Source organism: Oryctolagus cuniculus, chromosome X, assembly GCF_964237555.1.
Source record: "Oryctolagus cuniculus chromosome X, mOryCun1.1, whole genome shotgun sequence".
NCBI classification, from domain to species: Eukaryota; Metazoa; Chordata; class Mammalia; order Lagomorpha; family Leporidae; genus Oryctolagus; species Oryctolagus cuniculus.
In genome coordinates this window covers 36707925-36780013 of record NC_091453.1, presented here as the reverse complement: position 1 = coordinate 36780013, position 72089 = coordinate 36707925, and the positions used below count along the sequence as shown (strand labels likewise).

Here is a 72089-nt window from a genome sequence, read left to right as displayed (position 1 = left end):
CCTATGACTCTCTAGAAAAGGGAAGTAGTCCAACCAAACCTTCAGAAATATTCCTCTATCTAATTATTAACATAAATACATACTCAATAGAGCATGCCATTGAAGAAAGTGGAAAACGTGAAAGAATATAAAAAAGGAACTGTCAAATATTGCATATATTTTACAGCTAAATATGAGTGCATTCGAGAGATGTAACATTTTCACAGTCTATTTGTGTGTTGATTTTGAATCCTCTCGCTATACTGAATGCATTGATCGGTTGTAACAGTTTCCTAGCACAGTCTTTTCATTTGCCTCAGTTGTGAGTTTCTTAGCATGGTCTTTTGGTTTGTCTCGACACAGAACCATGACATCTGTTATATGAGCTGATTTGGCCTATTCATTTCCTATGTGTATGTCTTTTATTTCAGTGTCTTACCTAAAGGCTTTGGGTAAAACTTTCAGTGTTATATGGAATGATAACAGTGAGAATGGGTCCCTGTGTGCTTCCAGACCTGAGAGGGAATGTTTTCAGCTTGTTGGCTATACATAATCTCTACAACCTTGAGGTTTCTCTTCTCTACCTACTTAGGCCTTTTTTTCTTTTGGGTGGAAAGATGTTTATTTTCGTGTGAAAATCTGCAAATGTCCTTTTTTCATAATGTGCATTTTCTGTGAACTTTTTAATACCATTGATATATCACATAAACAAAATAACATTAAATATATACTTAAACTACTTAACATAGCACAATGTAGGCTTAATTTTATCAAATGCTTTTTGTTGTGTGTGGAAATGTTACTATGGTTTTTATGCTGCATTCTCTTGATGTGATGCTTTAGACTTCTCGAGTTGCAAGTGTTGAACCATTCCTACATGTCCAGAATAAATCTCACCTAGTGATGCTTTGGATGTGTTGCTGCATTTACTTGCTGGTACTTTGTTTGCTGTTTTATAAATTTATATTTATCAAGCATAGAAGTCTATACTTTTCTTTGCTTTAAAACTTCTGTCTGTTTTTAAAGATTTACTTCATTTATTTGAAAGTCAGAGTTACACAGAAAGAGAGAGAGGCAGAGAGAGAGAACTCTTCCATCCATTGGTTCACTCCCCAGATGGCCGCAACAGCCAGAGCTGTGCCGATCCAAAGCCAGGAGCCAGGAGTTTCCTTGGGTTCTCCCACGTGGGTACAGGGGCCCAAGGACATGGGCCATCCTCTACTGCTATCCCAGGCCACAGCAAAGAGCTGGATCGGAAGAGGAGCAGCCGGGACTAGAACCGACGCCCATATGGGATGCCGGCGCTTCAGGCCAGGGCGTGAACCCACTGCGCCACAGCGCCGGTCCCTAAATTCTGTCTCAACATTTGGCAGAATTCAACAGTCAAACCAACTGATCAGGGTTCTCTTTTCTGAGAAATTTGCACAGCTATTTTATATGTTTATACTTGTCAATGTACTATTCAGGTTTCCTGTGTCATCAGGATAGAGATTTGGTAAATCACACATAGCTAGAAGTTAATTAATTCCTTCCAGGTGTCCGATTTGTGAGCGTATGGTCCTTTGTATTTCTGTGATATTATTTGGAACATTTGATTGCTGATTTCATGGATAAATCCACTGATATTATATGATTTGCACACATTGTTTTATATATATCCCAGTACCTAAATACAAACATCACAAATAATGTCCAGTCTCTGAGAAATTTCAGTGGTTCCTCAAAAAATTAACTTTTAGAAATAAATTGACGTTCCTAGGTGTCTTCCTCTGTCTTTCTGTTTGTTTCGCTCTCCATCACTTCTTTTCTTTGTCATCCTTGGAGACATCTTATATATTTCATCACAATTATATATCACTCATGATTTCAATGTCAAAAATCAAGTGTGACCGTATAATTTACTATAGAAACAGAAACGCTGTCAACCTTAAAAAAAAAAAAAAAACATTGATTCCTATTTACACGTACAGTGTGCCTGAAAAATTGGGATAAATGTTTATCTTACTTAAAAATATGCATAGTAGAAAATAGGTCACAGAATCATCATTGCACATCTCCACAACATAAACAAGACAAACACATTGCTAGACTTCCCACTATTGCACATAGGCTGTGGCGAATGTGACCTTAACTTTTATGCATCTTGTAATCTGAATTTGATATCAAGCCACATTTAAATCACACCTTTATAAAAAGGTTGTTGTATGGCTTAGGATATTTTTATGTGTGTCTTAGTTTTTAAAAGAAAACATGTTAGGTTTTTGCTTTGTACTTCAAACTACCTTTTAGAAGGTTCATTTGATTTCATCTGCTCTGAACTTGAACAGCTTCTAGGTTTCCTTGTCCTACTACAATGCGTATTGTGTTTGTGTTTAACAAGTGGTGATAATATGTATGCTCAGCCGTCCATCTTCCATGATTCCACAGAGATCTAACTAAAAGTAAGCCCAAGCCTGACAGTTACAAGCCTCTACGTTCAGTCTGTCTTATAACACCAAAGCAGAGGTTTCTCACGGAGGTTGTCTCAGGCATGTTCTGCGTCGTAATGTTTCTGAATGTTGTGTTTGTATTATAGGTTGAAGCATGGCCAGAGGTTTAAATGAAGACAACCAAAAGTCCTGCCATTTGTTCTCCGATTGGATGGATGTTGAAACTCAGTTTCTCAATAAAGTTTTTCCTGTAGAGAAATCTTGGTCATCTTTGTATCCGATTTGAAATTTTATGTTCTGATGGGTTTGGTAGGTATAGAAATCATGTTTGCTAATTGAGTGTCTGTTTGTCAACCTTGTGAAATATTTTATTATACTTTTTTTTCTCTAGGTCTTTTCTGATTTTCAGCACACACAATCATACGTTCCTTGAGTAGCAACAACTATTCCTGTCATTGAAATCATTAAACAATTGAAAAGATTCGATAGGCCCACACGATACAATTTTAAATAAAGCCAGAAATGTAGCAGCTTCTTTCCTTATGCATATGGGAAATGAAAAATTTTAAGCACTTCAGCATATAAGTGTGGGGTTTCCCTGTTTTGAAATATACTTTATCAGAATGTGAAGTTCTCTGCTGTTTCTACTTTGGAAGGAAAAATTCTTGAATATTGTGGACTTTCATTAATCACTCGTGGTACATCCCTTTAGATGATCTTTCCACACTATTGATCTGCGGATCTTTCTGCACTGTTGATATGTTAATTTGGTGGATTGTGTGGTACATTCCTGTGTGTAAAGCAACCTTGTATTTTTCTGAGAAGAAGATCGTGAAACTGTATTATCCCTTTGGGGTAATCTCTGTATTAAAAGCATGTTTCATGGTTTTTTTTTTTTTTTTTTTTTTTTGTATGTGCTCATGAGTGACATTAGCTTCTACAGGTATCTACTCTCCTTGATGGACTTTCTTCCCAATTTTATGTTAGTAGAATGAATTGGGACACGAACTTCTTTTTTCTATACTTTAGAAGTTATGTCCCTGAAAGGCCTCAGTAAGGTAGGAATTGCTTTCCCCTGTTCAGCTGTAGTGAGACCATTTATTCATTTTACTACTGGACCCTACTTGAAGAACAGAGACAGAAGGGGCTTCTGCAGGCTTACTCCATCCCTTCAAAATCAGTGCAACACCTCTCCTGCAAGGCCATGCCTCAATCCTAACTCAGGTAGCTGGATCATAATAACACTTATAGCCTTATACCTCTCTTATCGATGCATTTCAAGAGTAGTAACTCTGAGGCTCTGCTGTCTCCTTACAACTTACAAAGGATAACTCTGAGGCAGGTGTTGTTGAGTAGTGCATAAAGCTGGTCTCTGCAAAGCTGACATCCCATGTGGGAGTCAGATCAGCTCCCAACTGTTCTACTTCCTAGTCAGCTCACTGCTAATGGCCTGGGAAAAACGGTGAAAGATGGCCCAAGTACTTGGGTCCCTGCCACACATGTGGGAGACTCGGATGACTTTGTCCTCACACAGTGCTGGCTGTGGTTTGCAACTGGGGAATGAACCAGCAGGTGGACGACCTCACCTCCCCCCGCCCCTCCCTCCCTCCCTCCCTCACTGTCTCCCTCTGTTTAGTTAGGATTTCAATAAATAAATAAATTTTCAAAATTGATAATTTTGCATGCAAGGCAAAATTCTTAGAATTCGTCCTGGGTAGAGGACGGGGTGATGTTATAAACAATATTGATTTTCCTAATATATGTTTAAAAGAATTCTTTTCCAAAAGAACCAAACATAAGAGGTGAGACTATATGCAGCATTCCTCATTTTAGAATAAGCATATATATGCATATATATATATTATATATGTGTGTGTATATGATGTGCCAAGGACATACATCAGAAGGTAATATTAGGACCTAGTTAGGGAGGAGGAAATGAAACTCAGGAACCTTCAAGACTGACAGTAAATAATATGCTGTCAGCCAGCCTTGGCCATGAAACAGTCACGAGTTTCCATCTTGAACCTGACTCACACTGATCTGGCAGTTAGTGGAAATGTATTTAACATCATTTGGGTCAGATTACTCATTTTTCTAAGATTTTTTCATTTATTTAAAGGCAGAGTTAGAGAGAGAGAGAGAGCTCTTCGATCTGCTGGTTCACTCCCCAAATGGCCCCAATGGCCAGAGCTGAGCTGATCGAAGCCAGGAGTAAAATCTTCCGGGTCACTCACGGGGGTGCAGTGGCCCAAGGACTTGGGCCATCTTCCAGTGCTTTCCCAGCCTGTAGCAGAGAGCTGGATTGGAATAGGAGCAGCTGGGACTCAAACAGGCACCTATATGGAATGCTGGCGCTGCAGGCCAGGGCTTTAACCAGCTGCACCACAGTGCCAGCCCCAAGATTACCCATTTTAAAGGTGATAATTACACCATGTGCAGTTCATGATGCCATTGGAAAACAAATGGGATATTTTAAGCAATAGATGTTCAATCTTAATTGAATTTGCACTCACCATTATTATATAAACTTTTAATTTTAAAATATTTCAAAACTACATGTCAAGAAAGTGATACTATTTTGGAATTTCAAGGAAGTGTATCAGGTTATCTTTTAAAATGAAATTGAAATCAGGTTCATATCAGTATGTGAATTAAATAGAAATGTAACTGGTTTCAGATATGTTAATTGATACTAAGTTGGTTTGTAAATAACTAAGGTTGGACAAGGCCAACCAGATGTCCCAGTCAGTGCTGAAACCTGAACAGAAGGCTGCATGTGATGCCTGGGAACATTCGTGATGTTCTGGTCATGTAGGACCACACAATACCAGAGTTTATCAGTGAGGTAGGCAAAAGTCTCTAGTAATCACTGCAGTGCCCCAGACAAAAACAGGACTTGGTACTAGTGCAGTGTTAAGTTGGCTTGCTAACTTGAATAGCTTCTGTGGTTAGGAAGACGAGGAGCCCAAGTGGATCCAGCAGTTTATGAATTGAAGACTCAGCAAAAGCAACATCATCATAGTGTCAGCTGTGTCTCCATTCCCACAGTTTGGCACTGAGAGAGGCACAGTGATAGCACAGAAAGTGGGCTGAGGAATGGCGTTGTGTCTTCCTCCAGCAGCATAGACTGGCAGGTGGAAAAGGTGCCTTGCGACAGCACTGCACCGTGCTGTCTGTCTCTCCTTTCTCCAAGAGGAATCACATGGTGTTCAACCAATTCTCAGGGAAGAATGCGGTCCAAATTTGCCAGCCTATCCTGTGTGGGTTCCTGGGCTCTATGGCAGGATTGCTCCCCTGTGGTGTGTGGCAGAAAAAAAAATCATGAATAAAGTGCCTATGAACATGACATCCACAATCATGACTCAAATCAAGGTGATGTTTTCTGTTAGAGTTAGGAACCTGTTAACATAGACATGCTTTGAGACTTTCACGCTATGGGAAATGTCTAGGGTGCTGGATATGGAGAGAGCACTAACATGTGGTGCTTGCTTTGAGGGATATCCCACCCTGGTGCTGGGAGGCAGAGACACATAGATGAGAAATTTCATTCCATGGAGAGATACGGGGCAAGGGCACAGACACAGCATCCTCAACAACAGCTAGACCAACAGTGAATGGAATTTCCAAGAAATAGCAGAGAAAGAAGAAGAGACTTGTAAGAGTGAAAAAGTCAAATTGGTCATCTCATTTCCTTGTCAACAGAATTATATACTTGAATCTACTGATTTAATACTGATCCTACTGAGAGAAGTCTCAGTAACTATTTTAATTATTTTAATATTATTTTAATCTGAGCAACACTTGAAAGAATCAAAATGGCCCAATGCATTAAAATGTCTGTTACCTTCATTTGTCACACGTGACGTAATAAACACTTCTGATCCAGATCCCTGCTAATGACCTGGGAACCACAGAGGAAGATGTACTGGGTGCTTGGGTCCCTGATAACCCTTGTGAGATGCAGATGAAGCTCCTGGCTCCTGACTCCGGGCTTCAGCCTTGCCACGTTGGGCCCATGTGGCCACTGAGGCGTGAAACAGCAGATTGAAGATCTCTCTATTTCTCCGAGTTCAGTGAAGGGTCAGGCAGAACTGGCCGGTGAGGGACTTGCCCTTCATCTGTACAGCCCAGCTTCTCACCTCTGCCCAGGACAGTGCAAAATAGGCACCAGGAGGATGGACAGAAGCTGGGCAGTCAAGCAGAGCTTTTTGTTCCACGCCAATTGCCCGAGTTTGTGAGACTGTGACATTAATACCTCCAAGAAAGGGTCCTTCACTGCTCTTTTCCCCGCTGCACCAGCAGAGAGCTGGATCTGAAGTGTAGCCACAGGGACTCAAACTGGCACCCGTGTGGATCCTGGTACTGCAGGCAGAGGCTTAACCTACTATGCCACAGCCCCAGCCCCTATAGGAGATCGTTAGTTTTATGATTGAATAATGTTCCTTTGTGCATACGGACCTTATTTCCTTTATCCCGTCAGCTGTTTATGGGCATCACGGCTGATTACATATCTTAGCTCCTGTGAATCAGACTGTAGCAAAGCTGTGAGGAAAGCTGGGTTTTGCTCTGGTACTGTGGAACTCAGCCTCCCTGGTATGCCATGTGGGCGTCCTGACTGGTGGTGTGACAGGCCCCATACCCACCCCGCTGCTGATATGCATTAAGAGGAGATTTTGGTGGTTTATGACACTTTCTTGCATACCATATCCCTGGAGCCTGCTCACACAATTTTACAGTAACGGTTCTGGGAATCTAAATACTGAACAGGGAAACCGAATGTTAGGAATCCCCTCTTTGTTGGACATCTCTGTATTCTGGGTGGAGTACACGGTGACAATGTGTCACCAGTTCTTCTACGCACTTAAGTGTGGACACTTTCTCATTTCTCTAGTAAATCTCTGTGTATCAGCCACTTTCTTGATTTCTTAATTGTCTGTTCATGTTTCCTGTGTCATCATGACCCAGATTCCATAAACCTTACATATGCAGAAATAAATTCGTCCGCCTAGGTTTCCAATTTGTGAGCATATACTCCTTTGTATTCTGTGATATTATTTGTAACTCTAGCTTGTAATTCGTGGTTTCAAGGATAAAATGATTGATATTCTAGGAAAGGATACACTATTTTGTATATCCCAGTATTACCTGAATATGAATGTCACAAATACAAATACAGCCCAGTCACAGAAATTTCAGTAGTTTTCATTAAAATTAACTTTTGAAAACAATTTACTTTTCTAAGTGTCTTACTCTCTCTTCGTCTCCGTTACTCTCTCCCTCCATTCCTTCCTCGTTTTCCCATACTTGCAGACACAGTATATATCTCATGGGAGCTTGGTGTCACTAACAATTTGGATGTCAGGCAACCCCATGTGACCACATAATTTATTATAGAAGCAGAAATGCTTTCAAATATTGAAAAATGTCATTCATAGGTTATGGGGGGGAAAAGCCTCTATAATCCAAAAGTTGTACTTTGGAAATTTATATTTATTAAATAAAAGTTAAAAAAAGAAATAATTTGATATTTGGATCAAAATTTAGACAAATATTTTCAGTAATTTCTATATAATTATATATACATACGATTGTTTAAAACAAAAATGTCTTATTGTCCCTTTAAAGAAAGGTGTTTCACAACATGTGGCATTCAGACCCCCAGATTAAATCTTTGGTATAAACATAAAATGTGAAATAATTGTACAACAAGATACTTTAATTGTGTCATAGAAAAATATAATTAGAACACTGAAGTACTTTGCAAACATTTGTGGGAGCACAGCAAGAACTGTTGTCAGAATTTCCATGAATAAACACCACAACTAACCTGTAAAATTTCTGAAGGTTTCGGAGAACCTTGTCCCTCTACATAAAATTCCATGAACATCAACATCACTGTATCTCATTCAGAAGCACCTCCCACCACCCCCACCCCGACCCAGACCCAGGTGCCTGTTTCACCCTTCTACCCCTCCTAATATATGCAATTCAGGAATAGCTACTCTGATGAGGATTAGCATCCTTACATCACAAAAGGTAATTCTGCAACAAAGGCCCTTACTCAGACTACATCATGCTAAGAGAAAGTAGACTGGTCATAAACAGCAACTCTTTCTCCCTCTTATGTTTAAAATGTGCCCTGTTCCAAAAGAACAGAAAATCTATGATTCAAATAAAAGATGAAGCTAGATGTAGGGTATCTCATATTGCAGAAAAATATGTCAGAAGTGCCAAGGATGTGGATGAGGATGCAATAATACTGTCTAGGTAAGGAAAAGGAAAGGAAGCAGGGGAACCTAGGAAGGCCAACACTAACTACTCTGTCATCTGTCAGCCTAGGGCACAAAATAGTCATGGGTTTCCATCTTGGCTCTGACTCACTGATTTTGCAGTCAGTGAGAAAGGTACTTACATCATCTGTGTCTGACTCCCCATATTCAAAGTGTAATTCGCACTTTATAAAGTGCATGGTGTCTATGGAGAATAAAGGGGGGGGGGGCAAGTGTGGGGAGCAACTCGGACTAGACTGTTACTCGAATTAAGACTTATTCTATACATCTGCTCTCCCACAATATGGCGCTGGGAGAGGAGGCAACAGCTTCTACCCAGCTGCCTCCAGTTCAACCAATAAACTGTAGGACCTGCTCCTGATTGGAGGAGAGCAGCGTACTCGGCGTGTGGGTAGCAGAGTTGGGATTGGTGGAAGAGGACTATAAAGGAGGAGAGAGACAACGTGCACCAGGAACATCTATCCGAAGGAACACCTGATCAGCCCCCGAGAGAGCAGGCCGGCGGTGTGCCGTTCCCCCGCGGAAGTGGGGAAAAGTGGCAGGGGGAACCGCCCTTCCACGGAGGTGGAAGGGTCGGTAGCCAACCCGGGAAGGACCAGCAGCAAACCGGGGAGGGCCGAGCAGACAAAAGAACAACGCAGGGTCCTGTGTTGTTCCTCCACGAAGAGGGGGAGCGACATAATGGTGCCGTGACACGGATATGAAGCCTAGGCAGGGTTTAGTGTCGTTCCTCCACGAAGAGGGGGAGTGACAGCAAGCACTGTGGCACAGCGGGTTTAACGCCTGGGCCTGAAGCGCTGGCATCCCATATGGATGCCTGTTTGAGATCCGGCTGCTCCACTTCCAATCCAGCTCTCCGCTATGGCCTGGGAAAGCAGTAGCAGATGGCCCGGGTCCTTGGGCCCCTGCACCTGCATGGGAGACCCAGAAGCTCCTGGCTCCGGGCTCCTGGCTTTGGATCCGCGCAGCTTCGGACATTGCGGCCAATTGGGGATTGAATCATCAAATGGAAGACCTCTCTCTCTGTCTCTGTCTCTGCCTGTCTCTCTGTCTCTCTCTCTGTAACTCTTTCAAATAAATAAATAAATATTTTTTATTTTTTTTAACTTTTATTTAATGAATTTAATTTCCAAAGTACAGCTTATGGATTACAATGGCATCCCCCCCATAACGTCCCTCCAACCCACAAGCCTCCCCTTATCCACTCCCTCTCCCCTTCCATTCACATCAAGATTCATTTTCGAATCTCTTTATATACAGAAGATCAGTTTAGCATACATTAAATAAACATTTCAACAGTTTGCTCCCACACAGAAACATAAAGTGAAAAATACTGTTTGAGTACTAGTTATAGCATTAAATCTCAATGTACAGCACACTAAGGACAAAGATCCTACATGAGGAGTAAGTGCACAGTGACTCCTGTTGTTGACTTAACAAATTGACACTCTTGTTTATGGCATCAGTAATCACCCTAGGCTCTTGTCATGAGCTGCCAAGGCTATGGAAGCCCCCTGAGTTCACCGACTCTGATCATATTTAGACAAGGCCATGGTCAAAGTGGAAGTTCTCTCCTCCCTTCAGAGAAAGGTACCTCCTTCTTTGATGACCCGTTCTTTCCACTGGGATCTCACTCGTGGAGATCTTTCATTTAGGTTTTTTTTTTCCCCCAGAGTGTCTTGGCTTTCCATGCCTGAAATACTCTCATGGGCTTTTCATCCGGATCTGCATGCCTTAAGGGCTGATTATGAGGCCAGAGTGCTGTTTAGGACATTTGCCATTCTATGGGTCTGCTGTGTATCTCACTTCCCATATTGGATCATTCTCTCCCTTTTTGATTCTATCAGCTAGCATTTGCAGACACTATTCTTGTTTATGTGATCCCTTTGGTTCTTAGTCCTATCATTACGATCAATTGTGAACAGAAATTGATCACTTTGACTAGTGAGATGGCATTGGTACATGCCACCTCGATGGGATTGAATTGGAATCCCCTGGTCTGTTTCTAACTCTACCGTTTGAGGTAAGTCAGCTTGAGCATGTCCCGAATTGCACATCTCTTCCCTCTCTTATTCCCACTCTTATATTTAACAGCGATCACTTTTCAGTTAAGTTTCAGCACTTAAGAAGAATTGTGTATTGATTACTGTATTCAACCAAAAGTATTAAGTAGAACAAACAAAAAAAATACTAAGAGGGATAACATATTAAGTTGCTCATCAACAGTCAGGGTGAGGGCTGATCAAGTCACCGTTTCTCATAGTGTTCATTTCACTTTAACAGGTTTCCTTTTAGGTGCTCAGTTAGTTGTCACCTATCAAGGAGAACAAGTGGTATTTGTCCCTTTGGGATTGGCTTATTTCACTCAACATAATGTTTTCCAAATTCCTAACAGGGATCACTTTTCAGTTAAAATTTAAACACCTAAGAATAATTGTGTGTTAATTACAGAGTTCAACCAATGGTACTAGAACAAAAAAAAATACTAAAATGGATAAAGTATTACATTGTACATCAACCATCAGGACAAGAGCTGATCAAGTCACTGTTTCTCATAGTGTCCATTTCACTTCAACAAGTTTCCCCTTTGGTGCTCAGTTAGTTGTCGCCAATCAGGGAGAACATATGATATTTGTCCCTTTGGGACTGGCTTAATTCACTCAGCTTGATGTTTTCCAAATTCCCCATCTTGTTGCAAATGACTGGGTTTCGTTGTTTTTGACTACTGTATAGTATTCTATAGAGTACATGTCCCATAATTTCTTTATCCAGTCTACTGTTGATGGGCATTTGGGTTGGTTCCAGGTCTTAGCTATTGTGAATTGAGCTGGAATAAACATTAATGTGCAGACAGCTTTTTTTGTTTGCCAATTTAATTTCCTTTGGGTAAATTCCAAGGAGTGGGATGGCTGGGTTGAATGGTAGGTTTATATCCAGGTTTCTGAGGAATCTCCAGACTGACTTCCATAGTGGCTTGACCAGTTTGCATTCCCACCAACAGTGGGTTAGTGTCCCTTTTCCCCACATCCTCCCCAGCATCTGTTGTTGGTAGATTTCTGAATGTGAACCATTCTAACTGGGGTGAGGTGGAACCTCATTGTGGTTTTCATTTGCATTTCCCTGATTCCTAGTGATCTTGAACATTCTTTCATGTGTCTGTTGGCCATTTGGATTTCCTCTTTTGAAAAATGTCTATTGAGGTCCTTGGCCCATCTCTTAAGTTGGTTGTTTGTTTTGATGTTGTGGAGTTTCTTGATTTCTTTGTAGATTCTGGTTATCAGCCCTTTATCAGTTGCATAGTTTGCAAATATATTTTCCCATTCTGTCGGTTGTCTCTTCACTTTCCTGACTGTTTCTTTTGCAGTACAGAAACTTCTCAATTTGATGCAATCCCAAATGTTAATTTTGGCTTTGACTGCCTGTGCTTCTGGGGTGTTTTCCAAGAAGTCATTGCCGGTACCTATATCTTGCAGGGTTTTTCCAATGCTCTCTAATAATTTGATGGTGTCAGGTCGTAGATTTAAGTCTTTAATCCATGTTGAGTGGATTTTTGTGTAAGGTGAAAGGTAGGGGTCTTGCTTCATGACTCTGCACGTGGAAATCCAATTTTCCCAGCGCCATTTATTGAATAGATTGTCCTTACTCCAAGAATTGGTTTTGGGTCCTTGATCAAATATGAGTTGGCTATAGATGTTTGGATTGATTTCTGGCGTTTCAATTCTGTTCCGTTGGTCTATCCATCTGTTTCTGTACCAGTACCATGCTGTTTTGATTACAACTGCCCTGTAGTATGTCCTGAAATCTGGTATTGTGATGCCTCCAGCTTTGTTTTTGTTGTACAAGATTGCTTTAGCTATTCGAGGTCTCCTGTGTCTCCATATAAATTTCAGCACCATTTTTTCCAGATCTGAGAAGAAGCTCTTCGGTATCTTGATTGGTATTGCATTGAATCTATAAATTGCTTTTGGGAGAATGGACATTTTGATGATATTGACTCTTCCAATCCATGAGCATGGAAGATTTTTCCATTTCTTGGTATCCTCTTCTATTTCTTTCTTTAAGATTTTGTAATTTTCATCATAGAGATCTTTAACGTCCTTGGTTAAGTTTATTCCAAGGTATTTGATTGTTTTTGTAGCTATTGTGAATGGGATTGATCTTAGAAGTTCTTCCTCAGCCATGGCATTGTCTGTGTATACAAAGGCTGTTGATTTTTGTGCATTGATTTTATACCCTGCTACTTTGCCAAACTCTTCTATGAGTCCCAATAGTCTCTTAGTAGAGTTCTTTGGGTCCCCTAAATAAAGAATCATATCATCTGCAAAGAGGGATAGTTCGAGTTCTTCCTTCCCAAATTGTATCCCTTTAATTTCTTTTTCTTGCCTAATAGCTCTGGCTAGATCCTCCAGAACTATATTGAATAGCAGTGGTGAGAGTGGACATCCCTGTCTGGTCCCAGATCTCAGTGGAAATGCTTCCAACTTTTCCCCATTCAATAGGATGTTGGCTGTGGGTTTTTCATAGATTGCTTTGATTGTATTGAGGAATGTTCCTTCCAAACCCAGTTTGCTTAGAGTTTTCATCATGAACGGGTGTTGTATTTTATCAAATGCTTTCTCGGCATCTATTGAGATAATCATATGGTTTTTCTTCTGCAGTCTGTTAATGTGGTGTATCACATTGATTGTCTTGCGCACATTAAACCATCCCTGCATACCAGGGATAAATCCCACTTGGTCTGGGTGGATGATCTTTCTGATGTGTTGTTGCATTCTATTGGCGAGAATTTTATTGAGGATTTTTGCATCTATGTTCATCAGGGATATTGGTCTGTAATTCTCTTTCAGTGCTGCATCTTTTTCCGGCTTAGGAATTAAGGTGATGCTGGCTTCATAGAAAGAATTTGGGAGGATTCCCTCTTCTTCAATTGTTATGAATAGTTTGAGAAGAATTGGAGTTAGTTCTTCTTTAAATGTCTGGTAGAATTCAGCAGTGAATCCATCTGGTCCTGGGCTTTTCTTTGTTGGGAGGGCCTTTATTACTGTTTCAATTTCTGTCTCAGTTATGGGTCTGTTTAGGTTTTCGATGTCTTCCTGGTTCAATTTAGGTAGGTTGCATGTGTCCAGGAATCTCTCCATTTCTGATAGGTTTCCCTGTTTGCTGGCATACAAGTCCTTGTAGTAATTTCTGATGATTCTTTTTATTTCTGTGGTGTCTGTTGTTACGTTTCCTTTTTCATCTCTGATTTTATTGATTTGGGTCTTTTCTCTTCTTTTTTTAGTTAGTTGGGCCAATGGGGTGTCAATTTTGTTTATTTTTTCAAAAAACCAGCTCCTCGTTTGGCTGATTTTTTGTAATGGTTTTTTTTTTTTGGATTCAATCCTGTTGATTTCTTCTCTGATTTTAATTATTTCTCTTCTCCTTCTAGATTTGGGTCTGGTTTGCCGTAGGTTTTCTAGATCCTTGAGGTGAATTGAAAGTTCATCTATTTGGTGCCTTTCCAATTTCTTGATGTAGGCACCTATTGATATAAACTTTCCTCTTAACACTGCTTTTGCTGCGTCCCATAAGTTTTGGTATGTTGTTCTGTTATCCTCATTTACTTCCAGAAAAGTTTTGATTTCTCTTTTAATTTCTTCTATGACCCATTGTTCATTCAGGAGCATGTTGTTCAATCTCCCTGTGTTTGCGTATGCTCTAGGGATTCCTGAGTTGCTAATTTCCAACTTCATTCCTTTATGGTCTGAGAAGCTGCATGGTATGATTCTAATTCTTTTGAATTTGCTGAGACTTGCTTTATGGTCTAGTATGTGGTCAATCCTAGAGAAGGTTCCATGTACTGCTGAGAAACATGTAAAATCTTTAGATGTAGGATTGAAAGTTCTGTATATATCTGTTAGAACCATTTGGGCTATAGTGTCGTTTAAATCTGCTGTATCCTTGTTGATCTTCTGTCCTGTTGATCTGTCTATTTCTGAGAGTGGAGTATTGAAGTCCCCCAGTACTATTGTATTGGGGTCTAAGTCTCCCTTTAAGTCCCTTAACAAATCTTTTAGATGAACCGGTGCCCTGTAGTTAGGTGCATATACATTGATAATTGTTATATCTTCCTGTTGAATTGATCCCTTATCATTATATAGTGTCCCTCTTTGTCTCTCTTAACAGTTTTTGTGGTAAAGTTTATGTTGTCCGATATTAAGATGGCTACATCCGCTCTTTTTTCATTTCTGTTGGCATGGTATATCTTTTTCCAGCCTTTCACTTTCAGTCTGTATGGATCTTTGTTGGAAAGATGTGTTTCTTGTAAGCAGCAAATAGATGGGTTTTGTTCCTTAACCCAATCAGCCAATTGGTGTCTTTTAACTGGACAGTTCAGGCCATTCACGTTCAATGTGACTAATGATAAGTGGTAACTTTGCCCTGCCATTTGCCAAAGATAAGTTCTAATATATGCTTTGAATTCCCTGTGATCTTTTGTTGTGAGGTTTCCTTCCTTTACCTTCTTTCATATGATGACCGTGTTTCTGTGTTTCTGTGTGTAACACATCTTAAGCATCTTTAGCAGGGCTGGACGAGTGGCGACAAATTCTTTCAATTTCTGTTTGCTATGAAAAGTCTTTATTTCACCTTCATTCACAAATGATAGCTTTGCAGGATATAATATTCTGGGCTGGCAGTTTTTCTCTCTTAGTACCTGGGCTATATCTCGCCATTCCCTCCTAGCTTGTAGGGTTTCTGATGAGAAGTCAGCTGTGAGTCTGATTGGAGATCCTCTGAGAGTAATCTGACGTTTCTTTCTTGCACATTTTAGGATCTTTTCTTTATGTTTCACTGTGGTGAGTTTAATTACAACGTGTCGTGGTGAGGATCTCTTTTGGTCACGTTTATTAGGAGTTCTATGAGCTTCCTGTACTAGGATGTCTCTGTCCTTCTCCAAACCTGGGAAATTTCCTGCTAATATCTCACTAAAAAGGCCTTCTAATCCTTTCTCTCTCTCCATGCCTTCAGGAACTCCTAGAACCCGAATGTTGGGTTTTTTAATAGTATCCTGAAGATTCCCGACAATATTTTTTAGATTTCTAATTTCCTCTTCTTTTCTTTGGTTTGATTGTATATTTTCCTGTGCTCTGTCTTCTAAGTCTGATATTCTCTCTTCTGCTTCACCCATTCTGTTTTTAAGGCTCTCTAATGTGTTTGTCATTTGATCTATTGAATTCTTTACTTCATTATGATTTCTCATCACTATCACAGTTTCATTTTCTACTAGTTGTTTCATTTCATTTTGATTCCTCCTTAATATTTCATTTTCACGAGAGAGATTTTCTGTCTTGTCCATTAAGGATTTCTGTAGTTCAAGAATTTGTTTTTGAGAACTTCTTAATGTTCTTATCAATTTTTTGAGATCTGCTTCTTGCATTTCTTCTATCTCATCATCTTCATAATCTTGAATTGGGGTGTCTATTTCATTTGGGGGAGTCATAGTGTCTTCCTTGTTCTTGTTACCTCGACTTTTGCGTTTGTTTGTCATATTGGAGATATTCTTTGTTTTTTTCTCATTATACTGTGACTCTAGATTAAGAGGACTGTCTGCTTTTGATGGATCCTTAGAGGCTGTGATGGGTGTGGCCAGAGAGCTCTGGTTCTACAGGGTTAAGGGTGTGCCAAAGGTGATTCACCCTGATTGTTCTCTTGCTCGCTCTCACTGTCTTTTTTTTTTTTTTTGACTCAGTTGGGAAGTAATTCCACACAGCTGAGGGGAATTGAGAGTAGTTGATGTATGAAATCTGGCCCCTGTGGGTATTCATTTGCTTACCAGAGTCAGGTTTTTCCGCTTGGCTAATGAGAGACACCCGCTTTACTTACGTAAAATGGCGCGCACCACTTTACTTACGTAAAATGGCGCCTGCCCTTTGTCTTGCTCGGCTTTGTAAGGTGAGTGGAGAGAGAGGCGAAATGTCCGTGCAGGTTCCCCTTATTTATTTGATTTTTTCTCTCCTCCAGCCAGCCTGGTGAATTTTCCCCAGTGGGGTTTCAGGCCTCGTTCTCTGCAGGCTTTTTCTGCCTTTCCATGCCAATGTCTCGGGTTACCGAGAGGTTTTTAACTCACCTCCCCTTCCAGCGCTGGCGTGCAGACTCTGAGGCTCCAGCGGGTCTGGCGGGTCCGGCGGGTCCAGCAGAAAATGATGGTTTTCTAATTCTAAATTTCCTTCTACTTTCTTGAAGCGGCATTCATCCCCACACCTGAGCTTTCTCTTACCAACTGTGGGTACACTACAGTGTCTCCCTACAAGGCAAGATATATGCTTAATTCTGTACCTTCAATGATCGGTTTTCAGAGTAAATGGTTGGAGAATTAGAAATCTCCAATTAAGAAAAATTAGTCTCACTTTTTTCCCTCTCTTCCTGAATATCATTTTGAACTCATGGATTTTTATTCATTCAATAATGTACGGCCAACTAAGTAATTTTTTAAAGTTCACACTGTCTCAACTTTGGCCCATAAAAGCCCTTTCAAGCTGCTATGTCTTTTTGCATTTTCCACTAATTCTTAGCACTTCTTTATTTTCTAGGACTATTGAATGCCCTAGACTCTCCTTATTCTTTCACTATTTCTGCCATGAAAATGCGCTGTTCTCCAAAGGACTCTAATTTCTTTGAGTAGAGCATGGTATTTGGAATCACGCCTGAGAACATCATGACTTATTTTTCAGTTGAAATTTTTATTGAGATAATTGTATACTTGCATGCTGTTGAAGGAAATAATACAGAGAAATTCCTTTACCCAGTTTCCTTCAATGGCAACATTGTGCAAAATTATAGTATGACAACTAAGATATTTTTGTTGATACTATCCACTAATCTTATTCAGAAATCCTCAGTTTCATGCATACTCATCCGTCCGTGTGTGTGTGTGTGTATGTGCGTGTGTGTGTATGTTGTGTTAAGTTCTGTGTTATTATAGTAGTTCATATGTATAGGTTCATGTCCAATCATCATAATCACTAATAACTGGCACCACAAATCTGTCCAAAGTTTCTAATATTTTGTCATTTACAAAACTTTATATAAGCATCACCAAACAGTAGATAATCACTTGGGATTGGCATTTCCACTCACTCAGCATAATACTCTGGTTATCATCCAAGTTGTTCAGTATATCAATAATTTATCTTTGGGGCCGACGCTGTGGTGTAGTGGGTAAAGTCACCACCTGCAGTGCTGGCATCCCATTTGGGCGCCAGTTCGAGTCCCGGCTGCTCCACTTCCAACCCAGCTCTCTGCTATGGCCTGGGAAAGCAGTGCAAGATGGCACAAGTCCTTGAGCCCCTGCACCCGCGTGGGAGACCTGGGGGAAGCTCCTGGCTCCTGGCTTTGGATTGGCGCAGCTCCGGCCGTTGCAGCCAATTGGGGAGTGAACCAGCGGATGGAAGACTGACTCTCTCTCTCTCTCTCTCTCTCTGTCCCTCCCTCCCTCCCTCCCTCTCCTCTTTTCTCTAACTTTGACTTTCAAAATAAATAAAATAAATAATTTATCCTTTCTCTTGTTGGATTGTATTCCATGATGTCTATTACAGTTTGTTTAAAATTTACCTTTTAAAAGAGATCCTCACCACGACACATTGTAATAAATAAATATTTTTTAAAAAAGATAGATAATAAAGGGAATAACACAAGAAATGGGTGCTGTATTGTCATTGGTTTCATTCGTTACATAATGTAATCATTTCAGTGTTAAAATATTTTGAATTCACCTTTAAAATTTGAACTCTAGGAAGTGATACTACTTTTGAATTTAAAGTAGAAATATCAAGTTATCTGCTAGGGGCAGATACTTTCACAGAAGAAACATTTAAGTGCAAAGGAGAAATACAGGGAAGGAACATAGAACAAAAATAGTGAACATAATGTCTAAAAATTAGGATGGACACCCACCAGAAATCCTTAACTATCTTTTTCCCAGGGGCCACGAAGACATGCTAACATGCATACTAACAAGGCAGACTGAGAGCCAATCGCCTAGCTGGGTCCAACAGCGCAGCCACGATCCCAGAGCACAGGTCCACACTGTGCTCTACAGTGCAGTGGTGAGTGTGCAGTGGTGAGTGGGGGTCGGACAAATGGGATAGATGGCCGCTAGGTCTCTGGAAATAAGAAGGCCTGTCCTGTTGTAATAGCAGGTTGCAGCTGGGTTCTCATGTACCCACCAGTCTGACTACAGAGGCTGCACGCTGGGCACAGACCTCAGTGGGGTGGAAGGCACATTACAGTGAGCTGGCGCTCTGGATGGTGCACGTGTCAGAGAGGGTGAAGTGCACTGATAACGTGAGGTCACTCTGACTATAAATTGGCTGGTTTCATTATTGTGCCCTGAAGAGCTGGTGCTCCAAGTACACCAGTGTGGGGAGCAGCTCGGACTAGACTAAGTTACTGGAATTAAGACTTATTCTATGCATCTGCTCTCCCACAATATGGCACTGGGAGAGGAGGAAACAGCTTCTACACAGCTGCCTCCAGTTCAACCAATAAACAGCAGGACCTGCTCCTGATTGGAGGAGAGCAGCGTACTCGGTGTGTGGGCAGCCGAGTTGGGATTGGTGGAAGAGGACTATAAAGGAGGAGAGAGACAACATGCACCAGGAACATCTATCTGAAGGAACACCTGTGCATCCCCCGAGAGAGCTGGCCGGCGGTGTGCCGCTCCCCCGCGGAAGTGGGGAAAAGTGGCAGGGGGAACCGCCCCTCCACGGAGGTGGAGGGACGGTAGCCAACCCGGGAAGAACCAGCAGCAAACCCGGGGAGGGCCGAGCAGACAAAAGAACAGCGCAGGGTCCTGTGTCGTTCCTCCACGAAGAGGGGGAGCGACAACCAGTCAGCTTCAACATCCCCTGCCCACACACATGTGCTCCAACACATCCATCTCCGGTATCACTCTAGAGTCGTGGGCCACCTATGAATGGTCCTTGGGGCTCCCTGACTTCACCCAGCACACACACCCACAGCTAAGGTATAATCCTTAGGTGCTTCACTCAGCTCAGCAACACTTAATCACCTGACTCCAAATCAGTCTCTGTGCTAAGGCTAATAACAGTACAACACTGCAACATTCAGAGAGCTATGACCCAGCGTACCCATATTCAGCCAAAGCCCGGCAAGGGACTCAGGGCTTCAAGCTCCAGCCACTCCCATGGACGTGGCCAGAGTTTGGGTATTACCACACTCTCAATACTCAGGCCAGAGGTAGCAGCGCCCAACCCAAACCAGTAAGCACACACAGAGAGTGGCCCCAGACAGCTTTCCCTACTATTACAGGGCTGAAATCACTCTCACCTATCAGCATCTGTGGGTTCTTCTTCCTCCACTCAGCATTAGGGCAACTCTTGAATCTCTGGATCTGGTAAGCACCTTGATAACTCTAAATCTAGCCAACTCTTGGAGCTAGCACTGATCTCGCAACTCTGATCTTGCAACACCAGGGCCTGCTGTGGATACTGTCTGTGAATTGTTGTGCAGGGAGTACCTACAACCTGCTCCAAATCCCCATGAAGCTCATCACACTGCTGTGGGCTAGGTTGGGCCTAAATGTCTATTCTCAACTCTTGCCTTTTACTTAGAAGCATCCTAAGCACAGGCACAAACAGGACATGCAAAGTGACAACATTTATTTACAAAGTGAGGAAAATACACATGCATATGTGGCCTTTATTTAGGGAGAATGACCCAGGAAAGGCAAAGAGAAACAAAGACAAAGACTCTTCCTACTCTGCACACTCTGGGTTCCAGAGGAGAGAAAGAGAGTGCTTTCACTTTCTCTGGCTTTTTATGAGCTTATAAACAGAAGGAGGAGGAGGAAGGGGGGAAGCAGGAACGGGAGGGAGGGTCGGGTGGGAAGTATCACTGTGTTCCTAAGTCTGTACATATGAAACTGTAGAACCTAAATAACACTTGAAATTCACAAAAGAAAAAGAAAAGAGATTAAGGGAAGCCTTCCAAGAGGAGTTGAGTTCCAGTAGGGACCTGAGCAGCTTGAGCGATGTCCAGTTAGATAAGAAGATAGAGAAGAGCGTTTCAGATATTTGTATCCATTTTTGTACGGTTGAACACTTTTACACATTTTTTAGTTTCCCTAGGACCCCTTTGCCAATGACCTTCTGCCTCCTAATTAAATATGCACATGTATCCCATAGCTCATTCTCAACTTTAGTTGCACCTTGTCTATACATGTTTTCCAGTCACTCAAACTGATCAAGGCCTTCTCCAGTTGCTGACTGCAGGATACGGTCAACAATTCATAAGCTACCACATTGGAATTTGTTTCCTATCATTGTCTTTAAATATGATTTAAGCAGTTTACTTGCATTCTTTCACCAATAAGCTTTTAATTACCTTGAGTGATAGAACTGGCTCATGCTGCCTTCTTTGAACAACTGCACTGCCTTTATTTGAAAAAAGTGATTTGGCCTGGCGACGACAAAACCTAGAAAACTGCTATAGGCTTTACTTAAATCTTGTCAAGTGTTGGTTTCTTGATTTTAGTGAAAATTTACTTTTTAGAGGCCAGTCCTATGTTGGGCTTTTATAGTTTTCATCATTTATTTTATAAATAACTTCCATATTCAAAATTATAAAATCTCAGTAGCATTTATATACACCAATTATGTACTCAATACAAAAGGAACTAGAATAACAGTTCCATTAATAGTTATAAGAACATAAATATATAGGGATATATATATATATATATATATATCTCTCCAAAGATTTGAATGACTTCCCCAATGAAAATTACATAGCACTAATGAAAGAAAGGAAGAAGATGGAAATAAAAGAAAGACCTCCCTTGTTCATGGGTTGGAAAATTCCTTAAAATGTCCAATGTACTGAAATTGTTTTACAGATTCAATGCAGTAGTAATCAAAATACAAATTACATTTTTCACGGCACTAGAAAAACCAATTCTAAATATTCAAAAGGCAGTAATAAAATCCTCAAAGACTCAAATCAATACTCGACAAAAGTAGCAAACCTGGAGGCCCCAGAATGCAAGATCTCAAATATACAAGACCTCAAGACATTTACAAAGCTATTTCAACCAGAACTGCATGGTACTAGCATAAAAACTGTTCCAAAGACCATTGAAACTGATTAGAAATCATTGAAGTAAACCCATACACTGACAGTCAACTTATCCTTAAGAGCTTCCCAATACAAACATCAGAGAAAGGATGTCTCTTTATAATAAGTTATAGAGGGGCTGGTACTGTGGCACACTGGGTGAACCATCAGCCCACAGTGCCAGCATCCCATGTGGGTGCATGTCCCAGCTGCTCCACTTCTGATCCAGCTCCCTATTAGTATGCCCAGGAGGGGAGCAGAAGATTACAGAAATACTTGGCCCCATGCATCTACTAGACCCAGAACAAGCTCAGGGCACCTGGTTATGGCTTGGCCATTCTGGCTATTTTGGGAGTAAGCCAGTGGACAGATGATCTCTCCTTCTCTCTCTCCCTCCCTCCCTCTCTCTCTCTCTCTCTCTCTCTCTCTGTCTGCTTCTCTCTCTTTCTCTCCCCCCCCCCGCCTTTCAGATAAATTAAACACTAAAAAAAGAAATGGAAGTGTTTACATGATACTGCCCCCCCAGCCCCTGAATATGGGGAAAGGCTTCTTAGGCAAAGGGCATCTGACTGTAGGTAGGTGGAGATGATCACACAGCAGGAGAGATGTGGCTTCCAGCTCATGAACTTCATCTATCTATATGACTTACATCATTCCCCCTTCAGAGATTTCTGACCCTTAACCTTAAGACAATGCTGAAGTATGTGACCTCATCATATCTTCGGTATCTGCTTCCTACTGATCATGGACATAGTCCCTGCCTGTCTTGGGTTCAGAAATCTCTTCCCATCTCATCTAATGAATCCAATTCATGAGCTGGAGAATTTTTAGTCACCCCCAATGTAACGTTCCAGAAACATTCCAGAAGTAGAAATTAGCTGGACATTTTTCTGGGATAGCCTTTTCCGATGAAAGTGTAAAAGACTTGTGGTATGTTGGAGACAGAATTGTCTGGAGGGGTTACAGAGTAGGAGGACATGAACATATTGAAGAAGGGCACAGGGTAACAGATTAATAGAGATTAGGTCTGCCTGGATGGTCTGTCCAAAGTAGTGGAGACTATCTCAAAAAATTTGGGTTAAGGCATTCCTGGTTAGCTGTCGGGTAAGGTGGGAATTGGGATCAAACCAGGTAAAGGCATAGAGTGCTTGTGAAGATGACTCGAGAGGAATCAGGAAGAAGGCATTCTTTAGGTCTAGAACAGAGTCAAATGAAGTTATAGGAGGTGTTTGGGAGAGGAGAGAATATTGATTAGGCACGACAGAGTATGTGGGATGGACAGCGGCATTAATACACCATCAGAGGTCCTGTACTGGATGACAAGAGCCATTCTTTTTCTAGTGTATCCCACACTAGAGGGTTGACTGGGGAAAACTGGGCATCTGGGAAGGAGAGGTGGCAAGAGGAAAGCCTGTAGTATGAAGGATAAACATGTAGGTTTCATCCCCTGTGGGAATGAAGACAGATGTCCCCAAGCAGTGGAGAGAGTCTCTGTCCAGAAGGGTGGGGGTGGGGGTAATTGCGAAGAGTAAGGAAAGAATGTAAGGCAGTAATATCTCTAAAGGAGCAATATAAAAGGGGAGTCCTATTTGGTGTCTCAACGTGGCCTTTTATGTCAACAACAGAGACAAGGAAAAAAGGAAGAATTGGACCATGATAGTCATGTAAAGCAGATATACAGGTCTCAGTATCCATCAAGACAGGAATCTGCTTGCTGGACACTGTCCCTGACACCCCTGGTTCCGTGGGCTCATCTTTGATGGGTGCTACAGGACCCAGGCCTCCTTATACTGTTCAGATTAGCAGAGAGGAGATGTCCTGTGTTGGAGTTGGCAGGACAGAGTGTTGCCCCCGGTGGGCAAGGCATCCTCCCCAGGGCCAAGGTTCCAGTGTCCCCACCGCCTGCAGTTGGGATCTGGTTTAGTGGGAGGCCTTGGGTTAGGGCAGGCCTTGGCTCAGGGCCCAGTATTGACACATGGATAACAGGTTCCCAGAGGGCTGGGGTTTGGTGTGCAGTTAGGGGCTTGCTGGATTACAGAGGGAAACATGTGATACTATAATTTTGTATTTTTTTTCCTTTTGAATTTTATTTCCTCATCCCTACGGTCAATGACATGAAAGGCCACATTCATGAGGTCCTTTTGGAGGGGTTTGTGGGTGGTCATCCAGCTTTTAGAGTTGGCACTGGATTTCAGGGGCTGATGGAGGTATAAATTGGACTTGTAACAACAACAGGCCTGGAAAACCAGGATGCATGTCAGTATATTTTATCATCGCCTCTGACAGGCAAGACATAAAGAGGGCCAGGTTTTCTTCACTTTGCGATGATTTCATGAATTTTATCCAACTGACCTACTTATGACTGTTATTGTCCATAACAGCCGACAGACCAGAGACCATGTCATCTCGAGCCCATATCCATGGGTCTTGGGGTTGGCAGGTGCAATCCAGCTCAGGAGCAGCCCTAGGAACAGCCTGAGCGGCCTCTGGGTGACTGTCTGGGATCTGATGGTGCATCTCATCTGTCAGTTCTTGGGCAGCATGCCAGATGCACTCCCACTCGTCCGGGGTTAACGTGGAGGGTAGGATGAGATAAGGGTCCTACCATGTAAACCTGTAGGACTGGGCCGGGGAAGGAATCTCTTATGATACTTAGAGGGATTCTCTGAGAATGAGCCTAAAGATTCCTCAATTTGATTAAGGTCTCATCGAGAGCAAGGGATATGGACACTGACCAGACCTTCCCCTCCATGCACCTTCCTGGAGGGAAGAGCAGGCATAGGCTGTAAAATTTGGAGAAGATAAGACAGGGGCCATGGCAAGTGGGAGTCATCAGACAAGGAGAGAGGGTGAGGAGGAGATAAGTCAGATGGTGGAGAAGGCCGGATTGGGTGGGGAATGAGGTGTGTGGCAGGCGAGGAGCCTCCCCTCGGTTGACGTGGCGGAGGGTCCTCAGGCGGGTCAGGATGGCAAAGAGGATGTGAAGATGGAGGGGATTGTGGGGCGGGGGCTTCCAGGATGTGTTGTTCTTCTATGGGAAGGTCAGGATAAGCAGAGTGCCTGGGGAAATGGACAGAGGGGGAGGGTCAGGATGGCAAGGAGAGTGCAAGGGAGCCAGGGACAGGAGGAGTAGTTGTGGCTACCATGGAGGGGTGGGGGGCAAGGAGCCAGCAAAGGTGGGGGTAGGGCAGGCAAGGGGCCATGCCCTTGAGGCGGCAGCAGCAGTGACCAGGCTGAGAAGGGAGAGGGCAGGGAAGCAAGGTTTTCCCTCCATCAGGAGAGCTTGTAATTATGAGCAGGAGCTAAATGGAAGGAGCGACCTCAGAGAAGGCCCTTTAGGCCTAAGGCTGGCAGCTTTTTTAATAGAGAGGTCAGGGGGAAGTCAGGAGGAAACTGAGAAATTTTGGAAGCCATGGTGCAGGTAGAATAAGGTTGTGGTTGTGACACTCAGCTTGTTGTTCGATGTTTCCTGAAGAGGAGCTCCCACAAGAGAAGCTTCTCGCAGAGGAGAGGATCCCCATGCTCAGACCAAGCGTCCCCAGTCAAAGACGTGTGGCAGGATTCTGGACACCTTCCAAAGCTGTATCCATTGTTCTTGGAACTAAGGGAGAGCAAAACAGCCAAAGACCATAGACCCTTCGGGGGCAGAGACAACAGCCAGTGTCTGCCCTGGATGCTGTGGGGAGATCAAGGCCAACCTCTCACCAGTCTGTGGGTTGAAAATCAAGTCTGGGGGCGCATGCAGTGGAGAGATCTGGCAAAAGTTTCTGGCTCTGAGTTTCCAGAAAGACAAACTTAAAGCAGGGAATGAGTAGGCAGGTGACCAAAGCGGTACTCAACTCATCTGGGGAGTTTGGAGAGGTGGTATCCAAACCTGCCCGAGTCTTTCCAAGGAGGACACGTGTGGTGAGCCTGGGAAGTTCACTTTCCCTCCACGGAGGAGAGGCACTTGGTAGACGACTGAGAAGAGCAAGAGCTGGGCAGAAATTCAACCACACACCTTGCTCAGGGGTATCCCTGGAGGTGAAGGGGTGCCCTGAGGCCAGATCCTCAAAGGTTACCGCGTGATCATCCCCTCCAGTTTGCTGCAGAAGGGAATGGTGAGTTTGGAGGAGGGGAGAGTCATGGCCCTCTCCCAGAGGGTATCAGAGCTCTAAGCATGCAGCAGGTCGATATTCCCCCTGATCAGGTGGAAGGAGAGATCTTAGCTCCAAGAGCAGGTTGTCCAATGACTGCCTGAAAGGCGTGCGAGGTTGTATGGGAGCACAGTTTGCAAGAGGGCCGATCTCTCGCACCCCTCCCTGTATGGGCACCAAAATATAAGTTTTTAAGATAAAAAAAAAAAAGAGGCACAAACCAGGCAACAAGAGGCAGACCAGGAACTCACAACAAGCACAGGTTTATTCAAGGCTGAGAGAGGGACCACTACCACAGAAGGTAGAGAGCATCCCCTCCCTCACAGGCCGGGGTTTTCATAGACAGGGGTCAGTGGCATGTAAGGTAGGGTCTTACAGGTTCAGGGGCTGTGGGCAGAGTGTCCTGCTTGAGAGGAAGAATACAGGATTGGGGGGAGGCTAACAAGGAACCTTGGGAAAGAATGTATGGGGTTAGGATCTGCTGTCAGCTCGCTCACAGGCAAGGGACAAAAACAGATCTAAGGCATTTGTCCTTACTCCATCAAGTTCAACTCCAGGCTGCAATCTGTTTCTGATGCAGATTCCTTCTAATGAGCCTGGGAAGGCAGAGGATATGGTTCAAGTGATTGCATCCTGCCACCCGTGTTGGAGATCCAGATGATGTTCCTGGCTCCTGGCTTCAGCCTGGCCTAGGCCTGGTTGCTGCAGCCCTTGGGAAATGAAGCAGTGGATATATGATATCGCTTGCTCTCTCTCTCTCTCTCTCTCTCTCCCTCTCTCCCTCTTTCCCTCCCTCCTACTCTCTCTCTCTCTCTCTGCCTTTCCAGTAAATTAATAAAAAACTTTAAAAGATTAAAGACAACCCATTTTTCCTCTATTAAAATCCAAGCACTTTCAGTTGTTCAGGGACCTACTAAATAACTAGTATTATCAGTTAGAAAAGCCATGCTTCTGATGGAGTTTGTGTTGAGAAATAAAGTTTATTTCTTATGTTTTTATTTTAATCCCGTTTTCCATAAATGTTTTTAATCCTGTCATATAAGGCAGTGTGACACCTCTGTCTCATAATTGAAACCTAAATTAGCAACCATACTGATCTCACACTTAAAATGATCTAAATATTCCCTTTTCACTAAAAAATAAATTACTACCCTCCTCATTATCCCCATTTTACACATGACATGACGGAACATAAGAGAATATGATTTTATTTAGGGACACAACACTAGCTATTCATGCAGTTTTCAATGTAGGAATCACGATATTGAAGACAAGTTCTTATTGCCATCTTTGTGCTCTTAAATTTTTTCCTCTATTTTATATTACATTCACCACAGCCATGGAGTACCTTTAAAAAGTTTGTGGAAAACCAGAATTTAAAACTAAATTTAATTTGGTGCCAAAAATTTTGAAATTCAGGGGGCTGGCTTGGAACACCGTCATCCATATTGGAGTGCCTGGTTTTGAATCCTGACTATTTCTGATCCAGTTCTTTGCTAATGCACACTCTGGGAGGCAGCAGGTGAGGGCTCAAGTACTTAGGTCCCTGTATTCTAGGTGGGCGACTCAGATGAAGTTCCAGGCTTTTGCCTTCAGTCTGACCTAACCCTGGCTTTTGCATCCATTTCAGGAGTGAACGAGCACACACAAGATGTCTCTCTCTCTCTGTTCTCTCTGCATTTCAAGTAAATAAATATTGAAAAAGTTTAAATATGTGCACCTATTTGTGGTAGTATTCATTTTCCTTGACATTTTTGAAGATACTTTATTCCTTTTTTTTTTTTCCTTGCACCATAAAGTTCTTTCTAAAAAGCACTCTGAGGTTCTCCTTTACAACAGTATTGGAAAATTGCCGAGATAGTTTTCAAAAAATTCCATAGCGCAATGCATTTGCAAAAGCAGAGTATAAAACCTCCATATGCTCCATGTTCTAACCAAAACTTGGACAGTCTTTTCAAATTTATCCATTGTAAAAGGTGTGCAGTCCTGGCTCCTTTTGAATACACTTTGCGTTTCAATATTTTGGTCATGCATTCATGAGCTATTTGACCGTCCACATTTATTTTGTCCTTTCCATGTCTTGCACGTTTTGCTGCACTGCATTCATCTTTGTTCTTTCAAGGCTTTCATTTTCATTTTCCCTTACTCTTGGTATTTTTCAGATTGCAATACTCTTTTGCTAAGTCTTTGAATACTTGTATTAACTATTTAGGCCTTTCACTTATAAACAACTTTCCCCTATTATTTACCTGATAAATTTAAACGCTATTCTTTGCTCTCAGTCACTGAAAACTCTTTTATTCTAATTTGGAACTGAGAGTATCAGTACTTTTTAATATTGTTTCACTTCTTTTGTGTTTTTACTGATCTTTCTGGAAGATCTGCTCATCCCCCTTTTTGAATCCTTCCTCTTTAGCCCTGGCTTTCTAAAGCATTTGTGTGAGTTTCACAGTTTCTTTTTACTTTGTTATTAACAGTAATGGTACATATTTAGGGCTACAGTGTTACATTTGATTTTATGTATGCAATGTACTGGTCAAAACTGCGTAATGAACATTTCCTGATCCGAGACATTACTTCATGGTTGTAGGCCCGGCAGTTCTTTCTTCTCTCTGTTCGTACAATATAAACTAGGGTACTGTGAAGTACAGTCTCCCCACTGTGCTGTGCAACACTAGGAACTTATTCTGTTTTTCTGATTCTAATTTGGAACCCATTGATCCAAATTCCTTCCAGTCCTGTCTGTCACTCACACCCTATAGTAATCACTATTCAAAGTCCGGTTGACTTTTCGCAATCCAGGTATAAACTTTAAAAAGCTGGGCCGGCGCCCGGCTCACTAGGCTAATTCTCCGCCTTGCAGCGCTGGCACACCGGGTTCTAGTCCTGGTCGGGGCGCCGGATTCTGTCCCGGTTGCCCATCTCCCAGGCCAGCTCTCTGCTGTGGCCAGGGAGTGCAGTGGAGGATGGCCCAAATGCTTGGGCCCTGCACCCCATGGGAGACCAGGAGAAGCACCTGGCTCCTGCCTTCGGATCAGCGCGGTGTGCCGGCCACTGTGCGCTGGCCACGGCGGCCATTGGAGGGTGAACCAACGGCAAAGGAAGACCTTTCTCTCTGTCTCTCTCTCTCACTGTCCACTCTGCCTGTCAAAAAAAAAAAAAAAAAAAAAAAAAGAAAGAAAGAAAAAAAAAAACGTTAAAAAGCCGGACTTGACAGAATCTACTGGAGTTGCACAAAAAATGTAGCTTAATTTATTTGTAAAAACCTATTTGATCACGGAGGCACCAAGCCTGATTTTCCCTGTTACATACTGTTTCCCACACTAAAGTGCTAAGATGTATCAGGGTGTTCATTAATGCTTGTGGAAACTCTCCATCATATATTATTTTCACTTTTCCACACACTTTTAGAAATGAACTTGAACAGAAGTCACGGATCCATCCTAATGGCTGCATAAAAAATAGCTTATAGCTCCTTGCTTCATCAAATAACTACAAATACAGGAAACTCTTGTTTCTGAAAGTAAAGTTTGCAAAAAAGGAAAACCACCTTGTTTATTCCAGCACCTCCTTGAAATATATATATGCACTGCTGAATAAAAAGTCAAATGAGGTTTTTCAACCTGCAAAGTATTTGATTAGCTTTTCTTAAAATGCTTACCTTGCTCACAAATAGCCAAACAGCGTATATTCTCACTCCCATTGGAAGCTACACAAGTGGATCTCACAGAAACAGAAGGTAGAGCGCAGGTCACCAGAGGGTGGAGATGGTAGGAGAAAGGGCATAGAGGATGGACAATGAATGCCACAACACAGTTAGAAAGGAAGACTAAGTTCTACTCTTCTGTAGTACTCTACATAGCTCTATAGTTAGCAGTCCTGGAATGGAAAATGTACAGTGCTAAAGGAAAAGGTGCAGAACGTGCACAACCCAAAGTAATAATAAATTCCTGAGGTGATGCTAATGCTAATTACCTGAATGGGATTATTACACATTGTGGACATTTCTAGAAAAAGGAAAAGCACAGCGTATCCATTGGCTATGGACAATCACTACTACACGTCAATTAAAATTTCTAAAACTTACAGTCTTTGTGTATGTCCATGAATCCTAAAATATCACACCACCAATTGTGTCCAATTCTAAGTGAATTGTGCCCCACCTTGATAAAAATGCTTTACACAAGACCTCAGAATAAGTACCAACATTCGGAAGGCCTTTCCGCTTCTGAGATGCTAGTGACCCTGTGGAGGGAGAGCGTTGGGTAATACTGCCAGCTTTGCCCTGCGGACAGGACAGGTGACTGATGCTCAGGAAGCACTGCGTATGATGAGCATAACCACTGCTGCTATCCATCTTGTGACAATAGGCTGTGCCTACATCCTAGGACCTCTATCGGATAGTTCTGAACCTTGCGTGGACCAGACCAGTCGTATTCAGGCAGGTGAGCTACCGGCCTACAGATGTTAATGGAAAAAACGTAACTCAGAAGCCAGAGAAACCCAAGTGTTTGCAAGCATGATGAAAGCAACAAAAGCAAAACGGCCACAGGTGGGGCAGAAAATTACTGGAGAAAGCCGACATAAAAATAGACTAACATTTTATATTTACTTATTAATTTGAAAACCCGAGTTGGAGAGCGAGAGAGCGAGAGAGGGAGAGAGGGAGAGAGGGGGAGAGGGGGACAAAGCGATCGTCCATCCTCTGGGTCGCTCCCCAAGCGGCGGCAGGAGCCAGAAGCCATGCGCGTCATCCGGGTCTCCCACAAACTGGCATCCTGTCACCAGCGGCAGCTGCACTAGCCCCAGCGCTGACATATTTAAAAGCTACTTCTGTCACAGCAGGTCTATTTGAGATGTTTTTTCCCAAAGGAGAACCCAGGGCTCTCCTGGAAGAATCAGACTGTTGGAGGAAACAGTGGGGAGCAATTCCTTGGTAGCTGAGGACTGCTGAGGCTTCCGAGTGTAAGTCCCGCCCACGAGCGTCCTGACTGGCGCAGGGTCACACTGCTGCACACGTCCCCTGCTGCGCACGAGCCTTCGCGTTGGCGTGCTCTGTGCACATCCGCGCCGCGGGCGCCATTTTCCCGCTGTGTTCTGTCTTGCTGCCTGCCTGAGACACAGTGAGTAGGTAGCCGCTGTCTGATCAGTTCACGTGTGAGTGAGTATGAGAAGACGCCAAGCGTCTTCGCGGGATTGGGCGATGAGGTGCGGGGACTGAGAACAAGAAGGACTTCAAGGACGTCGGCCTGCGCACAGATGGCGCTGCCACCATGTTTGTTACATTCCGGCTGGGGCCAGGACAAGGGCGGAAGGTTTGCCTGGAGGGCAGTGGGGCAGGTGAAGACAGGGCAAGGGTTGAGGCTGCTGTTGGAGAGATCTGTGTCCCAGAGGATCCCGGTATGGCTCACAGGGGGCAGATCACAAGTCCTCAGAGGAAACCAGACGTAAGGCTGGGCAGATGTTAAGGGAAGGACATAGAGAGTGGGGACACCGAGGTGGTGACAGCATCTCCAAAATCCGTAAAGCGCAGGCCCAGATGCCCAGGGAGAGGCGTCCCTATCGCCCTCTATCCCAGCTTCTCACTTTGGCCTGGTCGGTGCAGAAACACCACGAGAAGGAGGGATGGAGCTGTGCATCTCAACGAAAACTATTTGGGATCACAAATTGGCCTCGTTAGTGCGGTTGTGACAAATAGGATAGTCACTCGAGTTTTCATGGTGTAGCAGATTTCCCAAGAATGTCTCCATACGGGACATCCAGTGATGCGACAGATAGCATCAGCTAGGACCTCTGTCTTGTCCTTACGCCTTTCTGTGTCAGACTTGTCCGAGGAAGTGCTGTTACCAAGGATCAGAAAGGGTGGATATGCATGCATATCCAGGGACATTTTTGAAAGTTATCTCAACATATTTAAAAGTTACAAATTGACGTTTGGCCATGCAAATGTTCAAATACTGCAGTTCTCTTAAATGCATTCTCCAAATCACAATATTCTGCTTTCGTTGAGAAACATGAGTGGCACAAGAGCAACATCTAGAGCTATGGGAGGAGGAAATGCAGAAGAAAGTTTCCAAGAGCAAATTGAACCTGTGGAGGTGAGTGCTTCAATGTGTAATGTTTTCTGTTAGCAAGTTTATCTTTGGGAAAGTCTTACTGAGTAGCAAAATACACTGATAAAGGTCTTCTGCGTTGATGACGGCTGTCACTTGGTGTCGCAAAGGAAACATTCACCCAGGACAATTACATCTGCTGTATTCCTCATGGATGCTCTTTATGTTCCCATGGGATGTAGTCAGTGATTTCACTCTCACGCTTACTCACAGTAGAGAGCACACGTGCATCCCAGCACAGAAAAAAATAACTCCCACGCGCATTGGAGGTAACTCTTCTGGGAGACACCTCTCAGGGGGAGGACTAATTTTATTCAGAATAAGGATGTAGGATCATGTTGAAGAAATTTCTCAAATGATTATTATGCATACATATGTGTTATAGATGGTTATCACATGTGTTTCCACAAGACTGTTTATTTCTATAATTTCAACCTAATAGCCCCAGCAATCTGGTGCTGAAGTACTTCAACTGGAGGAGCCAGCAGTTGAAAATCAGGAGATTCCAGTTGATCAAGATATAGAAGAGGAGGGAGAACCTGAGGCTGAAGGTAAAGGGAAGGAGAACGAAAAGGCCTTTTGAGGGTGAGGGATATGCATGTCTCATTTATTATGGCACAGGAGGAAATAACACTAACATTACAAAGGTATCTCAAACAGTTCCTGCATATTAGGTGGAAAGTTGAAGAATATACATTACAGCTTTGTGCTTTCCTCATTATAAGACTTCTTTTTAAAATTTTTAGATATTTGGGATTGAGTCAGGCTGGGAGCCAGGAACCCCATCCAGATCTCCCACATTGCTGGCAGGAATCCAAGCATTTGGGTCATCATCAGCTGCTTTCTTGGCACAATAGCAGGAACCTAGATCTGAAACTAAGCAGCCAGGACTTGAATCAACACTCTAACGTGAAGTGCCATTGTTGCAAGTGGTGGTTTATCCCACAGTGTCACGCCAGTCCCTTTTCCTGAACGGCTTTGAAGTTATTTCAAGTTACTATGATTTTTAAAGGCGTTTTAAAGCCACACAAATTCTTGTGGGATTGGATCAATGCAACTTTCATCACATTGCTATGTGCCGAATTATTTCTTTGCGAGTAGTAGTCTCAACCTAAGCATTTGCATATTTCATGGTATACTTTTTTGTTTTGTTTTTTTAGCAATTCGCTGTCTTTCCAAATGTGACTGCCAACAATGCCCATTCATTTCTTTACACCCCACTTTCTATTCTCGCTGTAAGATAGTAGTTTTTCCATGAGTCACAAATAATTTTGCTCTTATATTTGGTACTTTCTTCCACATGGGTTTCGTTCATGAAATGTGAAATAAGTACCTAATATGCCTTTCTTTTCACAAAATAAGTGTTGCTTACCCTGGGAAGGGGTGAGTGTCATGATTATATTTAGCATAGACCTACAAATCCACTCATCAAATCTTACAGCAAAAAAGTGTATGTCATTTATAATTCAGATTCCATGCATGGTGTAGATTTCAGATGTCTGAGAAAGTTAACGTTGACTCCTCTTAGTACACTATGGCCTTGGAGGAGTAGATGCAGTGTGTTTTGTTCTGCCTTTCTTTGTTTAAAATATGGCTTTATAATACAGGAAAGCAAGGAAGGCAAAGTCCAATCCTAGTTGCTGCCCATATTGCAAAAATAAGTGCTGTCTCTCTGAATTATAATCTAGCTCTTGCATATTCGTTCATTTGTATTTCAGGTTTTGGAAATCTACATTTATACAAAAGTTGACAATTGTCATAAAATCTCCCAGAGTTTTCATCTAGAGTCACAAAGTGTCATGCTCCAGGCCCTGTGGGTTTCCTGCTTCCATTCTCTCCACACCTACAATTTGTCTCCCTTCTGCCCTGATTAGAAGCATATATTAACATGACTATATACTTATTAATATTATTTTTGTTCTGATGCAAACCCACTTATATTAATTTTCAGGTAGTATGAAACATCATTACCCTGTGTGTGTGCAAATCCAAGGGATAAAGTCATTCTTTTTGAAAATCAGTGTATAATTCTATAATTCAGGAAATTTAATTGTTCAATAATGCAATTGTTTAAGATGCAGTCTACATTCAAATTTCCCTATCTGTCCCAGTAATTTCCTTTGTACATATTTTTGTCATCCAGAGTCTAATCCATTGCATTTGATTCTAGTGTAAAGTTTGTCCCATTTAATCTGCGTGAACTTCTCTATCCCTATCATTCATGACAGTGGCATCTTAATTACTTTATTAATTGTTTATTTTCAATTATTCTTGATTGTGCATATTTATGGGGTACCCTCTGATACATGGATACAAGTATTCAATGGATGTTGATAAAGTAAGGTTATGTAACATTTCCCTCTCTTTAAATAGTGTTCTATTTTTCTGATTTGCACCTGATGGCTCCACATATCTACGGGTTACAATGTGACATTTCAAATGTACACCATGTGTACCAGTCAGACAAAGCAATGGATTTTAGTCTGTCCCTGTCATCATTCTATGCTTGGAGCCATGGAGGGCCTCTTCTCTATCTATTCACAGGCTGTAGGACAGGCTATTCTTAGTTACAGTCATCCCACTGTGCAGTAAAACACTAGAGTGCATTCCTTCTCTGTCTCTTGGTACGAGTTATCAGATGCCCCGGCATTCACAATCTCCTATAAATCAGTATTTTACAACATTCAGGTCGAAATTATTTGTGGCTTCCACATGTGAGCTAATACATGGGATGATTGCTTTTTGTGTCTGGCTTTTCTTGAATTGGCAATCTCACTCTTCCATATTTTCTTATGCATATATTAGGATAACATTGTTTTATCGCTGAATAAAATTCCATTGTGTATACAGACCACATTTCCTGTATCCGTTCATCTGTTGATGGGCATCTATGTTGCTTCCATTCCTTAGTTCTTGCAGATAGCATGGTAGAAAAACCGGTGAATGCAGGTATCTTCTTTGCTACACTGATTTCATTCCCAGCCCCTCTGATATACAGTGTCTGCATTCTAACTTGTGGCTGAACAGCTACACCAAGCACCTGTGCCAATGGAGGCATCCTTAAAGAGATTAATCTTTTATTAACATATGTTCTCATGCCATACTTACTGGTTTCTACTCATGCCATATTACATGTCAGGTACTTGGAATCTAAATACTCTCCAGAAATTTAATTTTAGTCTTGGTCTCACATTCTTATTGGATCGGACAGACCCAAAATAATAATGATTTGGTACTTCGAGTATAACATCAAGTCGGAGTAATGGAAAGTAGTTTGAGGGAAATCGTGACTGGAGAAAAAGCATAACAATGGGGACATATGACTTCCCCTTGCGTTTTGGCAACAGAATCTTGAAATAAGGATTCTGGGATCTTACGCATCCCATTTACCTGCAGGTTTGATTTCACAACACTGGCAGAATGTATTTTACCATTTTATTTTTCACATTTCATGTCTTACTGCTTAACTATATTTTCATTCTATTTCTTTATTTCAAAGTCAGAGTTACACAAGAGAAAGAAGGAGAGGCAGAGAGAGAGAGAGAGAGAGAGAGACAGAGAGAGTCTTCCATCCACTGGTTGGGCGCAATGGCCTGAGCTGTGCTGATCCTAAGCCAGGAGCCAGGAGTTTCCTCCAGGTCTCCCATGCAGGTGCAGGGGCCCAAGGACTTGGGTCATCTTCTACAGCTTTCCTATGCCATAGCAGAGAGCTGGATCGGAAGTGGAGCAGCCGGGACTCGAACCAGCACCAATATGGGATGCCAGCACTGCACACAGCGGCTTTACCTGCTATACCACAGCACGGGCCCCAATCTTTCATCCTTTATTTTTTGTATTTTAGGTATACAACATTATTTGTTGATAAATATATGTAAGTGATCCCAAAGAACTACTATCAATCTCTTCATATGCTCTCTCCTAAAATGTTTCTATCAGTAAACTTAAAGTTGTAGTAATTTATTGTTAATTAGTACACACGTTGGATTTGCATCTCTAGTATTATTTAACCTGCAACTTTTTACCTTGCATGTACATTTCCCAATTCACTATCCAACACTCCTGGTAGCCAACATTCTACTCTGTTTCCATGTATTCATTTTCAGAGTCCCCACCTCAGTGAGATTCTGCAGTATTTTTCTTTCTGCCTATGGCTTATTTCAGTTAGCATCATGTCTTCCAGGATCTTCCATGTTGACACAAATGATAAGATCTTCTTCATAAAGTATCAGTAATATTAGATTTTGCGCCCCCAAACACACACAGAGAGACACAGAGAGAGGGACAGAGATAAAGCACAATTAGATTTTTCCGCTCATTTGTTTAAACACGTTTCATTCTCCGTGGTCCTGTGTTCACAGGAAAGCACAACCTTGTCCATAGCTAGAGCGAGGTGATTCTGGATCCATTCCATTGGCTTCAAGCAGTGAAAGTTTGGGGTGCTGTGTATGCAGACAGACTAGTTACATTAAGAATTTGAACATTTGAATTAGTTGACTTGGGTGAGTGGGGAAGGAAAGGAAGTACACACGTTCCCATTCAGATTCACACAGGTCTCTTGTTTGTGCACCCCATTGGCTTCAGATGCACTCTATCTAGAAGGCCAGTCTCTACTTCATCTGGGAAATGCTGTGGATAAATACTTTCCAGTGAGAAACATTAACTAGAGTGTTCATGCCTGCGTGCAGTACATTGGGTAATGGGGTATGTGCTCCTGATCTGGGTATGGATTTTTTTGTTGTTGCTGAAATCCTGGACATAAGGAAAGAAAAGTCGATTCTGCCATCTCGTTATTGTCTCTCGGTAACCTTTTTATCTCTAAGGGCCCCACGTGGAACCAGATGTCCAGGAAAATCTTCAGCTTGACCCTGGAGATGTATATGAAAATGGTCCTGAATTCAATGAGACAGCACCTCACAACTAGAGCACTACAGTGCCAGAGGCAGGTATGTAATTCATTAAGGTGCAACATTATATGTCTTTGTTTTTCATGATATTAAACCATTTATAATACCATAGAGATAACATTAATTCTACTTTAATAACAGTGTTCACATAAAAAGACCATTGGATGACTAGTCAGCCTTTAGAAGACTGTCACCCTGACATGTTTTCAGATAACTGAAACAAACTGGGTCCAAGCCATATTGAAGTGAAATGTATGAAAATATTTTCTTACTTAGCAGTATAAGTCTTCTAACCAACAGCTAATGCTTTTCACACCCTGTTATAATTTATGTTTCAATGAAATACATAATGCATTTTTGTTATTTGTATGAAAGAAGCTCCTGGCTCCTGGGTTTGGATCCACCCAGCTCCAGCTGTCGCTGCCATTTGGGGAGTGAACCAGGGATGAAAGACCTTTTCTCTGTCTCTCACTCTCTCCCTGTAACACTACCTTTCAAATAAAAAAAAAATCTTAAAAAACAAAAGGATATGCGTGTATGTGTGTGTGTGTATGTATATATACATATATAAATATATATATAGAGAGAGAGAGGAGAGAGAGAGGTCGTCCATCATCTGCTGGCTCACTCCCCTAATGCCCACAACAGATATGTCTAGGACTGGCACTCATTTGGGATTTTCCATGGGGGTGTCGAGGACCCAGGCACTTTAGCTGTATCATCTGTTGTATCCAGGGTTCACAATATCAGGAAGTTTGTTCAGAAGTGCAATCAGAACCCAAACCCAGGAACTCTAGTGCAGTGTGTGAATGTCCCAAATAGCGTCCTAGCCACTGTGCCAAATGTCCATCCACTTTTTAAAAACTTATTTTTTATGTATGAAGCAGAGATACACAGGAAGAGAGAGTCAGGGAGAGGGAGAGGAGAGGGAGATGGGGGAGGGGGAGAGAAACCGGGAGGGGAAGAGTTAAAGGGCAGTTTTAACACTACTTCCAGGAGCCTACTGAACTTGACAGAAAGGAAGTCTTGCAAAGTTCATATACATGAAATATGTATGATAAAAAGACAAATGTTAAATAAAGAGGTATTAAAACATGACCACACAATATGGATATTAGTAATAAGAGCCACAGAGTTAATAAATCAAAGGGAAACGGAAGGGAAAACTTAATAAAGACAAGTGCTACATTAGTAAATGGAGAAGTAATCCAATGAATAAACTAAAGGTACTTGTCTTTCTATAGTAATATAATATAACAGTAGTTTCTATATTCCTGAAGAAAATGGAAAAAGCCAGCAATGAGTGTGGAAAAGAGATTAATAGATATTGAATATGTTATATAATTAAGAGTAAATATGTTCTTGAAATGTGACTTTTCTAGAATGGGTATAAAATGTGACTGATTTTTGTGTATTGCTTTTGCATCTTGCATCTTTATTGGATTTGTTTATCAGTTGTAATAGTTCCTTGGTACAGTCTTTGGGTGCCTCTGTATATAGAATCATGTCATCTGCTAACAGGAATAACTTGGTTTGTTCCTTTCCTGTTTGTATATCTTTTATTTGCTCATGTTGCCTAATGGCTCTGGGTAAAACTTCCAGTATTTATGTTATAACAGCAGTGAGAGTGAATCCTTGCTTGGTTTCAGATCTTACATGAAAAGCTTTCAGGTTTTCCCCATTCAGTGTTATATTTGGTGTGCTTTTGTCATGTACAGCCTTTATTATCTTGAAGAGTTTTCTTTCTATAGTATTTTGCCCAAGGTTTTCGTTTTTATTATCATGAATGGATGTTGAATTTTACTGAATGCTTTTTCTGTGTCTATAGTGATGACCATATGATGTTTATCTTCTTTCTGTTTTTTTTTTTTGTATTTTGTTTTTCTGTTTTTTTTTTTTTTTTGACAGGCAGAGTGGACAGTGAGCGAGAGAGACAGAGAGAAAGGTCTTCCTTTTGCCGTTGGTTCACCCTCCAATGGCCGCTGCGGCTGGCGCCCTGCGGCCGGCGCATCGCGCTGATCCGAGGGCAGGAGCCAGGTACTTCTCCTGGTCTCCCATGGGGTGAAGGGCCCAAGCACTTGGGCCATCCTCCACTGCACTCCCTGGCCATGGCAGAGAGCTAGCCTGGAAGATGGGCTACTGGGACAGAATCTGGCACCCCAACCGGGACTAGAACCCGGTGTGCTGGCACCGCAAGGTGGAGGATTAGCCTAGTGAGCCGCGGCGCCAGCCTCTTCCTCCTGTTGATGTGCTATAGTATGCCTATAGATTTACAAATGCTGAACCATGCTGCAATCCCTGAGAAAAATCTCAATTGTCCATTATGAATGAATTTTTCAATGTGTTGTTGGATTCAGTTTGCTAATGTTTTCTTTACAATTTACACATTTATGTTCATTGGGGATATTTATCTATAGTGTTCTTTATTTGTTTCTTTTTTTTTTTTTATCCATGTCTGACTCTGGATTCAAGATACTTCTGGTGTTGGAGAATGAGTTTGGATGGATTTGCTCCCTTCTGATATTTGAGAACAGGTTGAGAAGGATTGGTGTTCTTCCTTAAAAGTTCGATGGACTTCAGCATTGGTCCATAGATTTTCTTTGCTGGCGACTTTTCATTACTGAGCTACTGGTGTTTTCATGTTTTCTGTGTCTTCATGGTTCAGTTTTGGTAAGGTATGGATATCCAGAAATTAATTCATCTCTATTTTAGGTTTTCCAATTTGTAGGTGTATGGTTGTTTATAGTAGTCCCAAATAGCCGTTTGTATTTCTGTGATATCATTTGCAACATATCCTATTCTGTGATTTTACGGAGAAAGTATTTAATATGCTAGAAATCACACATTATTTAACAAATCCCAGTAGTACCAGAATCTAAACATCACAGGCACCATGGATTTTTCCATGTGGACAAGTTGTCGATCAAACACAGTTCCATTTATTAACAAATGCTTGTCTTTTCCAGGTGTCTCACTCTGCTTCTCATTTCTGTCTCCATTCCATTCTCTGTTCGTTTCATCATTTCCTTTCTTGTCTCAAACGGTGAGACTTGGCATATGTATCATCACAGTTTGATGGCAAAAATGATGGTGATAGCAGAAAATTTGTGTGACAGTGTAATTCACTATACAAACATGAATGCTTTCAAATTTAAAAGGAAGTGTTATTCATATGTACAGGTGGAATAAATGTGAAAACTTGAAACAAATGATTACACTTGCTTCTAAAAGAAACATTAAATGTAAAGAAATATTTTTGCACATCTGCCCAATCAAGGAGAAAACAAATGCAATACTGACTTTTCGTTGCACTTCACTTAGGCAGTTCCAATGTGACGACATTAACAGTTGTATCAGTGTTGTGTTCAGAATATGATTTCAAACCAAAACATCAATCTTCAAAAAAGTATACATTTGTTGTTGGAAGGGAGAGATGGCACCACACACACAGGCAGAGAGAGAGGCAGGCAGCTAGAGCCAGACCGAGCCAGTGAACTTGCTTCCATTGGTTCACTTCCCAGATGTCTGCAACAGCGGGGCTGTCTCAGGCTGAAACAAGCAGCCAGGAAATCCATCCGAGTTTCCTGCGTGGATGTCAGGAACCCAATTACCATTCCGATGACACGGGGGGTGTCAGGGCAGTCCAGGCTGTGCCGGTGACATGGGCGGTGTCAGGGCATCCTAGGCTGTGCCAGTGACACAGGTGGTGGCCGGGCACTCTAGGCTGTGCAGTCTGCAGAGCGGAGCTTCAGGGCAGGCCTGTGGCTGGTTCCCTTGGGGCCCTGCATTTCCTAAGATGGGTCCCCTGCACAGCCCCGCCCATCTTATAAAGAACTCGGGGGGATCCCGAGAGGAAACAGCGAAACCTGGAAGCTGGAGGCAGCCTCTCTTCCCACCTTTGTCCAGGTCGGTGCAGTGATTCTACTGTCCTAAGGGCAGCGGACATACTGCCCACAGAGTTTGGAAAAGCAGCTGCAGCGCAGCTCAGACGCCCCCGTCCATCCCATGTGCCCACTCCCTCTCGGCGCCAGGCCCACGGGCCACCTGCTCAGTGACACCAGGCCCATTGGTTCCCCTGAAGATTGAGGCTGCAGTCACTCCCCAGCCCCGTCCAGGAGGACGTGTGCACAGGTGCGCAGTAGCACTGGTCACCTGCTCTCGGGTCTCCACTTTACCAGGGCCCGATCAGATGAGGGTGACCGGTCCTGGAGCCACCATGGTGCCAACGCTTGGGTGGCCACTCACATCTGGTGAGGTGGTGCAGTGTCCCTGGAGGAGAGCGGCGGAAGCCCCATTCTGTTCCCAGTTTGCTGAGAATACTTATCTTGAGTACTGCTAACTTTCATCAGTCACTTGTAGTGTGACTGCTAGGATGATCTTAGACCTTCTTCCACCGTGAATCCATAAAGTTGGTGTATTACACTGGTACGATTCTATGTTTATTCACTTATTTCTAATTATGTGAGGGGAGGGAGGGAGAGGAGAGGAGAGAGGAGGAGCCATCGCATCTTCCACCACTGGTTCATACTCTAAATGCCTACAGCAGCCAAGTTTGGATGAGACAAAGCCAGGAACCAGGAATTCAATTTATGTCCCCCATGTGGGTGGCAGTGACCCAAGCACTTCAGGCATCATCCCATCCCTTTCTAACAGTACTGCAAACACTGCCCACTTTAGGCCGAGACATCCTTTCCCAGACTCCTGTTAGCATCAGGAGTCACAGGCTGTGATACCCTCATCCAGGAAAAGGAGACCCTCAGATATGGTCAGATGAAGAAACTATGGAACAGGCAAAGACAGCAATTCCCATAAAAGTCAGACTTAAAGATCCACAGGTTTTCCACATGAGAAACAATATCCTGTCTGTCCGGAGGTACAAGAGGCTCAGAACCCAGCATTCAGGGCCTCCTCAATCACGGAGTACTGAAGGAATGTGTTAGCCCCTACAATTCACCCATTAGGGTATCAAAAAGGGTCCAGGACCAAGGAGAATTGTTGAAGACCTTGGGCTCAGAGTGTGGTGCTCCTCTGTGAGCACTCACTCAGGCCAAACAGAACTAACCACCAACTCCATTGTGTGTGGTGACCCTCAGTCACCAGGGCATGTGGAAAGGGCTAATGGACGCTTTAAACAACACCTACTTAAGCTAACTCAGGAAACCAAGCTACAGTGGACTCGACTACTTTTCATAGCTTGGATTCGAGTCAAAAATTCTCCCAGATTTTAGGGTCTGACTCCGTTTGATGTCATGTGTGGATGGCCCTTTCTGAACCATGATACTCTCCTAGGTGAGGAAGCCAGGGAGGTGCAAGCCAGACCCAAAAGTGGGCAGAGTTCCAGGGGCTCTTCTTGGCACTCCGCTCAATTGAGCCGGGGCCACATCACAAAAGTGAGCCCCCTTTTTGTTCAGGGACCTGCATTTTGATTGAGTCCTTAGACTCTCGGGATTTTAACCAACCCAATTGGGAGGGGCCTTTCCCAGTAATTCTCTCCAGTGCAACCAGTTAAGGTTGCAGGCTTTGATGCAGGGATCCAACAGTCAAGAATAAAGTCCTGGACTGCGAACGCAGACCCTGGGGGTATCCTCGTGTCTTCAGAGTCAACCGTGGAGCCTCACTACTCATGTGAACCAGTGGACGGTGTCAAACACCCCTTCAGGCAGACCTCAACTCCGATAAGTAAGCCTGTTCTCACAAAACCTAATGGCCCTATTCCGGTACATATAGCTGAGGTATTCGGACTCTGTTTTCTTCTGGGGTTCCCAATCCTGATTGTCTTGGTCCTCACCTGAGGAGCACGCGACCTACTCTCCCCTGAGGTGGGTAGAACCTGTGCAATGCTTCATGAAGCATGTTGTTTCTGGATAACCAACTCCCACAGCTGGACAGTGACCTACCTGAGCTCAAAGAATTATTCAAGGTCACAATCAAAATCTAAACCAAGAAACATGGTTGGGCTCCTTAATCAATAAAGATTTGTCTGGAGTATTTTTGACCCCTTCATACCTGTGATACTTTCCCTTCTCCTCCTTTGTGCTTTTTGGTCCCTGCTTCTTTAATCAAGTGGTACAACTTATCTCCGGCATGACAGGTGCTCTTTAGGTGCAGATGGCCCTTCTGATGGAACCTCAGATGTCCGTTCCTGATGACTTCTACCAAGGCCCACTTGATTGACTTTCCCACAGGGATCAGATGACTTCTCCACTTCGCCCCTGTATAGCACGAAACAGCTAGAGTTTTCTTCAACTGTATGTCTGACAGCAGCTCTGTCAGAAGGGGGAGACTTAGGGAAAGAGGGCCTCTGCCAGTGCGAGTCCTAGCTGCTCTACTTCCCATCCAGCTCTCTGCTGTGGCCTGGGAAAGCAGTAGAAGATGGTCCAAGTGCTTGTGCCACTGCACCTGCGTGGGAGACTAAGAGGAATCTCCTGGCTCCTGGCTTCTGATCCAGTCGGCACAGCTCCAGCCATTGTGGACCAAGCAGAGTGAACCAGCAGATGAAAGACCTTCTCTCACTCTGCCTCTCTTTCTGTCTCTGTGTAATTCTGATTTTCAAATAATTAAATAAATCTTTTTTTAAAAAGGGCAGAATGGACCTTGGGCAAATTCTATGAAATCCCACCCCTCCTCAATTACAGACCCCTTCCACTCTCAGGAACAGAAGCAGGGGTGCCAATTCAAATGCAACCCCTACTGCATGCTCCAGGTGAAGGGCCAGTATCTCCCAGATAAGGGGGGAGGGAGAAAATTAACACCAAAGAGACGAGCCCCCAGGGGCAATAGATCCCAGCTCTGGGGCCCCTTCTCAGATCTCTTCTGGGAGATTTTGTCACTTCTCGCAAATAAACTTGCTTTTACGTTTGTGCTCTTTTGGACTTTTCTATTTATTTCTGTACTGAGCAGCAAGTCTGCAGACCAGAGGAAGCTCCACTCCCCACCCCCTACCACCCAGGAGGCGGCGCAAGGAAGCTGGCATCAAAGGTGCAGCTGTAACCACAGCACTCTGGAACAGGATGGGGGTGACCCAAGAGGTTTTCTAACTTCCGTGTTGTTATATTTTGCTTTGCATTCCTAGGGGGAATAATTCACTTAGGATGCTTTGCCCCTCTGGAATAAGCTATGTCTTGGCAATTTGTTTCGTATTTTTATGTGGAGGCCCTTGAATGGCATTAGCATTTACATTTATTTCCTATATGCTTCTTGATGAGGATTGCTATTAAGGTTGTACTAACTGCATAACATGCATTGGGATACCTACCACGTTCCTTTTCTGCTCTTGAGAACTGATGTCTGTGAAGACTGTTCAGCAATGCAGAGCTAGCTGTCCCATGTTCAACTGCGTTTGTGTCATGTACCCTATTTAGTTTTGGATCCTGCTTAAAAGACATTAGGGGCAGCTCATTATTCCATCACTTTCAACTTTGTGGAGCCCACATTATCTATAAGATACCTGAAGTGATTTGGTAACTTGTTTATTTGCAAATATTTATTTATCTGAAAGAGTGAAAGAGGGAGGGAGAGGGAAAGGAAGAGGGACATAGGGAGAGGGGGGAAGGAAGACACACACACACAGACACAGAACACAAACAGAGATTCCTAATCTAGTCACTACCCAAATATCTTCAACAGACAGGGCTGGGCAGAACCAAGGCCAGCAGCCAGAAACTTTACCTGTGTCTCCCACATGGGTGGCAGGAACCATCATCCACTGCCCCCCAGGGGCATGAGCAGGAATCTGGATCTTCCCTGTGGGGTGACTTAAATGATAATGTTACTCATAAAGCTACAGCTCGTCTTTGTATGCTGCCATTAAACTTCTGAATACATAAATTTTAAAACTGTCACTCTGGGGCTGGTGTTGTTGTTTAGTGGCTAAAGCCGCTGCCTGTGATGCCAGCATTGCATAGGGACGCTGGTTCATGTCCCGACTGCTCCACTTCTGATACAGTGTGCTGGTAATGCCTGGGAAAAGCAGGAAATAAAAGTAGAAATCAATAACAAGTAGAATAATACAAAGTTAAAAAAACACATATTACTGAGCAAATCAAACACAAAACAAACAGGAGATTGTAAATAACAATTCAGAGCAGAAACAAATGTAATTGAAACTAAGGAAAAGCACAATTCAAAAGAACAACTTAATAGCAAATTGGATTTTTTAGCATACAAGCAAAGTATCAAAGAAAGAGAAAACAACTCAAAAAATAAAATTAGAGATGAAAAGGGAGACATTATAATTGATACCACAGATGTAAAAATGATCATATGAAACTACTATGAACATCTATATGCCAACATCCTGGAAAATATCAAATAAATGGATAAATTCCTGGATTAATATAACCTACCAAGATTAAATCAAGACAATTATATCAATCTAAACAGCTGCATAACTAACAATGAGGCTGAAACAGGAATTTAAAATCACCCAGCAAAGAAAATTTCAGGACCTGACAACTTTACAACTGAACTCTACAAAACATTTAAAGATGAATTAACTCAAGTAGTTCTCAGACTATTCCAAAATATCAAAAAGGATGGAACTCTGCCAATCTCTTTTAATGAGGACATTATAACTCTGACACCACAACCAAATACACAACACAAAAAGAAATGTACAGACCATTATCCTTGATGAGCATATATGTAAGAATTCTCAACAAAATATTAGCAAATCTAATTCAACACTGCATTAAAAAGATCATACTTGTGATCAACTGGAATTTATCCAAGAGATGCAAGCATTCAAGGTTCGAAAATCAATAAATGTCATAAACCGCATCAACAGGGTGAAGAATGAAAACAATATGATCATCCAAATAGATGCAGAAAAAAAGCATTTAATAAGATTTATCATTCTTTCATGATTAAAACCCTAAACAAATCAGATATAGAAAGAATATACCTTGGGGTCGGCACTGTGGATAAATCTCCTGGTGCTGGTTTCTGCCTGGCCCATCAGTAGCCCTTGTAGGACAGAAAGACAACTTTGGATATTTCTGGCTGGCTATTTGCCTCTGAATCTCTGCCTTTATATTGCTCTTTTGAAAATGTTCTTTAATTGAGTTAAAAGAGTGACAGAGGGAGGGACAGATGCAGGAAATCTTCCATCCACTGGATCACACTCCAAATGGCCTCAAAATATGGGCCAGCCCACTCCCAAGCCAGGAGCCCAGAACACCATGCTGGTATCCCCTGTTGATGAGAGGGGCACAGGGAGCTGGATGGTCTTCTGTTGTCTTTGCAGAAAGCTATGGAGGAAAAGTCACAGGAAGCAGAGCAGCTGGAAACATAACAAAGGTCACACATGCCATGATGACATTTCAGATACTTAGGTTCCAAATGCCCACAATAACCACTGCTTTTCCTACAGTTTTAAGGGTTCCATTTAATCTGTACATTAATTAATTTAAAAGTCAGGGAAGGTGTGATCAATGTTCGGAGGAAAGTTTTGCTATGGCTTGCAGCACCAGGAATGAATTTTGGAGACACATTGTCCACCAAAATGCTCGGGTTTTGATTTAGCTCCATGACAATGTGCCTGTGAAGGAGGCAGAAGGTGGCCATGTCCTGCAACAACTCCCACCCTCTGGGAAGACCAGAAGTTTCTCTGTAATCATCACTGAGGACTGTCCACAACTCAACTTAAGGGCATTTGAGGTGTGAGTAGGGCATGATAATCATAGTCAGTCTGCCTATCCCTGTCTCTGTATTAGTCTGCATGGAAATACATATCATGACCCTTTAAAAATCATAAATGAAAGGCAGAGACAAAGGCAGACAGGTGTATTGAAGGAGATGACTCATGTGCTATTTCCATCCTGGAACTTGTGAAAAAGTAAGTCAAGGCCAGGCTGATTGTAGGGCCCAGGAACCTACAGTGTGTGTGGACAGGCAGCTGTGATAGGAACAGAGCCAGGACTCAAACCCTGGCCTTCCATGGGACCAGTGTACATTCCAGGAAATAATGGGCCTGCTGCTCCAAATATACATCCCACAGCTTTAGCTTGTTAAAGCATAAATTTGAGTGCCAGTGTTGTGCGTAGAACCTCTGTAAAAATGCTAGATCCCTGTATGCGTGCCAGTTCCAATCCCTGATGTTCCACTTCCCATCCGCCTCCCAGCTAATACACCTGTGCAACAGCAGAAATGCCCTGAACCCCTAGACAGCTGTCACCATCTTGGGAAGACACAGATGGTTCCTGGATTTCGTCTGGAAAAGGGCTGAACAAGGAGTCCATTTAGGAAGGGACCCAGCCAATGCAAGATCTCCCTCTGTTTCTCTCTCATTGTCTCCCTCTCTCACTCTGGAACTGTGGGTGGGAAATAAATAAATATGAAAACCAAATAAAATCAAATAACCCAATGAATTCCATACAAGCTTTCAATGCAATCCCATGACTGAGTTCATTGGAGAGACTGGCAGATGTACCAGAGGCAAACAGAAACACAGGAGTGCTCTTACCTGCTACATCAGTCCCCAAATGCCATCAATAGCCACTGCATTCCATATGTGTTATAACTTAATTTTAAAATGTATGTGAAGTAAAATCAACTAAGTAATTTATTACCTACATTGATGTCCTAGATGGGGCTAGAGATGTGGTACAAATGTGAAGGGTCACCTCTCACCTTCAGCATAAAATATGGGAGCCAATTTCCATGCCCCACTGTAGCTTCGTGCTGATCCACAATGGCATCACTTGTTACCTCCCTCAACGTGTATAGGCAGGAAGCTGCAATGGGGCCTGGAGCCACCACTGGAACACAAAATTTCCAACGTGGGATGTGGGCATCTCAACAAATATCTTCCCCAGCCTCAACAGCTGTGTGTCCTACTTTTTCTTTGCAAAACAAAATCTTGTAGAATTTGAGGGCTGATTTAGATTCTCTGTTGGGAAAATGAAAGACTATGTGCAATAGACAGATGGTGTCATAGAGAGTGAGACAGAGATAGATTACTGGAGAGACAGAGAGACAGAGAGAGAGCAGTGAGAGAGATGGAGAGCAAGAAAAAGAGGAACAGTCAAGCAGCCTGGTCCCTGATTGCCCATAATAGAGATATGGCCCCAGAGAGATAGAGACAAGGAGAGAGACAGAAAGATTGAGAGATAGAGATACAGATAGATACAGAGATAGAGATAGAGATAGACATAGACATAGAGATAGAGCTGGAGCTGGAGCTGGAGATGGAGATAGAGAAAGAGAGAAGAACAATCAGGCAGCTTATTCCCAACAGGACCACAATAGCCACTGTCTTTCCTGTACTTTGAATGCTGTCAATCCATACATTCAATCATCCAAAAAGTAGAAAAGGTTCTGTCATGGTTTGCAGGAAAGTTTTGTTAGAGACTGCAACTCCAAAAAGGAATTTTGCAGCCAGCTTGGCTGCCATGCTGCTCGATACCCATGCAGCTGCCCACTGATATGCCTGTGAAGGGGACAGAAGATGGGCCAAGTCCTGCGGCCACAACCACCCACCTGAAATACCTTCAAGTTGTTCTGGATGCTTGCTCAAAGGCTCTGTGCCACACAACTTTGGAGGACATTCCAGCCGTGAAAGGGACATAGAAAATCACACTTTTTCCTCTGCCTCTCCTTGTCTCAGTGTCTGTCTGCCTTTGATAGAAATTCAATCAAACTTGAAAACTCCTCAATCAAAAGCAGAGGCTGACGGAGACATACGGACAGAAACCTCCCATGTGCTCTTTCTACCCACAAACTTTTGAAACTGAGAGTGCAGAGCCACCCTGAAGGCAGGGGCCAGGAGCTGCATGCAGGTCTCCCACGTGGGTGGGTGAGTCCCGACTGCTCTTTCCATCACTTCCTGTACCCTCCACTCCTGCCCTGTGTTGTGCAGGGAGCTGGAGTAGGAAGAGAGCCAGGAATGGATCCCTGGCTTTTTATGTGACCAGTGGATATCTGAGGAAATACTGGGCTGGCTTTTCCAAATGTTCATCACACAGATTTGGCTTTTCAAAGCATAAATTTGAGTGCAATTATTGTGCTGCAGTGGTTTAACTTTTGAGTACAACTGTTGGTTCCTGGATGAGCATGTGTTCCAGTCCCAGTTGCTCCATTTCCCATCCATCACCCACCTAATGGTTTTGGGGAAGCCCAGAAGATGGCTTGAGTTCCCAGACCCCTCACACCCACTTGGGAAACCCCTGTGCAGTGCTGGCTTTCCAAGTTTCACCTGGCCATGGGTCAGTCACAGAGTTCATTTGGGGAGTGAACCAGCACACCCAAGATCTTCCTCAGTTTCTCTGTCAGCTTCTCTCTCCTCTCTCTTTGAATTTGGAATATATTCGTCTGAAAAGTTGATAAAATAAAATTAACCAATTTAATGGCATAATAATTTTCATTTGCCTACAACACAGAAATATAGAGGAATAGAAACATGGGAATTCTCATATCTGTTAAATCAGTCCCCAAATGCCAGCAATATCCATGACATTTCCTATCATGTTAAAGCTGAACTTGAATCAAATGTTAACTACATTTAATAAATCAATGAATTAATTACCTAACGTCAATGAATGAGAATGGCTACCCTTTTGGTACAAAGTGTAATGGGTCATCTCACAACTTCAGCATGCCACATGGGAAACATGGTGCCATTGCTTTATGCTCTATTTCCAATGCAGTTCCCTGCAGATGTTCCCGGAATGTCAGCAGAAGGCATCCCAACTACCTCAGCCCCTGCCATTCACAGGGATTGATGAGGGTGGAATTTTCAGATCCTGGGTTCAGCCTAATCCTACCCCTACTTTGAGGCCATTTGGAGAATGATCAAGTGGATAGAAGATGTTCTTCTCTGTTTCTCTTTCGCTTAACTAAATCAATACAAATTTTTAACAAGCAAAGGAAAGGCAGGGAAACAGACTGCTAGCCAAAAAATCCCCAAAGATTTTGGTTCTACCACAAGATTCTGTAGTGGCTAATGATGGGCCAGGCAGGATCCAGGCCCAAGGATGTCACTCTAGGTCTCTGACATCTGTGGCAGTGTCAAACATGCTTGCTTGCCCCATCACCTGCCACCTCCTTCAGTGTGCATTGGCAGGGTGCTGCAACTGGAGACAGAGGCTATACTGAATCCCAGCCTTTCCAATGTGGGAAGTGGTCATACTAAGAGTTATCTTCCCTGCTACAGCAGGTGCGCATCCCATAGCTTTTCTTTAGAAAACATAATCACATTTATTTTAAAGACAGACTGAGGGTGCAGTATAGGGAGGAGGAGAGAGAGAGTTCACAAGAGAGAAACATGCCGAGATAGAGATAGAGAGAGAGAGAGAGAGAACCAGAGAGTGAGAAAGATGACAAAATCAGGTCGTTTGGTTCCCAAATGCCCACAAAAACTACTTGCTTTCCTATGGTTTAAAGGCATCTGTTCAATATGTACATTAATTTAAAAAACAGACATGGTAATGTTATGGTATGGAGGAAAGTTTGCCTACAGCTCGCAACTCCAGAAATGAATTTTCCAGCCAGATGGCCTGTTCAGGCTGCCCTGGTTTCGATCCTGCTGATGGCCAATGTGCCTGTGAAGGAGGCAGAAGATACCTCAAGTCCTTCAACTACACCACCCACCTGGGAGATGTGCAAGTTTCTCTGGGATTCTACTTACAGAATGTCTCCAACACAACTACGGAGCACATGTGAGTTGTGAAAAGAGCATGGAAAAATTGTTTTCTCTCTGCCTTTCCTTGTTAGGGTGTCAGTCTGCCTTTGATATAAATATAAGAAAATTTTAAAATCATAAAACAAAGACAGAGACAGAGGGAGACAGATGAACAGACAGAAACCTCCCATGTGCTCTTTCCAGCCCCCAATTGCTGAAACTGCAGGGGTGGAGCCAGGCTGAAGCCAGGGGCCAGGAGCTTCATTCAGGTCTCTTGTGTGGGTGGCAGGTGCCCAACTGCTGTGTTTGGGCAGGTAGCTGGGATGGGAACAGAGCCAGGGCTGGAGAGTAGCTGGAATAGGAACAGAGCCAGGATTGGAGCCTGGAACTTCCAATGGGACCAGTGTGCATTCCGGGAAACATGAGAGCTGCTGAACCAAATGGGCATCTCCGAGCTTTAGCTTCGTAAAGCATCAATGTGGATGCTGGTGTTGTGCTGCTGTGGTTTTAGCCCCTGTGCGTAGCACCAGCTTCCTAGATGAGCACATGTTCCAGTCCTGGCTGATCCACTTCCCCTGCAGCTCCCTCCTGAGGCCACTGTGAAACCACAGATGATGGCTTCAGTTCCTGGGCCATTGCCAATACCTTGGGCAACCTAGATGGAGTTCTAGCTTCCTGTATTTCTTCTGATCTAGTGGCTGCTACCCAGGCCATTTGGAGAAGAAGCCAGCCCATGGAAGATCTAACTTAATCTCTGTGCTTGTCTCTCTAGTTCTCTCCCTCTGCAACTGGGCATTTAAAATAAATAATTCTGAAAAAATAATACAATCAAATAATCAACATAATACTATAAAATATCAACAAATTGCATAACTGTATCCATTTGCATATGGCACAGAGACACAAGAAATAGAAACACAATAATTCTCTTATCTGCTAGATCAGTCCCTGAATGCCTTCAATACCCATTCCATTACCAATCATGTTAAAGCTGAACTTGAAAACAAATGTTAAGTACATTTAATGAATTAATGAACAAATTACACAACGTCCAAGCCTGAGAGGGGGCTAATCTTGTGGTCCAAGTTGTGAAGAGCCATCTCGCAACTTCAACGCCATATGGAAACCATAGTTCCATTGCTTTATATTCTACTTCCAATACAAGTCCCTATGATTGTGCCTCAGAAGTTAGCAGAAGACAGCCCAACTGCCTGATTCCCTGCCACCACAGTGGAGACCAAGATGGAGTTCTGAACTCCTGACTTGGGCTTGATCTCTAGCATTCTTTCCCTCTGTAAATTTCTGCAACACTTAATGATTGGCCAGGCTAAACCAGGCTCTGGAAGCTTAATCCCAGTCTCCAAGTTCTTTGGGAGTGCACCATCACCTGCATCCTCTACTTGTGTGTACTGGCTGGAAGCTGCAATTGTGAATAGAGCCTCTACTTACTCCCTGGGTTTCCAATGTGGTTGTGGGCATCCCAAGAAATATCAATATTCCCTGATGCAACAAATTTGCATTCCACAGCTTTTCCTATGGAAAATGAAATATTTTTCATATTAAAGGGAAGCTGACAATGCTATAGAATGAGAGAGAGAGAGAGTGCATGTGAGAAAGACCATGTCAGACAAACACAGAGAGATAGATATCTTGCATAGCCTAGGTCCTTTGCCAAATAGCCTCCATGGCCTAAGCTGGGCCACATCACAGCCAGGTGGCTGTAACTCCATCAGGGTCTCCCACATAGGGTACAGGAGCCTGAGCACTCAGGTCAGCTCTTCTGCTGTTTCACAGTGCATTATCAGGGAGCCAGCTGGAAAGTCAAGCAGCCAAAACTGAAAACCCTGCTCAAACTAGAAGCTGGTGCTGCCTGCACAGGCTTAAACCACTGGGCCACAATGCTTGTCCCTAGATTTTGTTTTCAAAAGGTGAAACTGTGGGATGCACATTTGGTGCAGCATGTCAGATCAATTTCCTTGGATGCCCACTTGTCACATTGTAGGGCTTGTGCCCCAGTCCTGGCTTTGTTCCAATTCCTACTTCCTGCCCATACACATTGTGGGAGACAGCAGGTGAGGGCAAAAATAACTGGGTCCCTGCCAAACACACGGGAGACCTGGATGAAGCTCCTCATGCCTGGCTTCAGCCTGACCTGCACTAGCTGTTGCAGAAATCACAGGATGGAAAGATACACTGGAGATTTCCGTCTGTTCTTTTGTCTCCCTCTGTTTCTACCTTGATTTATATTTAAGATTCCGTGCACTTATTTCAAATGCAGACTGCCATAGAGACAAGAAGAGGCACAGAAAAAAAAAGTGATTTTCCTTGCATTTGCACAGCTCCAGTGCCCTCCGAAGTTGTATCCTTTTCAGAACTAACCAGAATACCCAAACTCCATCAGGGTCTCCCATGTGGGTGGGCAAGAACCCGGGACCTGGCCCATCTTTCCCTTCCTACACAGGCACCTTGCCAGGGAGCTGGATCAAAACCCGACTGGCCTGTCAGGGGACCCGATTCTGATATGCATTTCAGGAGTTGTAAGTGGGAGCAAAATTTCCCTCCAAACAATTATAGCATGATCTCTGCTTTTTAAATTAATTAATATATAGGGCCGGCACTGTGGCTCAATAGGCTAATCCTCTGCCTTGCAGTGCCGGCACACCGGGTTCTAGTCCCAGTCGGGGCGCCAGATTCTGTCCCAGTTGCCCCTCTTCCAGGCCAGCTCTCTGCTATGGCCCGGGAGTGCAGTGGAGGATGGCTCAAGTGCTTGGGCCCTGCACCCACATGGGAGACCAGGATAAGCACCTGGCTCCTGCCTTTGGATCAGTGCGGTGCGCCAGCCGCAGCACACCGGCCGCGGCGGCCATTGGAGGGTGAACCAACGGCAAAGGAAGACCTTTCTCTCTGTCTCTCTCTCACTGTCCACTCTGCCTGTCAAAAATAAATAAATAAATAAATAAATATAAATTAATTAATTAATATACGTAGTAATGTGAAGTTATTTTGGGCATTTGGTGACTGAATTACCTAATGAGACCTCTATCCTTCTCTCTCTCTCTCTTTCTCTTTCTCTCTCTGGCTATCTCTCACACACTCTGTAGCCTTATCCATACACAGCACTTTAAGTCTCTTTTAAAACAAAGTTTTGTCTTTAATAGGAAAAATTGTTAGATGTGCACCTGTTGCAGCTGTGATGGTATTTCTTGGGACGCCCACATCCCACCTTGGAAAGCCTGAGTTTGAGTACAGGTTCTATTCCCAGTTGCAGCTTCCTGCCAATGTACACTGAAAGTGGCAACAGGTGATGGTGCAGACACATGTGACACTGCCACAGGCCTCACAATCCTGGGTTAAACTCCTCGCACCTGGCTTCAGCCTGGCCTGTCATAGGCTGTTGCAGAAATGTGTGAAAGGAAAGAGAACAGGGAAATTTCAGGCTAGGTGGCTGTCTCTCCACCTTTCCACTACTCTTCTTAAAAGTTTCTTTGGGCCGGCGCCGCGGCTCACTAGGCTAATCCTCCGCCTTGCGGCGCCGGCACACCGGGTTCTAGTCCCGGTTGGGGCGCCGGATTCTGTCCCGGTTGCCCCTCTTCCAGGCCAGCCCTCTGCTGTGGCCAGGGAGTGCAGTGGAGGATGGCCCAGGTGCTTGGGCCCTGCACCCCACGGGAGACCAGGAAAAGCACCTGGCTCCTGGCTCCTGCCATCGGATCAGCGCGGTGCGCCGGCCGCAGCGCGCTGACCGCGGCGGCCATTGGAGGGTGAACCAACGGCAAAGGAAGACCTTTCTCTCTGTCTCTCTCTCTCACTGTCCACTCTGCCTGTCAAAAAAAAAAAAAGTTTCTTTGATTCACTTAGACGATAGATTGACAGAGAGAAAGGGAGAGCCACAAAAACAGGGAGATTTTCCATCCATTGGATCATGTGGAGTTTAGTTATGAGTTATTAATTCAAACCCTAAGTTAGCTTAGATTAAGTACATTTGGAGTTAAGACTTAATGGTGTGTAGTATGTTAAGATTAAGTGATATAAAATATGGGGCAACATATTAAAATCAAGCTAAATCTTGGTCTCAGGAGCTTTTAAGACCTGTTGCGAGAACCACTGTTCCCCCATGACAGGCTTTATTTTAAGCCAAAAAAAAAAAAAAAAAAAAAAAAAAAAAAGACAGGGTATGGGAGTAAAACTATTCCTGGAATTTAGATTCTTCTGCATTCCTCTGTGAAACCTAGCCCTGAGTTACTCAAACGCACCAATGAAATACATAAAAAAATAAGGAACTCACCTACGTGTGTAGTGACTTATATACTTGTTTACAAAAAAATGCTGGGAGGGGGAAGGACGGGGCTTCTCGCCTGAGCACTGCACTGCGTTGTATGTGCTGGTAAGAGCCCCAACTAACTGGTAATAAATCCTCTTGTGGTTGCATACAGCTTGCCTTTTGTGAGTTGTTTTGGGGAGGGTCTCATACCGGACACAACAGATCATACTCTAAATGGCCTCAAACACAGGGGCAGGGCCAGGTGCAAGCCAGGAGCCCAGAACTGCAACCTGGTCTCCCCTGCAGGAGTTGGGCGCCCAGGTAGTTGGGCTATCTTCTGCTGCCTTCCTGGGCGTATTAGCATGAAGCCAAATTGGAAGCAGAGAAGCCAGCTAGGAAAGGAATCCTGACACCCATACCTCATGATCTGGTTGCCAGCTGAGGCTTCCCACCCTATGCTAAAAGCCTAGCCCCCTCTCATGCATTGTTGTTTGGAAATTAATTAATCAGTTCATTCATTTTACTTATCAAATATTGTAACATTCACCTTCAACATGATAGGGAATGTAGTGGATAATGCTTGCATTTGGGGACCCGTCTAGCAAATGAGGTAATTCCCGTACTTCTGTTTTTCTTTGTATGTCTGTCTCCCTCTCAAGTAAACAAAATGATTGAATATTTTGGAAATCTTTTATAGCATTACTTTGTTTATTCTACATTGTATTTTTTAAAGATTTATTTATTTATTTTCAATGCACCTAACAGAGACAGACAGAGATAGTGGGAGAACTTGCATAGTCTCGGTCACTCCCCAAATAACTTCCAAGGCCTACACTGGGACAGGTTGAACACAGAAGGCTAGAACTCCACCCAGGTCTCTGACGTGGCAGACAAGGGCACAAGCACTCAGACCACCTTCTGTTTCACAGTTGCATCAGCAGGGAGCTGGATGGCAAGTGCTGCAGCCTAAAATGTAAGCTCTGCTCATATTGGAAGCAGGCTCTTCAAGCACAGGATAAAACCACTATGCCATAGCACTGGCCCCAAAAATTATGCTTTCAAAAAGTAAGCTCTGGGATGTGCATTTGGACAGCACATCACATATTTCTTGAGATTCACACTTGTCACATTGGAGGGCCTGAGTTCAAATCGTGGTTCTGTTCCTATCTCAGCTTTCTGCCCATATACACTCTGGGAAGCATCAGGTGAAGCCAAAAGCAATGAGCCCCTGTCATCCTCATGGGGGACCTGGATGAAAATCTTGGAACCTGGCTTCAGGCTGGTCTTATACTCAAGGTTTCAGATATTTGGGGATGGGAAGAGCACGTGGGAGGTTTCTGTCTGTATTCTGCTGTCTCTGCATTTAGAATTTTAAAGATTTATTGTAGGGGCCAGCACTGTAGCATAGTGGATGAAAGCCCCAGCCTGCAGTATCGTCATCTCATATGGGTGCTAGTTCAAGTCCCAGCTGCTCCACTTCTGATCCAACTCCTTGCTAATGCTCCTGAGAAAGCAGCAGAGGATGGCCCAAGTCCACGGGCCCCTGCACCCACATGGGAAACCCAGAAGACGCTCCTGTCTCCTGGATCAGCTCTGCTCCTGCTGTTGTGGCCATTTGGGGAGTGAACCAGCACATAGAAGACCTCTCTCTTTCTGTGTCTCTATCCCTCTCTCTGTATCTCTGTTTTTCAAATAAATGAAAATAAATTTTTTTAAAAAGATGTATTTATTTCAAATACAAACTGACAGAGACAAGGAAAGGATGAGAGAAAACATGATTTTCCAGGCATATTTCACACCTCAAACATCCTCCAAACTTGTGTTGGAACCACTCCTAAGCCACCATTAACTCCATCCTTCTCTCCAATGTGAGTGTGAAGGCTTGGGCCATCTTCCACCTCCTTCACAGGCACATTGACAGGCAGCTGGACGGAAACTTGGGAACCCTGTAAATCAACCTGGCTCCAGTAGACACTCCTGGAGTTGCAAGCTGTAGCAAAAACTTTCCCCCAAACAATTATAGCGCCCTCTCTGCTTTTAAATTAATTAATATATGTATGAAAGAGATGCTTTAAAACAATTGTAAAATAGGGGATACTTTGGGCATTTGTTTCCAAACTACTTGATGGACATTCTCTCTCTCTCTCTCTCTCTCTCTCTCTCTCTCTCTCTCTCTCTCCCACCTGCCCTCTCTCATTCACACACACACACACACACACACAGGCTTCAGCCTGGCCTAGCACTTATCTGTTGCAGTAATTAGCAGAGGAAAGAGAACAGTGAAAATTCCTGGTTGGCTGGCTGTCTGAATTCCTCTCTCTGCTTTTATTTTATTCTTCTTAAAGATTCCCTTCATTTAGTGGCAGAACAGAGTAACAGAAAGGAAAGGAAAGGCACAGAGAGATGAAAATCTTCCATAAACAAAACTGCATGGTACTGGTGTTACAGACATGTAGGCCAACATGACAGTATAGAATCCCCCAAAATAAATCCATGCATCTACAAGCAAATTATATTTGACAAATGTGCTAAAAATATTTCCTAGAGATGGTCTTTTACAAAATTGTGCTGGGAAATTTGTATTTCCACATGAAGAATTGTGAAACAAGCCCCTACCTTAGAACCTATATAACCATCAACTAAAAACCGAGCAAAGATCTAAATCTAAGATCTGAAGATACCAAGTAGAAATGCTTTTCGATTTAATAGACTTAGCAGTAATGAAATCTAAGTTCAGATGTTACAATGTGACTCAAGGAATATTTTCTGGAAAAACAACATGAAAAACAAAACTTTCTTTGCATTTTCTCCAACAAAATCAGAAGAAAAAAGTGGCACTGAAAGTTCTTTAAACAAAAATCAAATAAAAATGGATCATAGATATAAATACAAGATCTGAAAGTATGAAATGACAAGGAAACAACAGGGGAAAACATTTCAAAATCTTGTAATACACAATAATTTCTTTGGATAAGACTGCCAAAGCAGACACAACAAAAGAAAATTAGACAAATGTAATTATTTTGTAGTAATTTTAAATAAATTAAATACAAATAGAAATGTTTATAAATTTATATATTGTTAGGCCAGTGCTGTGGCTCACTAGGCTAATCCTCCGCCTTGCAGCGCCAGCACACTGGGTTCTAGTCCCGGTCTGGGCGCCGGATTCTGTCCCGGTTGCCCCTCTTCCAGGCCAGCTCTCTGCTGTGGCCAGGGAGTGCAGTGGAGGATGGCCCAAGTGCTTGGGCCCTGCACCCCATGGGAGACCAGGATAAGTTCCTGGCTCCTGCCATCGGATCAGTGCAGTGTGCTGGCCGTAGCGCACCGGCTGCAATGGCCATTGGAGGGTGAACCAACGGCAAAGGAAGACCTTTCTCTCTGTCTCTCTCTCTCTCTCTCACTGTCCACTCTGCCTGTCAAAAAATACAAAAAAAAATTTATATATTGTTGAATGGAAATAAGAAGTTTCTGCTCAGGAAACAATCAATCATATGAAGAGACAAGCAAGAGAATAGGAGAAAATAATTCCCTATTATCCATCTTCATTTGCAATTGATTAATATTTAGAATATTAAATAGACTCAATAAACTCAACACCAATAAAAACAATGTAATTAAGAACTACACAAAGGATTTTACAGACATTTCTCAAAACAAGAAACAGTGGGAAGACATTTGACCTAGCAGTAATACACCAGTTAAAATGTCCATGTCTCAGACTGAACTGCCTAGGCTTGATTCCAGGCTCTAGTTCATGATTCCAGCTTCCCAATAATGTGGCCATGCAGGTGCACTGGTGATGACCCAAGTCGGGGGGTACCTAATACCCAGATGTGTGACCTCGATTGCATTCCCAGCTCCTGGCAATGGAACAGACCAATTTTAAAGGTTGTGGGAATCTGGAGCATGAACTAGTGGATGGGAGTGTTCTCCCTAAGGTGTGGAAGCTCATTCTCCCTCTCCATCTTCCTTTGCCTCTCCCCCTCTCTCCTTTCTTTCCCTCCCCCTCTTGCTTTCTCCCTCTTGAATGAATAAAACTTTGAAAAAGAAGAAAAGTGAACGGCCAAGATACACATTTTTAAAAAATCTGAAGTATTACTAGCTATCATGAAATTGCAAACGAAGACTAAAATGAGATGTCATCTCATTCCAGATGGAATGGTTATTATCAGAAAAAGAAGAAGTAGGGTCTAGTATTGTGTTGTAACTTGTTAAATCTTAGCCTACAACATTGGCATCCCTTATCCCAGTGCCAGGTCGAGTCCTGTCTACGGAGCTTCTGATCTAGCTTCTTGCTAATGTGCTTGGAAAGGCAGGAGATGATGGTCCAAGTATTTGCATCCATGCCACCCATGTGAGAGACACAAATGGAGTTCCAGGGAGGCCACTGGAGGAGGGAACCAGCAGATAGAAGATTCTTTTGTCTTTTTGGCTCTCTTCTCTATATCACTCTAGCTTTCAAATAAAGAAAACTTTTTAAAGAAGAAACAAATGTGGGTAAGAATATGAAAAAAAGTGATACTTAATACACTTATAGTAGGAATGGAAATTAAGGTAGCCATTATACAGAATAGTATGGCGATTCCTCAAAAATGTAAACTAGACCTAAAATATGACCCAGCTATCCCCATAGTGGGAATATATGCTTAGGAAATGAAATCAGTATATGAATGTGATGTCAGCAGTCTATGTTCAGTGGAGCACGATTCACAACAGCTAAGATAAGCAATCAACATATGCATGAGTCCATCTGTGGTTGTGTGGATTGTGCACTCTAATAAATACAAGGGCATATTATTCAGCCAAAAAAGAAAAGGCAATCTTGACAATTTCAACACAATGGATAGAACTAGATATCAACTACTGAAATGAGACAGAGAAAAGAGGGGAATCACACTGTACCTGATCACTGTACTGCATGTATATCCAACATTATTAAAAAGAAAATTAATAAGAAAAGAAAATGTATTTAACATATGAGATTTGTATTCCAATGTTAATGAGAGCAGTGGTTCTTTTGAATCTAAATGATTCATCAAGAAACTCATAAATTATACTAGAGCTGACACTAGAATATACTTTTGTGTCTCAGAATACTTTGACAAAACTGATATTACAAAGTCATCATTAATAAAAGCAGAAATTATTAAAGAATGTAAAAAGTACAAGGTGTACATTTGAAGATTTAAACTGAATTTTAAAATTGCATTTTTGAATTCTAATTAATTGTGGCTTTGACAGAATTTCCTTCAGTTATTTGATAGTGTCTCAGTGCTCTGTTAGGGCATTGCCATATAAAGTGTCCTTACAGCACTCTTTTAAAATAAATATTTATATATTTATTTGAATGGCAGAGCCAGAGAGAGGCAGAGGCAGAGGGAAAGAGAAAGGTTGTGCATCTGCTGGTTCACTCCCCAACTGGTCACAATGGCCAGAGCTGAGCCGATCCCAAGCCAGTAGCCAGGAGCTTCCTCTGGGTCTCCCATGTGGGTGCAGGGGCCCAACCACTTGGGCCATCTTCTACTGCTTTCCCAGGCCATAGCAGAGAGCTGGATCAGAACTGGAATAGCCAGGACTCAAACCAGCGCCCATATGGGATGCCGGCACTGCAGGCGGTCGCTTCACCCACTATGCCACAGTGCCGGCCCCCCCCCAGCACTCTTTTGATGTAAACACTGTCACTAAAGTAGCATTCATGCTTTTTCCAGTGTATGATAAATGTTTTAACAATGTGGAAATCCAATTCACACAATGTTGCACCTGCTTCTGGCATTTTAGTGTTCCAGATATAATACATTCTCCCATTGGTTTCACAACTATTTTTTTGTTTATCTTCAGTTTACTTCTGAGAGATTTCTTGAAGATGAGCTTCCAGGGGAGTCTCTTAGAAATAAAAAGGATGCTTAATGACATCAGCAAGATGATAGAATAGAAATGTCTCTAATTGCCTTTCACAAATGTTTCCACAAAATAAACATTCTAGACACAATCAATTCCCTATGAAGGAATCTAGAAAGTGGATGACAAACTCTATTCATCAGACCAAACTCTATTCTATTATCTAGGCATGAAAAATAATGGCAGCTTGCCATCTACAAAAAAAAGGTGGAGGAAGAACACATCAATTGAGGTAAAGGAAATATGCCAGAAACAGAAACATAAATGTTGCACATTTATGTCATATGTGGAAGCAACACAATAACTGTGACTGGAGGGTAGGTTAATGATTAGTAGAGGTGGGGAAGGTGGAGGGGTAGAGGGAGATTAGGTAATGGATATCAAAACACCATCAGATAGAAGCAATAAGATACAGTGTCCTACTGCACAACTGGATGAGCCTAACTACCAATAACCTATTATATATTTTCTAGGAATGAATAAAGGAGAAGAGTTCCAGCACTCCAAGCTTATGATGGCATGGACAGCGAACCATGGACTACTGTGATTTCATTGGTACATGTTGTGGACATTTCTTGAAATGTCACTGTCCCCAGAGATATGTGGAACTGTTTCATGTAAATCAAAATTCCAAAACAACGTTTAGGTAGACAGAAATGCTAAGTTATCTGATTTGACACATGTGTCAAATTATCAGATTGTACCTCATAGATGTGTACAATTAGGATAATTTAAAATAAACAAATAAATAATAAAATGTCACTGTTGTGAAAGAGATGGAATAACTCATGCAGAATAAAGGAGACTAAATGTACATGACAACCAAGTCCAACAGCCTGGCCCTGGATGAGAACAGAATTCTGTGAAGGAAAATTTTCAGAAAACTGGTGAAACTTGAAGGTAGACTGCATCTGAAATGATTGCACTTTACAGGTCCTGAAATTTACAATTTGTAATGGCTTCCAAAAGAACTAAACTTTCCCTTTTCTACAATAGGCACACACAGAGGACAAAGCTTTTCCTAACATCTGAAGATAAATCTAAGTGATTCATGGCTAATAACAAGTATAACATCAATATGTATACACATTAATTAATCAAATGTATCTGAATAATGGAGACAGATGGAAGATACATTGTGGGAGTGGGAGGGACACAGGAGGGAAAGAAAAAAGAAAATCGGTAGGAAATCACCACAGCTTAAAGCATATAGTAAATCTTCATGAGAAATCTATGATAATTACTTGTGCAACTATTGTAGCTTTGGTAAACCTTTAGGGTTCTAATATAAAGGCAGATTAAAGGATATGCAACAAGATTAGAGTTCAGGAGGAAAAGGTTATTTTTAGAACATTTAGAGCAACTCGGATTGGAAATACATTTTTACTATGCTGCATTTTGAAACCTCACCATCAGTAAAAATCAAAAAACAAACCACACAACATCATCAACTTTTCCTGAATCATCTTATACTAAGAGCAGTGAACATTAGTTGCCTCTGAAATCTGAAGTCTACATCATAGTTTACATCAAACTTTAGTTTTAATGTAAAGTCTACATCAAACTTTAGTTACCTTTAAAATGTAGAGTTTCTTTCTGTAGGATTAGCTGAGTGGGTTTGTAGATCTATGAAAAATATAATCATAAGACCGAAGATGGCGGAATAGGAAGGGAGCACACTGATAGTCCGGGGAGAGACAGTTTAATAAAAGTGGAGATACTGCAGGTTCAAGGAAGAGTAGGGGAGGAAACAGCAGAAGAAACTCTTCCGGAACGCGTGATTCACAGTGGACCTGCGTGGAGAGCGTGGGAGCCCACAGTTCGGGACACCAGCGGCAGACTCAACACACCAGCGCTGGAATGCGAGGTGAGCCGAACCTCAATAGCCCGAGACATGAGCAGGCAAGTGGAGAGAGGAGACTAGAGGGAACGACCAAAAGACCCCCGGGGGGTGGGGAAGTTCACCAGGCTAACTGGAAGAGAGAGAGAGAGAAAAAAAAGGTGACTGGTACGGACACGGGTTTCTCTCTCTCCGCTCACCTCTCAAGGGCGAGCAAGACAAAGAGCAGGCGCCATTTTGGACATACGTCATAAGCAGAGCGACCTCAGGTCTGCACCGGCCCTGAGCCTAGCAGAAAAACCTGACTCTGGGTGGGGCAAATTAACAGGAGATTAAGACCTAGTAAATTTGTGGTGCTACTGAACTGAGACTGTGAAAAAAGAGACGGTGATGGAGAGAACTCACAGAATTCATGTGAGTACTCTCCAGAGACGCTATAATTCCGTAACTTTGGCAACCCAGTGGGAGACTGAAGGAGAATTTGAGCCCACTCTGAGGGCCAAACAGATTCCCTGTGTGGTCCCTGGGAAAGAGCTTCCGATCTCTGGCTCCTGTGCGTATATCATTTGCCTGCTAACTACCTCCAACTTCGTTCAGCTGTGCGGAATTACTTCCCTTTTGAATCAAAAAAAAAGAAAGAAAGAGAGAGAGAGAGATCTACCACGCCTAACCTGGGAGTGTCACCTTTGGCACACCAAACAGAGCTCTCAGGCCACACCCATCTCAAGCCTCTAAGGCTCCATCAAAAACAGACAGTCCACTTAATCTAGAGTCATAGTATAACAAGAAAAAGCACCACAGTGAAGAAACCAAATATCTCCAATATGCCAAATAACAAACGCAAAAACCGAGATAATAGAAACAAGGAAGTCACCATGACGCCCCCAAATGAAAAAGACACCCCAATTCAAGATTATGAAGATGATGAGATAGAAGAAATGCAAGAAGCAGATCTCAAAAAATTGATAAGAACATTAAGAAGTTCTCAAAAACAAATTCTTGAACTACAGAAATCCTTAATGGACAAGATAGAAAATCTCTCTCGTGAAAATGAAATATTAAGGAGGAATCAAAATGAAACGAAACAACTAGTACAACAGGAAACTGTGATAGTGACGAGAAATCATAATGAAGTGAAGAATTCAATAGATCAAATGAAAAACACAATAGAGAGCCTTACAAACAGAATGGGTGAAGCAGAAGAGAGAATATCGGACTTAGAAGACAGAGAACAGGAAAGGATTCAGTCAGACCAAAGAAAAGAAGAGGAAATTAGAAATCTAAAACATATTGTCAGGAATCTTCAGGATACTATTAAAAAACCCAACATTCGGGTTCTAGGAGTTCCTGAAGGCATGGAGAGGGAGAAAGGATTAGAAGGCCTTTTTAGTGAGATATTAGCAGGAAATTTCCCAGGTTTGGAGAAGGACAGAGAAATCCTAGTACAGGAAGCTCACAGAACTCCTAATAAACATGACCAAAAGAGATCCTCACCACGACACGTTGTAATTAAACTCACCACAGTGAAACATAAAGAAAAGATCCTAAAATGTGCAAGAGAGAAATGTCAGATTACTCTCAGAGGATCTCCAATCAGACTCACAGCTGACTTCTCATCAGACACCCTACAAGCTAGGAGGGAATGGCGATATATAGCCCAGGTACTAAGAGAGAACAACTGCCAGCCCAGAATATTATATCCTGCAAAGCTATCATTTGTGAATGAAGGTGAAATAAAGACTTTTCATAGCAAACAGAAATTGAAAGAATTTGTTGCCACTCGTCCAGCCCTGCTAAAGATGCTTAAAGATGTGTTACACACAGAAACACAGAAACACGGTCATCAATATGTAAGAAGGTAAAGGAAGGAAAGCTCACAGCAAAAGATCACAGGGAATTCAAAGCATACATTAGAACTTATATTTGGCAAATGGCAGGGCAAAGTTACCACTTATCATTAGTCACATTGAACGTGAATGGCCTGAACTGTCCAGTTAAAAGACACCGTTTGGCTGATTGGGTTAAGGAACAAAACCCATCTATTTGCTGCTTACAAGAAACGCATCTTTCCAACAAAGATCCATACAGACTGAAAGTGAAAGGCTGGAAAAAGATATACCATGCCAACAGAAATGAAAAAAGAGCGGTTGTAGCCATCTTAACATCGGACAACATAAACTTTACCACAAAAACTGTTAAGAGAGACAAAGAGGGACACTATATCATGATTAAGGGATCAATTCAACAGGAAGATATAACAATTATCAATGTATATGCACCTAACTACAGGGCACCGGTTTATCTAAAAGATTTGTTAAGGGACTTAAAGGGAGACTTAGACCCCAATACAATAGTACTGGAGGACTTCAATACTCCACTCTCAGAAATAGACAGATCAACAGGACAGAAGATCAACAAGGATACAGTAGATTTAAACGACACTATAGCCCAAATGGATCTAACAGATATATACAGAACTTTCAATCCTACAGCTAAAGATTTTACATTCTTCTCAGCAGTATATGGAAGCTTCTCTAGGATTGACCACATACTAGGCCATAAAGCAAGTCTGAGCAAATTCAAAAGAATTAGAATCATACCATGCAGCTTCTCAGACCATAAAGGAATGAAGTTGGAAATTAGCAACTCAGGAATCCCTAGAGCATACGCAAACACATGGAGATTGAACAACATGCTCCTGAATGAACAATGGGTCATAGAAGAAATTAAAAGAGAAATCAAAACTTTTCTGGAAGTAAATGAGGATAACAGCACAACATAGCAAAACTTATGGGACACAGCAAAAGCAGTGTTAAGAGGAAAGTTTATATCAATAGGTGCCTACATCAAGAAATTGGAAAGGCACCAAATAGATGAGCTTTCAATTCACCTCAAGGATCTAGAAAACCTACGGCAAACCAGACCCAAATCTAGTAGGAAAAGAGAAATAATTAAAATCGGAGAAGAAATCAACAGGATTGAATCCAAAAAAAAACATTACAAAAAATCAGCCAAACAAGGAGCTGGTTTTTTGAAAAAATAAACAAAATTGACACCCCATTGGCCCAACTAACTAAAAAAAGAAGAGAAAAGACCCAAATCAATAAAATCAGAGATGAAAAAGGAAACGTAACAACAGACACCACAGAAATAAAAAGAATCATCAGAAATTACTACAAGGACTTGTATGCCAGCAAACAGGGAAACCTATCAGAAATGGATAGATTCCTGGACACATGCAACCTACCTAAATTGAACCAGGAAGACATCGAAAACCTAAACAGACCCATAACTGAGACAGAAATTGAAACAGAAATAAAGGCCCTCCCAACAAAGAAAAGCCCAGGACCAGATGGATTCACTGCTGAATTCTACCAGACATTTAAAGAAGAACTAACTCCAATTCTTCTCAAACTATTCAGAACAATCGAAAAAGAGGGAGTCCTCCCAAATTCTTTCTATGAAGCCAGCATCACCTTAATTCCTAAGCCGGAAAAAGATGCAGCATTGAAAGAGATTTACAGACCAATATCCCTGATGAACATAGATGCAAAAATCCTCAACAAAATTCTTGCCAATAGAATGCAACAACACATCAGAAAGATCATCCACCCAGACCAAGTGGGATTTATCCCTGGTATGCAGGGATGGTTTAATGTGCGCAAAACAATCAATGTGATACACCACATTAACAGACTGCAGAAGAAAAACCATATGATTATCTCAATAGAGGCCGAGAAAGCATTTGATAAAATACAACACCCGTTCATGATGAAAACTCTAAGCAAACTGGGTTTGGAAGGAACATTCCTCAATACAATCAAAGCAATCTATGAAAAACCCACAGCCAACATCCTATTGAATGGGGAAAAGTTGGAAGCATTTCCACTGAGATCTGGTACCAGACAGGGATGTCCACTCTCACCACTGCTATTCAATATAGTTCTGGAGGTTCTAGCCAGAGCTATTAGGCAAGAAAAAGAAATTAAAGGGATACAAATTGGGATGGAAGAACTCAAACTATCCCTCTTTGCAGATGACATGATTCTTTATTTAGGGGACCCAAAAACTCTACTAAGAGACTATTGGAACTCATAGAAGATTTTGGCAAAGGAGCAGGGTATAAAATCAATGCACAAAAATCAACAGCCTTTGTATACACAGACAATGCCATGGCTGAGGAAGAACTTCTAAGATCAATCCCATTCACAATAGCTACAAAAACAATCAAATACCTTGGAATAAACTTAACCAAGGACGTTAAAGATCTCTACGATGAGAATTACAAAACCTTAAAGAAAGAAATAGAAGAGGATACCAAGAAATGGAAAAATCTTCCATGCTCATGGATTGGAAGAATCAATATCATCAAAATGTCCATTCTCCCAAAAGTAATTTATAGATTCAATGCAATACCAATCAAGATACCGAAGACCTTCTTCTCAGATCTGGAAAAAATGATGCTGAAATTTATATGGAGGCACAAGAGACCTCGAATAGCTAAAGCAATCTTGTACAACAAAAACAAAGCCGGAGGCATCACAATACCAGATTTCAGGACATACTACAGGGCAGTTGTAATCAAAACAGCATGGTACTGGTACAGAAACAGATGGATAGACCAGTGGAACAGAGTAGAAACACCAGAAATCAACCCAAACATCTACAGCCAACTTATATTTGATCAAGGATTTAAAACCAATTCCTGGAGTAAGGACAGTCTATTCAATAAATGGTGCTGGGAAAACTGGATTTCCACGTGCAGAATCATGAAGCAAGACCCCTACCTTACACCTTACATAAAAATCCACTCAACATGGATTAAAGACCTAAATCTATGACCTGACACCATCAAGTTATTAGAGAACATTGGAGAAACCCTTCAAGATATTGGCACAGGCAAAGAGTTTCTGGAAAACGCCCGGGTGGCACAGGCAGTCAAAGCCAAAATCAACTATTGGGACTGCATCAAATTGAGAAGTTTCTGTACTGCAAAAGAAACAGTCAGGAGAGTGAAGAGACAACCGACAGAATGGGAAAAAATATTTGCAAACTATGCAACAGATAAAGGGTTAATAACAAGAATCTACAAAGAGATCAAGAAACTCCACAAAAACAAAACCAACAACCCACTTAAGAGATGGGCCAAGGACCTCAATAGACATTTTTCAAAAGAGGAAATCCAAATGGCCAACAGACACATGAAAAAATGTTCAAGATCACTAGCAATCAGGGAAATGCAAATCAAAACCACAATGAGGTTTCACCTCACCCCGGTTAGAATGGCTCACATACAGAAATCTACCAACAACAGATGCTGGTGAGGATGTGGGGAAAAAGGGACACTAACCCACTGTTGGTGGGAATGCAAACTGGTCAAGCCACTATGGAAGTCAGTCTGGAGATTCCTCAGAAACCTGAATATAACCCTACCGTTCGACCCAGCCATCCCACTCCTTGGGATTTACCCAAAGGAATTTAAATTGGCAAACAAAAAAGCGGTCTGCAGCCTAATGTTTATTGCAGCACAATTCACAATAGCCAAGACCTGGAACCAACCTAAATGCCCATCAGCGGTAGACTGGATAAAGAAATTATGGGATATGTACTCTTTAGAATACTATACCGCAGTAAGAAACAACGAAATCCAGTCATTTGCAACAAAATGGAGGAATCTGGAACACATCATGATGAGTGAAATAAGCCAGTCCCAAAGGGACAAATACCATATGTTCGCCCTGATCGGTGACAACTGACTGAACACCAAAAAGGAAACCTCCTGAAGTGAAATGGACACTATGGGAAACGGTGACTTGATCAGCATAGCCCTGACTGTTAGCCAACAAATTAATACATTATCCCTCTTAGTAGTTTTTTTTGTCTGTTCTACTTAATATGACTGGTTTAATTCTGTAATTAATACACAGTTATTCTTAAGTGATGAAATTTAACTGAAATGTGATCCCTGTTAAACATAAGAGTGGGGATAAGAGAGGGAAGAGATGTACAATTTGGGACATGCTCAAGCTGACTTGACCCAAATGGTGGAGTTAGAAACATTCCAGGGGACTCCAATTTAATCCCATCAAGGTGGCATGTACCAATGCCATCTCACTAGTCCAAGTGATCAATTTCAGTTCACAATTGATCATAATGAAAGGACTAAGAGTCAAAGGGAGCACATAAACAAGTCTAGTACTTGCTAATACTAACCAATAGAATAAATAAAGGGGAGAGTGATCCAACATGGGATGCGAGATACTCAGCATAGTCATAGAATGGCGGATGTCCTAAATAGCACTCTGGCCTCAGAATCAGCCCTAAAGGCATTCAGATCTGGCTGAAAAGCCCATGAGAGTATTACAGGCATGGAAAGCCAAGACACTCTGGCAAAAAAACAAAACAAAACAAAACAAAACACCTAAATGAAAGATCTCTGTGAGTGAGATCCCAGTGGAAAGAACAGGTCTTCAAAGAAGGAGGTACCTTTCTCTGAAGGGAGGCGAGAACCTCCACTTTGACTATGACCTTGTCTAAACAAGATAAGAGTCGGAGAACTCAAGGGGCTTCCATAGCCTTGGAAACTCATGACTGGTGCATAGGGAGATTACTGATGCCATAAACAGGAGTGTCAATTTGTAAAGTCAACAACAGGAGTCACTGTTCACTTGCTCCTCATGTTGGATTTCTGTCCTTAATGTGCTGTACATTGAGATTTAATGCTATAATGAGTACTCAAACAGTATTTTTCACTTTGTGTTTCTATGGGGGTGCAAACTGTTGAAATCTTTACTTAATGTATGCTAAACTGATCTTCTGTTAAAAAAATGAAGAAATTAGCAATTTCCAACTTGACTCTCACTGGGATTAAACATGACAATAGGTCTGATCTGATTTCATCATCATTTAAAAAATCATCTATAATTTTTCACTTTATGTTTCTGTGTGGGAGCAAACTGTTGAAATCTTTACTTAATGTATGCTAAACTGATCTTCTTTATATAAAGAGAATCGAAAATGAATCTTGATGTGAATGGAAGGGGAGAGGGAGTGGGAAAGGGGAGGGTTGCGGGTGGGAGGGACATTATGGGGGGGAAGCCATTGTAATCCATAAGCCGTACTTTGGAAATTTATATTCATTAAATAAAAGTTAAAAAAAAATCTAAAAAAATATAATCATGACATTCATTCATTATTGGGATAACTACAAGTTATTTCATGAATATAAAGTTACACTTAATTACAAAAGGACTTCACGTTACAGTTCATGAAAAAAGTACCTAAAATAACAGCCAAATTATTAGTGACTCACAGCAAAATTAGTGTCACAGAGTGAGAATAAAGAAGTAGGGTGCAAAGCAATGAATGGGCACTGCTGTCATTCATGTTCTGTAAATCTAACAATAAAGTGCTGAACAACCCAGAACTGGAAATCTGTACATGTTTGTGATGACTATACTATAATGCAAAGAAACAATTTTAACAAGATAATCTTAGGATACTTAGTTTTTCTCATCCTACAAGTACTTCAGTACTCTAGAAAGTTCCTTGGAAGTCAACGTATCTTCAGAAAACACCAAAAATCATGGCATAAAGGTCAAAGATAAATTCGTTTGGAGCAAAAAGATTTGATCCCCAAAAAAGTTTATTAAATATGTAGACTATGAAAAAAACTATGGATGCATTTGGAAACCTATTTGCAACAAACAAAATGTATCATGTTTCAGAACTTTGTGAAGTACTCTCCTGTAGCAATCTGTATTCCAGTATCTTGAATTATCTAACTTTGAGCAAATTTACATTAATCAATTTTCAATGAGAAGAAATAGGGGCTATCGTTCACTGAGCAGCAATGTTGCTGCATTGATCTGCATACTTTTCCAGGTCAGTACTGAGCAATTAGACACTATGGACATGTGGATATTATTTGTGGTAATAAAACATAGATGGTGGTAAATGCAACATTGAGAGCAATGTGCAAATGTTACACTACAAGACGTGTGCTCTTTGGTAGGACCTGAGCCCCAGTTTTCCCATTTAGAAAATGGGTCAACAATCCCCCATGGCATCAAATGGTAGGTACATTTAGAGCAATTAAATAAGACATGAGCACATACTTTTGACAAAAATGAGACTTTATATTCCTGAACTCAATCTAGAGGCCTGGCAAGGAAGACATTTTGCATGACCCGAAGTAACTCTTGAAGAATAAGGACTAGTAGATTATAGCAAAGGAATGAACAAAGCTGGAGATGATGTTATTCACCTTTCCAAACAACATTCAGAAAACATTTGCAATACTTGTATAATGAGTTTTTTCTCTAATTATTGAATATGTCCTAATGCATGAGGCACACATACACCTCATCTCCAAAGACATTGTACTTTCCCTTCCCTTCACCTTCAACCTCAGGTCTCCCTCATCTTCTGTCCCCTGACCAGATGGAATATTCTGACTTCCAGTTGGTGGCTCCTCTGATTGAGGTGTTTCTTCCTGACTGCTGGCCCTATTAGAATGAATTTGTGAAAATACAATTTTTGTTTAATGCATGAGTAACGATACAAAATCCATAGGTATAGCTAATGATCACTTTCCAACAGGTTCTGATATATTTATTCTTAGTAAAGCTGCCCTTCCCACACAAAAGTTTCTCTCAGAAGAGTTTTAAGCAATAATTTGGAAGTTATTTTTGTCTACATTGGGATGGAGGTGTGTATGTACAAGAGGAAGCATGGGAGCGATGTCACAGGCTGTATCTCCTGGGAACATAGAGCATCCAGTCGGGACTCAACCGAATGCAATACTCCTGTAGGGGTGTTTCCTATGTGAGACCAATTGTCACCCATTATCAACATGGGAGACCTTTATCAGTCTATTATTATTATCACTTTCTCTAAAATACATTTTATAATATTTGTATTGTTAAAATACATTGTTAATACCAGATATTAAAGTATTCACAGGCTCAACTGGCTCTTGGAAAGAATCTTTTTCATCTCCTTCTCCTTTTGATTTGGATGCTGATCTCACTTGCTCACTCATATTTCACATTGAAAGCAGAATATTGTGATTTGGAAAATGCCCTTAAGAGAAACTGCAATATTTGACCTTTTCCATAGCCACATGTCAACCTGTAATAAAAAAATTGAGATGACATGCAAAACAAGTCCCTCTGTATGTATGTTTCCTTGACTTCTGATTGTTTCATCAATATTTATTTTGGGTAATCTGGCAAAGAAGTGGTTTTAGGAGATTCCAAGATAGTGGATTGGGTAACGACATACTGCAGGAGGCTAAGGAAAATGTGGAAATGAAGGAAGGAAGGAAGGAAGGAAGGAAGGAAGGAAGGAAGGAAGGAAAAGAGAGGGGAGAGAGAGAGAGAGAGAAAGAAAGAAAGAAAAGAAGAAGAAAGGAAGGAAGGAAGAAAGAAGAAAGGGAGGAAGGAGAGAAGGAAGGAAGGGAGGGAGGGAGAGAGAGAAAGAAAAAGAGAAGGAAAGAAAAAAAGAA

General features: G+C 42.2%; 1 protein-coding gene across 2 annotated transcripts; it reads left to right on the top strand.

Annotated features, from left to right (window-relative positions):
- Positions 1-30754: 30754 nt before the first annotated feature.
- Positions 30755-40558, top strand: LOC138843245 (putative G antigen family E member 3). 2 transcript variants are annotated; one of them, XM_070066655.1, is made up of 5 exons: positions 30755-31077; positions 31961-32048; positions 32506-32614; positions 36884-37006; positions 39440-40558. In XM_070066655.1, exons 2-4 carry the CDS (start codon positions 31965-31967, stop codon positions 36982-36984), a joined length of 294 nt encoding a protein of 97 aa, XP_069922756.1. In that variant the 5' UTR covers positions 30755-31077; positions 31961-31964; the 3' UTR covers positions 36985-37006; positions 39440-40558. The 2 variants fall into 2 exon arrangements, with proteins under 2 accessions (XP_069922756.1, XP_069922755.1); XM_070066654.1 differs by having other exon boundaries at positions 30758-31073; positions 39440-40557.
- Positions 40559-72089: the final 31531 nt, after the last annotated feature.

Bases quoted from the DNA above. Each gene is read 5' to 3' on its own strand.
- LOC138843245 (XM_070066655.1), top strand. From the start codon at position 31,965: ATGAGTGGCACAAGAGCAACATCTAGAGCTATGGGAGGAGGAAATGCA. The intron at 32,049-32,505 runs GTGAGTGCTTCA...TCAACCTAATAG, and splicing joins AGCAAATTGAACCTGTGGAG to CCCCAGCAATCTGGTGCTGA. The intron at 32,615-36,883 runs GTAAAGGGAAGG...TTTATCTCTAAG, and splicing joins GGGAGAACCTGAGGCTGAAG to GGCCCCACGTGGAACCAGAT.